Source organism: Crinia signifera, chromosome 4 (genome assembly GCF_055691185.1).
Source record: "Crinia signifera chromosome 4, ASM5569118v1, whole genome shotgun sequence".
NCBI lineage: Eukaryota > Metazoa > Chordata > Amphibia > Anura > Myobatrachidae > Crinia > Crinia signifera.
The window spans coordinates 310404953-310477041 of NC_139220.1; the positions used below are offsets into that span (position 1 = coordinate 310404953).

At 46.3% G+C, this 72089-nt stretch overlaps 1 protein-coding gene across 1 annotated transcript; it reads left to right on the forward strand.

Annotated features, from left to right (window-relative positions):
- Nucleotides 1-2965: 2965 nt before the first annotated feature.
- Nucleotides 2966-59625, forward strand: LOC146073336 (uncharacterized). Its single transcript, XM_083180512.1, has 9 exons — nucleotides 2966-3050; nucleotides 13705-13803; nucleotides 16246-16545; nucleotides 18503-18598; nucleotides 32538-32759; nucleotides 36848-36943; nucleotides 46435-46638; nucleotides 48310-48405; nucleotides 59056-59625. Exons 1-9 carry the CDS (start codon nucleotides 2966-2968, stop codon nucleotides 59337-59339), a joined length of 1482 nt encoding a protein of 493 aa, XP_083036638.1. The 3' UTR covers nucleotides 59340-59625.
- The last annotated feature ends 12464 nt before the right edge of the window (nucleotides 59626-72089 follow it).

Sequence of the window (72089 nt, forward strand, 5' to 3'; positions counted from 1 at the left end):
GACCGTGCAAACGCTGTAAGACCGCGCAGAATATGTGTGTGCCCACCGCACACGCAAGGTTTGGATGTCGTCCGTAAACACGCCCTGTTCTTCTAGTGGGAGTCCGTCCGTATGCGGAGGTCCGGTGGGCGTTTCTTTGGACGATGTCCGCACAGCGTGGCGTGCGGACCGCTCCGAAATAATTCGGAAATTTACGCACCAACCAGAGTAACCTCCAGTGTCTTATATAGCGCAGCAGATTCTGTTACAGTGTCTTATATAGCGCAGCAGATTCCGTTACAGTGTCTTATATAGTGCAGTAGATTCCGTTACAGTGTCTTATATAGTGCAGCAGATTCCGTTACAGTGTCTTATATAGCGCAGCAGATCCCGTTACAGTGTCTTATATAGTGCAGCAGATTCCGTTACAGTGTCTTGTATAGCGCGGCAGATTCCGTTACAGTGTCTTATATAGCGCAGCAGATTCCGTTACAGTGTCTTATATAGTGCAGCAGATTCCGTTACAGTGTCTTGTATAGCGCGGCAGATTCCGTTACAGTGTCTTATATAGCACAGCAGATTCCGTTACAGTGTCTTATATAGTGCAGCAGATTCCGTTACAGAGTCTTGTATAGCGCGGCAGATTCCGTTACAGTGTCTTATATAGCGCAGCAGATTCCGTTACAGTGTCTTATATAGCGCAGTAGATTCCGTTACAGTGTCTTATATAACGCAGCAGATTCCGTTACAGTGTCTTATATAGCGCAGCAGATTCCGTTACAGTGTCTTATATAGCGCAGCATATTCCGTTACAGTGTCTTATATAGCGCAGCAGATTCCGTTACAGTGTCTTATATAGCGCAGCAGATTCCGTTACAGTGTCTTATATAGCGCAGCAGATTCCGTTATAGTGTCTTATATAGCGCAGCAGATTCCGTTACAGTGTCTTATATAGCGCAGCAGATTCCGTTACTGTGTCTTATATAGCGCAGCAGATTCCGTTACAGTTTCTTATATAGCGCAGAAGATTCCATTACAGCGTCTTATATAGCGCAGCAGATTCCGTTACAGTGTCTTATATAGCGCAGCAGATTCCATTACAGTGTCTTATATAGCGCAGCAGATTCCGATACAGTGTCTTATATAGCCAGGTGAGGCACTGCCCTGGCTGTGGCATGATACGGGAGACCCCCAGTTTTTTGTCCATCATATTTTTGGAACCAGGTCCGGTCCAAGAGGCCGGTGCTGGTTTCAGAAATACGAGGGTCCCCAATGCTTTTTGTCACCCATATTTATTGGAACCAGGTCCAGCTCAATGAGCGCGTGGCTGATTATGCTCAGGAGGGGTGACCCCACTCCATTTTTTTTTTTCATTTTAACTTTTACACATTTTTAAGACCGAACCATGCACAGATCTCAATGATCTGTGCATGGTTTTGTCAAATTCCCCTGTCAGAACCTGGTCTATTTTTTTAGGGCGATTTTTGGTAACGTTTACCTAAAATCGCACCCTATTCAATTTGTGAGTTGTATACTTTATAATGGGAAAACATCTGGATGTGAGTTGAAGTGTGTGAAAAATTCGACAGGTCAAAATGTGCCATTTTCGTGGCAAAAAGTGTGATATTTACTACATTTCGCAACCTATTAAATGGCAAAAAAGTGTGATATTTACTACATTTCGCAACCTATTTTTCAGAAAACATGCTAATCAGCTGTTTTTTTTTGCGAAAAATTCCCAAAAGTCGGAAAATCACATCTCATTAAATCAGGGGCATTGCGCTCTGTGGCATAATGTCTTGGGCATTGTGTTGTGTGGCACAATGCATACCTCCCAACTGTCTCAATTTTCATGAGACCATCCCATTTTTAGGGGGGATGTTCCATCTGGGGCTGTCAGTGTCTCGTGCTAGGGGTGGTGGTGGTGTTGGGAGTCCCCCTTGTCTGCCGCTGCTCTGGATTAGACACTGAGTGTATGTGCACAGAGTCTATTCAGTCAGGCAGAGAGGCAGCTCACACAGCCCTTGTCATGCCCTCACTGCGCTGAAAATGGTGCTCCCAAAATTTTGGCCTCGCGCCAAAGGCCTAGTATCAGGGGCATTTTGAGGTGTGGCATAATGTGTCAAGGGCATTGCGGTTTGTGGCATAATGTGTAAGGTACATTGCGGTGTGTGGCATAATGTGTAAGGGCATTGTGGTGTGTGACATAATGTGCAAGGGACATTGCGGTGTGTGGTATAATGTGGGACATTGTTCAGTTATTAGGCTTTTTTTTCTCTAAAAATTTTAGTAGCTCTTCAGGAGGTTTATTTTGTCTTAAGTAGCTCATTCCCGATTAAGGTTGGAGACCACCAGTCTCTAGAGTATTCACCAATTTCCTACTGTGCCCTCTGTTTCCCAGCAAACTTACAGTATGGGCACAGCCAAGAACACAGCGCCCCCAATCCTGTCATCGAGTTGTTTTTTAAAGCATACTAATTAAAGTTTAATTTTATTGTAAAACAAAATTTCCCCCAGAAAAATATAGGTTTTCTTTTCTTCCTTTATTGTACACTAACTATACTTCTCTCAGACTGAAGGCCTAGAAACTGAAATGGTCCTCATAGTTCGAGCCCTCCCTTTCTTTCCGTCCATAGACCCAGGATCCTTTAACCAACTTTCACTAAAGGCCTAAACTCCAAAGTCTGTTTTTCAGGCATATTCCTGGACTGTTTAAATCATATGTCGAAAAACCTGGGACAAACATATCTCCCGTTTATCACTTTACCAATACATTTATCACATTGTTAGTATCAGCACCAGTGACCTTTGCACAGAGGACTATGTTTTTTCACCCTCATCATGCATCTCTGTTCACCCTATGTACAGAATATTACACCCAGATAAGGAGCGTCTTCCTCCTACATAAATACAGTATACAGCTCCCTGCTGCTGGGTGCAGGCAGATTCATCTTTGCTAGTGACAGCGATATTGGTGGTCTTGGGGATGAGGAGTATTATCTGGCCTCTGGCAGCCATGCTGCTGATGTCCTGGTCATCGTCTGGTAAGATGCTGCTGATGCCCTCATCAGGTAAGATCTCTTTGAGTTCTAATAGCCAATTGCAGCATAGTTCACAGACAGAGCCGGCCCTAGCCTAAATGATGCCCTAGGCAAGATTTTGGCTGGTGCCCCCTAGCACCGCCACTAGTTCAGCCTCAGACCCTGCTCCCCTTTCCCAGCACCATCAACCCTCATCATAGCAGTCATCATTTTGGTGCTCCTACCCGCAATATTTAAATAGAAACAGTGCGCACATTCAGTGCGCAGCCCAAACAGGGGTGTGTTCTTGCTGGGAAGGGGCATGGCCACCCAATAGTACCCCCAATTAAAATTATGCCACACAGTAGTGCAACTTTATTCACATTATATCATGCGATGGTGTCCCTTATTCACGTTACATCACACAGTAGTACCACTTTACCTTATGTACATTACTCCTCACATTATTCACATTATACCCTTAGAGAAAATATTGTATTTTAAGCACCTCCATGGCCACACTGCAACCCAGCACAAAGCAGTGTGAGCTGTGCAGAGGAGAAGAGCTGCTTTCCATGAATACACTATTTCATATGCAGCTACAGCCTCACTCACACACAGAATATAGGCATGCTGCATATCATTTTAATCAGCAGAATGCCCTAGGCAATTGCCTAGTTTGCCTATGCCTAAGGCCGGCTCTGTTCAGAGATTACTGTGATTTGGGAGCCACTGGGGCATAGGCTTCAGGATTGGTGGACATGGAGCGGGGATTCGGTCGCTGGTGGGGGGGAGGGGGGGCGTGTGTTTGGCGGCGCAGCATTTCCTGTTTGCTAGGCAGCAAATATACGCTGCTTAGTGGACAGGTCCGAATCAGTCCCTTTGTTTTTATATTATACTTAAAAATATATTTAACTGAATAGGGTCTCTGGGGGTGCACCTGATTTTCATGAGCCTCCCGGCCGATGCAGGGGAGTAGGCATGTATGGAGCAGCTAAGAGTCTGTAGGCCTGATTCAGAGATATACACTAAACCATAGTAGGAAAAATGGCTCTAAATTGTTCACCCTCCAGTAATGAAAGGTGCTATCTGCTGAGAATAAAGTGGTATACACAGAGAGAGAGGGTGCAAATGCACTATGCGATCATTATTACATGACAATATAATATATACGAAGAGGTTGTTAGTATATCATTGGCCAGTGATATTGGCCTAAAAACAACAAGGTGGGGATAACCAGCGCAGGATAGAGAAACTCACTTGTGAGCAGGAGATCAAGAAGCCAGAGGAATATTCAGTGGGCAAAAGGAACCACACTTACTTTTTGCTTCTGTCTCGTGCTCACATAGCAGTTTCTTTAGTGGGTAAACGTGATCCCAAGTATACATACCCTCCAACATGGCCCATTCCATTAGGTACAAAATGCTCTGTTCCTAGACTTCCTTACCAGTGGCAGTAGCAGAGGTGGGGCTGCAGCACAGTCCAATATTCAAAAAGGGGAGCCACACCTAATGCCACTCCAAACCTCACTGTCCTGGACTCACTGGCAGTTGATGTGACCACCCCTCTTTGAATTTTGGACTGTGCTGGAGCCCCACCTCTGTAACTGCCACTGGCAGGGAAGTCCAGGAACAGAGCATTTTGTACCTAATGGAATGGGTCATGTTGGAGGGTATGAGTATATCCACACTTACCAGTGGCGTAACTATAGCTCTGCAGCCCCCGCGGTGGCGGGGGGCGCAGAGAAATTGGGGGCGCCGCCGGGGGGGCTGCGGGGCTATAGTTACCTGCAGTCTGCGTCTCACCCGGCTCTCTGTCGGGACCTTCCTGACGTCACGGTCCCGGCCGGCTCCTGCTGCAATGAAAACTGACAATTAGAAAATGGCTGCCCCCATACTGCAGCCATTTTCTAAGAGTCCGTTTTCATTGTAGCAGCAGGAGCCGGCCGGGACCGTGACGTCAGGAAGGTCCCGACAGAGAGCCGGGCGAGACGCAGACGGCAGGTAAGAAGGGGGGGCAGGTTAGGTGCGGCGAGGGGGCGCCCCCCCACGTGCGGCGGGGGGGGCGCTAAATAGTTAGTTACGCCCCTGACACTTACTTCAAGGTTCTATCCCGAGTACACACAAAGGCAGGGCCGGTGCAAGGTTTCTTGGCACCCTAGGCGAATTGTCAGCGCACCCGCCCCCCCCCCCCCCCCCCACTAGTCGGGGGACTACAGATAGGCTGCGGGAGGGGGGGATATGGTTAGGCTGCAGGGAGGGTGGGTTTGACAATTAACAGGGGGGGGGGTTGCAGTTAGGTATGCTGTGGGGCAGGTGGTACGCTTTAGGTGGTGGACACAGGGGTTAAGTTATGAACTAGCATGGAAGGTTAGGGTCATGCTGCAGGGGGGATGGTTAGGGTTAGGTTGGAACGGCAACAGAACTGTTGGGGCTCGGTACACTAATATCTGAACCCCCCACCCCCCCAACCTTGACATACATATACACGTTAAAAGTGTGTGTGTGTATGTGTGTGTATATATATATATATATATATATATATATATATATATATATATACAGTATATAATATACACACACATATAGAACTGGCTCCGGTGCCAGGAAGGAGGGGACTCACCACAGCCGGGAAGTATATGCTTCCTGGAGGGTCCATGCCATGGCCGGGCTGCAGGCGGCTTCTCTGTGCTTGTGAAAACCTGAGCCCCGCGCTGACAGGAGACTGAAGTCTCACAGCCACATACCTCCCAACTTTCTAAGTCCTCGAAGCGGGACGATGCTCCTGCGCGCCGGAGGTGCGTTGAAATTTTTCGGGGGCGTGGCCTATACTCGCGGCTCTTCCGCGAGGCCACGCCCCCATTTTGCCGCTATGGGGGCATGACCCAGAGGCTCTGTGAGCCTCTAGCCATGCCCCCAGTCCCCTGGCTGCGGGAATAGACGCTGTGCGCATGCGCACAGCGTTTATTCCCCGCTGCTTAGCAGCTGACAGGGGGGACTCCCAACAGCCCCCCCACACCGCGGGACACTGCCGCCCGCGGGTGGGACATCGGGACAGCCCCTGACAATCGGGACTGTCCCGATAAAATCGGGACTGTTGGGAGGTATGCAGCCACCTTGCTGGGCGCCGTGCAGGCTCAGCTCTACTGCTCCTCGGCGCCGGCGGCATCAGCAGCAAGAGCCGGTCAGCGGTATGACCAAAGTGACACTGTGCCAGTTAGAGGGTATGGGGCGGGAGGAGGAAGCCGGCAGGAGATGTTTGCTGCAGCCGGAATGTGAGTACCGGCGAATCGCGGGACTCTTCTGGTGCCGGGAGGGAGGCTAATCAGAGGGGGGCGGATGTGCGGGAGAGGAAGGGCTAATAGTACATGCAGTAGCAAAATAAATATTCATCGGCAGCGTGCGGTGCCGCCCTCCAGAGGGCACCGCCCTAGGCAAATGCCTAGAGCTGCCTAACGGTAGCTCCGGCCCTGCACAAAGGTATCTTTTCTATTCAGAGTGACACTCGCACAAATGTATAGTAGCAGTCGGACTTACTTTCACTTTCAGCCACGCATTCACGTAGCATTTACTTTGTACTCAGGCTCCAGAGATTCACATAAAATAATTTATTCGGACATCCAAACATGAATAAAAACAGCAGAACACGGCAAACAGAAATGGTAACGGCTTCCTTCCAGCGGGTTGATGTTGTAGGTCCCAGGCGCTGCAGACGCTTGAGACGGAGACACACACTCTCGGAAAGCCAGCACCGGTACACGTCACGCTGGTGGGCAATACGCAAGCGGTCACACGTCAACACGTTTCGGAAAAATCCTTTTTCAAGACGTAAGTCCGACTGCTACTATACATTTGTGCAAGCTCCTAATAGGGAAAATCAGTGAAGGTGTTTGCAGATACAAAGCCCTACATAGGGAATTCAGTTACAATATTACCTGAAACGTGTCAGTACCAGATATCACTGACTTTTGGACAGTCTGGCACTGTTCATTAACCCTGTCCTGGCTGACAAAATATTAATAATATTCTATGTATAGATATTAAATCAGACATAGAAAAGCCAGCCACAATATCATCAGAATTTTGCCAGTACATGATTGGGTGAATGTGGACAATCTGTCATAAATACATTAACCCTGCCTTAGCTGACCCCACAAGAGGCAACACTCCAGTCCTCAGTAAAAGGGTATTAAAATCCGAGTATTAAAACCAGCAAGGCACTGAAGGATAAGTGCACCTCCACAAAACATCCACTAGATGGCAATAACCACCTAAAACATACAAATAAAGGAGACTAGGAAACCAGTAATAAACTATCTGGTACGAATTACTCCTAGTATCAGACAATATCAATGCAGGGTGGGCCACATGGGGTGTATAACTAAAAACTGCAGAAATATCTTTTAAGCGGTATTTGTGACTCTGTGAGAGAAAGCCAAGATATCCACCAACTAAACCCATAAGCATGCAAGAAAAATTACAGCGTAAACTAAAATCTGGGATTTAAATTGTCAATCATAACTTTAGCAGTGTTGGTAGCACTACAATAAAAATTAAGATACCCAGCAAATTGTATTTGTACAATTGCCAATACAGGGAAGCTATCATATAAGGATATACTGTAGGCAGATACCCAGAAACCACCTAACAAAGAAGGTGCACATGATCATACAGCTAATACTTACCATCCAAGATGATACAAAGTACTGATATCTGTCAGGGCCGAAACTAGGGTTTCCGGAGCCCGGGGCAAGGCAGTCATTTGGTGCCCCCTCGAAATTTTCGGGGGGGGTGGCCTAATTTGGGGGCGTGGCCTATAATCGCTGCTCTCCCGCGAGGCCACGCCCCCATTTTGCCGCTATGGGGGCATGACCCAGAGGCTCTGTGAGCCTCTAGCCATGCCCCCAGCCCCCCACAGCGTTTATTCCCCGCTGCTTAGTTAGCAGCTGACAGGGGGGACCGGACCAAATGACGCCTTGTCCCTGGCGCCGGAGACCCCCCCCCTCCCCGCACAGTCCTCTCACCGCCACGGCTGCTGCCCTTCTCCTCCTCATCCCATGCTGCTGATGGTGTAGCCGCATCTTACTTTGACTTCGTCCGTCTCCTACTAGCGCTGCGGCGGGAAGCGCTGATGACTTCAAAAAGACTTGCCGGACGCTGATTGGCTGAATTCAGCCAATCAGCGTCCGGCAAGTCTTTTCGAAGTCATCAGCGCTTCCTGCAGCCGCGCTAGTAGGAGATGGACGGAGTCAAAGTAACATGCCGCTACAGCGTCCACACACCTGTTACCGGACCTCACAGCGCCCCTCACCTCCAGCGCCCGGTGCGCGTGACCCCCCAGCCCCCCCCTAGTTACGGCCCTGTATCTGTGTATAACAAACCCTTCCAGAGTGGGGACTATAACCCCAAAAAGGACTTTGAGAGATAAAACACCTCTCTGACTGGGAATTAAAACCCAGATACCTATATATACACAATTAATCCCTTCAATGTAGGAATTAAAACCCCAAAAAGGATACTGGGAGTCAAAACACTTCTCTAACTGGAAATTAAACCCATGAGAAATACTGCAAAACAGTCACTGCATAATTTGTAGCCGGCTCAGGGGAAACTTTTTATCCCTATAAACATCACCCTTTCTACCTTTCGTGCGAACGCATGTCACCAATGTATGTTATATGTATGTACGTCTCAAGTCTTTTTTAAACTCTAAAAATTTCACAAGTCTCAGAAAGGAGACCACCCTGTGAGATTCTATATATTAAAAAATCGACACAGGATGCTTGTCTCTCTTCTTTTTAAAGACAAATACTAATAAAAGTTATATTTTAAATATAATATATATATATTATATTATATATTATATTTTTGGGGGGCAAATTACCCCACTCCAACTCTCTCTTTTTTTTTGGTGTGCATCCATAGTGCAACTCTTTCTCTTTCCAGTTCCTATGTTCATTATATTGCCCGGATAGCACCCATCGCCAAAGTACACAAATAAGGCGACCAATTACCTAAAACCATTTGGGAATACCTGTCCAAATAACTAATAGGTGTGTGCGGACCCTGAACACCCCTCTTCCCTTACCCCCCATATCTGCGTCCAGATTGAAACTAATTATTCTCAGCTGATAATTTAGATAACTAGCAAACTAATTTAGATAACTACCTTAAGGAATCGTAAGGGGTGAGACAGTCATGCAGCAGCAATGTTGAGAAGCGGCCAGGCGGCTCCGGCTACACCCGCCTGGCATCCGTCACCTGTTGACGGACTGCCGCTGGCGAATTCAGCAGGGAGCGAGACGTCCTGTGAAGATGGTAAATACAGGTGCGCTGTGAATAGCTGCGGTGATAGATCCAGCCACTGTGTTGGCGATGTAAGAACCTGCCAAAGGGGGTCGTTTCTCTGCAAGATGGAAAGTGGTTACCGGTCCGGTTGGTTGAATGCTAGAAGTGGGTATGTAAGTGTAGAAATAGACACCTGAAGTTTGAGAATGCTTCATCTAGATTGGCACCCCTCCCCCCACCACCCTCTGTTTTTAAGCGGGGAACCAGCATGGACTGCACTGAGACACAGGCATAATTCTAAGTAAGCCCTATTTATTTGTATATAGTGTCAGAAAATTTGGGGTAGGTATCTGGGCGTGGGGGCCCTCGGGCTGCTCTGGCTGGACTGTCTCAGGGGATCACTACTTAAATACACAGTCACTTTTTATATCATGTTTGTTCATTATTTACGTATGCACAGTTTTTTTTTACACACTCTACATAGTAGGGACCTTCATACTTACAACTTCATCACTTTACAATCACTCACTATTCTTTATTGTGATGCCCTGGGGGGGTCCTTGGCTGGATCATGTTTTGGGGTTCCCTGTGCCCCAGATGGTGATTCCATAGTGTTAGGGACCTACTCGACAAGAGGTGACCTTCACAGTTGGTGGTCAGGCCAATATCACTGGCCAATGATATACAGGTCGAGTATCCCGTATCCGAATATCCGTTATCCGAATTATTCCGAAATACGGACATTCCAGAAAGTGAAAATTTTTTTTTTTTGGGATAAAAACTCACTGGGGACATTTGTAACAGCATCACTGGGGACATGATATGTAACTGGCACTATATATGTGCAAGACAATGATTGCTTGGCATTCAAATTCAGTGCTGAGATAGTACACACATTTTGTTTCACGTTTTGAAACCTTGTTTTTTGAACAATTAAAATATATTTGTGTGTATTTTATGTGGTAATAAAATATATTTGTGTGTATATTATGTGTTTATACAGCATAAATGCAAGATACTTCAAAATACATCATTGAAATATTAAAATATTCCGAAATACGGAATAATCCGTTATCCAAAATTCTCCTGGTCCCGAGCATTTTGGATAAGGGATACTCAACCTGTACTAACAACCTCTCATGATATCTTATTTTGTCATGTACAGATGAAGCCGGCCTCATTTTTGCAGGGGCTGGCGATAGTATCGATAGCCCCTGCCAGCAGCCGGCTCCCTCGAGGGGCACGCGCACATGAGATGCAACGGAGCTTGCCCCAGGTCCCCGCCACGTCCCCGGCGTCGCCTCCGGTCCCCTTCGCCACCCCGCCCCCCCAAACCCTGTCCGTCTCCCTAGAGCGGAGATGGGCAGGAAGACACTGCCCAGCTGCCGTGATCAGAGCCAGATTAAGGTCTAAATGGGCCTGGAGCTGAAAATGATCAAGGGCCTATTATGCGCAATAATAGGGGTGGTGGCCAGCACCTAATAATGTGGGGGGCATGACCAGTGTTCTGGTTGGGTGGTCTGCTCATGGGTGTGTCTCTATTTGTGTAAATACTTTCAACTAATTATATATGCCTGGAAAAGGCAGGGGGCTGGCATAGGAAAAATGTAGGGAGATATATTGGCGGGTTCCCTCCAAAGGTGCACCCACAGGATGCCAATGTCCTAAGATACTTGCGGGGTGAGGCGGCATTCAAGTCATAAAAAAAATACTGAAAGCCAAAACTTGGTAGACAACATTTCAGCACCTTTTATATGGTCACCTAAGTTTACCACACCATATACCCCTTATACAAATCATGCAACACAATCGTAACCCCATTATACTGTACTTGCCTCTAACACATTATGCCACATGGAATGAGCCAAAATTCACATCGATTGAGCCAAAATTCACATTATGCCACACAGATTAAGGCAAAATTTACATTTTGCCACATGGATCAAGCCAAAATACACACTATACGAGGCATGTCCAAACAGTGGCCCTCCAGCTGTTGTAAAACTACGCGTCCCAGCATGCCTTGACATAGTTTTAGCAATCCTTAATAGCAAAACTGTGGCAATGCATGATGAGACTTGTAGTTTCACAACAGCTTGAGGGACATCGTTTGGACATGCCTGCACTATACTAAACAGATTGAGCAGTAATGCACAATATGCTTCATAAATAGGGGCATTGCGCGCCAAAGGCGCGCATTAAAAATTTACACCATAATGCCCATTACATGACAAGCCTCACACCATAATCTCCAATACATATTATGCCAAACACCATAATGCCTATTCAAAATTATGCTACATACAGTAAGGGCGGGATGTACTAAAGGGAAAATGCGGTAAAACACCCGTTTTACCACATTTTTCTATGTACTATTACCCGGCCGCATCGTTATCGCAGGGCAGGGTATCGCCACCCTTGGGTGGCGATACCCTATAGAAGCCTATGGGCTTCTTTTTGCCGCGTCGCCGCAACCCCGCCACCTCGCCGACCCCCCCCTCTCCCCCTCCCTTGGGCTTACCTACTTGCAGGTCCTCCTGGACCCCGGAAGGTAAGCCCTTCCTCCCCCTATCAACGCAGACGGACGTCCTTCCGGCTGCAGGGGGGAGGAGGAGGCGCCGGGGACAGCCTGCTTAGCTGTCCCTGGCGTGTAGGCATCAGGAGCCGCTGGGAGGTGGCGGAGACCCCCCCGCAGACCACAGTACAGGTATCGCGGGGGGTCTCCGTTACCGCACCGCGATGTCAGCCGCATATGTTGGTACATATGCGCTGGCATCGCGGCGGACAGCTGGCGAAGGGTGCGGCGATGTATATTAATACATCCCGCCCTAAGTATTGCTTACCTACATGTTCATTGCCAGGGGTTCCATGCTTGTTGCTATGTGGGATTACAAGCTCATTGCCAAGGGGAATAGATGCTCGCGGTAACTGGGGGACAGCCGCTGCCGGGCAGAAATGACAGCCATTGACAGCCGGGCAGAGAGCAGGGGGCTACCTGACTGTATTCAGAGCACTGCATGTCCTGGCTATTTGAAATAATACCCCTTTCACACCAGAAAATGCAGGGACTTACCTGGGAATATGGTCCCAGGATCATGCAGGGACATTCCCGGTATGGCCCCTTTTACACCAGCCTAGTCCCTGCATTTTCTGGTGTGAAGGGGAGAGAAATCTGCCCCCCTTTAAACAACCAGCTATATCTTCAGAACCAACTGACCCATTTACATGTAGGCTTTGAATGATTTTGGTCCCGTGAAACTGGGCCATTTGGTTCCAGAGAAATCTCCTCAAACAACATGAACTGCCATGAAATTACATTTCAGAAATGCAAAAAAAAAATTGGTTTACCCCCAATATCTCTAGAACCAATGAACCCATATGGACCAGCCTGATATTAGATTGAAGGCCCAGCGATATGGGTTAGACTGAGATCAACCTCGAGCTTCTGTGATGCTGGCGGAGGAACTGGCAGCCGTTGGAATCGGGTGGAGGTCGGAATTAGCGGGGCCCATGTTATCCTATGGGGAAAACGTTCCAGCTTTGCCTGGTGGTATCTCTTGTTCCCGGGGGGCTAGCAACGCGGGGCCGGGCTCGTTGGAAAGCCCTGACCCTCAGCTACAAAATGGGCCTATTTGGAGAGTGGGCCTGGAGCTGTAGCCCTGGCCGTGATACTGGGACGCACATGTGCCTGAGACGCACGTGCGTCCCAGTCCCTATCGCCGGCGCTCGCCAGAGTAGAGGATCTGGTGGGCGCCGGCATTGAATGAGGGCTGCTACATCTGTAATGATTGCATAGTGCATTTGCACCCTCTCGCTCTCTCTCTCTCTGTGTATATACACTAAACCAACAATGGTTGCAATTCCCCCTAAATTGCAGGATGATTAACATTCTGCAACTCCTCGGGGAGTGATCCAATGGCTATGGCCAATGTGACAGAAAATGGGGGTATATTAGCCCCATTTTCTGTCTGTGAAGAGGCCTCTGCTGCAAGAAAACACCGGCCATCCTGAGTAAGGTATGGGTCACTCAGATGATTGACACCCACGCCAGTCATCCAGTGCTGCATCTTCAGACCCATCAGCGGATTAGAGGCGTATAGTTACATAAGGCGCCTCCTGTTGCATTTACAGATTATCACACAGCTGCTGCAGTTTAGGACTCAGCGGTCATGAATTAGCCATCTACCTATGAATCAGGCCGGTGTCTCAAGGCAAGCAAAACATCTCTAGGTTTTAGCAAAACATTAGTTGGATTTATGGTGGTCTCTAATTTGGGGGCGTATTCACCAAGTAGCAAATCATCTACTTCAGGCACATTTAAAGCCCACAAATACATCTAATCACTTATGCAAATGAAGTAATGATTCATATCTGTTAACTGCTGACCATGCTCTTTAATGTATCTGTGTATACTGTAGGTCTTCCGTGTCTAAATGGCGGCACTTATGATGGTATAAAGTGTCAGTGCCCAGAGGAGTTCATAGGACCTCGGTGTGAAATATCTCACAACAGGACAGGTGCGTATAAATCACTAACATCCCCAGGAATATATAATTGTAGTATTATTATTATTAGTTATGTATGAGTGCGGGAGATAACTGGAGCACAGGAGGAAGCCTCTATGCCCGCCATCCAACCATCTTTCCATCTATATATATATATATATGCCCGTTCATACAGTAGAACCTATGACCCATACCCCAGCAGGAGCGGCCCTTACACACAGGGATCCTTCTTGGGAATCATGGACTGCGCTTGGGCAGTGGTGGAGGAATCACAGTTTCAGATACAGAAATTTCAGCCTGACGCATTATACTCATGGTCCCCATTACTAATCTGTGTTCGTCTTTGACCTTGGTGTCCTTTCTGTGAACTGATGTTGCCGTTTTGGAGGTGACACTACACTCTGAGCTTAAAGTTGTGCATGAGTGTCACAATGATGTTCACACCCTAGCTGAAAGTGGGCAGCATCAGGGCAGTACCGCACCATCGGGGAAGGGAGTGGCGGTAATAATGGCAGACCAGGCCGTGTCATCACATCCAGCAATCAGTTTATTTAAAACTCAAAGTTGTCACAGAAAAAACATGGAATTTTGTGCTCTTCTCTCTCCAGCACATTATTCGTTTAGGTTATATCAATTTGCATCATTTCACCATCTCCTTTTCTCTCACAGCATAAACAATAATGGGACAGCAATACATTGCCAGGGTATCCTGGGACCAGTAGTGCCACAGCAGCCTACTAGGACTCTCCTTTTTGCTCTATGGGAGGTTTTTGTCCTTCCTGAACTCGCCTTAGGGTTAGGGACTCCCCTATTCGCTGGGGGCTCTCTGCAGTCTATCTAAACAGGATATTTCATGGGCTCATTGCTGGGGGCCTTTTGCCTCACGTGGTTACCTACCATTCAACCAGATAGTCCTCTCCCAAGACCCTCATCTCCTTCCACTGATCTCTGCCTACTGTTGCCCTCACACTGCAATCTCTTTTTCCATAATTCCAGGGACCTTGGAGCCTGTCCAGTGTCCACAACACCAGGACTGGCTTCTTTGTCCTGGACACTAGCCTGTGTCTTCCATCCTCACTCCTCAGTTCACACTAAACTACAGCATGTTCTTTGTCCTTTGTTCTAAAACTTTATGTCCACCCCGTGTATGTCCAAGAAACACAACCAACTGGTTAGGGCCATACTCTTTCCCACTCATAGATAAGGCTGCATGGCTTTTGAACAAAAAGTGTCCCTGTTAACCCCTGATGTGTCCGCAGCTCAGCTAAAGTCTGGGATGCCACACTTGCCTTCGGAGAGCTCCTGCAGAAACATTTCCTATCCGGAGACTCCTGCGCCAATCAGTTCAAGTTCAAAAACTGCTCCTTTGGTTCTAGCTTGATAAATACTCCCATCAGTTCCAGACTGACATTTGCTCCAATCAGCTCCAGCTTGTGTATATTCTCTTTGGTTCTAGTCCAAAATTATTCTTCATTTACAGTTTGATATCAGAACTCACAGTTTCAGGTCGACACCTGTATCCTAGCCCTAATCTTACTTCCTGTCCCTTGGGTAATTCCCTTAATTAGTTTCCTACTTCTTTGTCCCTTTGAGATACCCCAGCACTATTATGGAATGGCCCAGTCAGATGACTTATGCCTCCATGTCAGATGTTGGAATAAAGTTCACACTTCCCAGCGGGGGAACCCTGGTGAAAATTGTCAGTGTGTTAGACTGTGCCCTTGCTCTGGGTCTCTGTCAAATGCCTATTACTAGTCACAATTCTATAGTCCATGAGCATCAACTATAAATTCCAGCAAGTTTCCGACATCATTAACTGGATCCATTTTGGTTAAGATCCAAAGTCGGATCCACAAAAACCTCAGAGCAACAATAAGTTGTTACAGAAGATACAATACCATGTTAGGTACTGGCTGTTACACTAGGGGGCACTCTTCTAGTACATGTAACAGCAGTAGCAGGATCACAATTAGCACAGCCTGGAAATGTTCTACCACTGCGTGTTCTATGTGGGATATTGTCTATTTTACTTTTTTTTTGCACACAAATACCCATATTGATCACTATAGCTTCTGAAAATACTTAAATTAGTAGTAATAGAAAAAAAGCCTGGATAATAACATACAAAGATGTAAAGGTGCCCATACACGTTACAATTATTGTATACAATATTGTATACAATATCGCATCTCATCCGATCTCGGTTTTGCGATGACATCAGATGAGATGAGATCTAGTACAAAAAGTACGTGCTGCACATACTTTTTGTACTAGATCTCATCTCATCTGATGTCATCGCAAAACTGAGATCGGATGAGATGCGATATTGTATACAATATTGTATACAATAATTGTAACGTGTATGGGCACCTTAAAGTCCATATTTGTCTGATTTTACAAAGAGCAGCCATATTGTCGAGTGTCAATTAATTCAAACCTTATTTTCTTCAACAGCCCCAACTCCTACAAAATCGACAAGCAAACCAACTTCATCAGCCACGGCATCCAGCACTATAACTATGCCTAAAACAACAGAGACCATATCTCACACAATTACAGCACACATAGAACCTACAGACACCAGTACATCTGACACGACTCCTGGGCCTACCACTGGAAATACGATATCTAGCACGACTCCTGGGCCTACCACTGGAAACACGATATCTAGCACGACTCCTAGGCCTATCATTGGAACCACTGTATCTGGCACTACTCCTGAGCCTACCACCGAAACCACGATATCAAGCACAGGTAACCAATGTCCACTGAAATGACCCAATGCTGCGTCTTGGGTGACAATAACATTCAATAATTAAAAACACAATTCAATAATAATAGACAATAAAAATTAATATATAATGACAACAATAAATTAAAAAATATATGCTACTAGGTATACTGTGAATGCCTGAGAGGGAATTAGTAAAGTAGACCAGTCCATACGGTACTGTATCGGTCTCTGTTGGGTGATAAGATCCGTTCCTCTGGTGCCTTTTATCAATGTCCTGCAATGGATCCAATATTGTGATGGGTCCAATGTAACCACGGGTTGCTTTGTTTAGTCAATCCTTTTTTAGGTGGAACTTCACACATAGGATAGCACTCCCCAGCAGCTGTGTGAAGAGGATCCACTCAATTGGACTGCAAACCACCCCTACAGATCTAGGGGGGAGCAGTGACGAAGTTATTGCAATGAGTGTGGTAATAAGGCTGGTCCGGACTCAAGGTGATGCTTGTGGCAAAAGGTGCTGGATTGTAGAATTCCCTCTCATCCACCAACGCGTTTCGCCCATAAAGTGGCTTTTTCAAGTTGACACCCTAAAAAAGGATTGACTAAATAAAGCAACCCGTGGTTACATTGGACCCATCACAATATTGGATCCATTGCAGGACATTGATAAAAGGCACCATAGGAACGGATCTCATCACCCAACCAATACGGTACCATATGGACTGGTCTACTTTACTAATTCCCTTTTTAGGCATTTATACCTAGTAGCATATATTTTTACATTTATTGTTGGCACTATATATTAATTAATTTGTATTGTCTATTATTATTAAATTGGGTTTTTAATTATTGAATGTTATTGGCACCTAAATATTTATTAAATGTTAGAATTTAATCAGCGCGGTGTACACCTACTTTTTTAGTACATGTACGGGTGTGACCACCCTTTTTAGTACACTGCGGCTTAGCCAGACAACCCATTTTATTGCGCCTTACTTAACTTATCTCCACCTTGCACATTATCACACAGCTGCTGCATACTAGGGCTCAGAGGCCATGAATTAGCATTTATCTATAAATCTGGCCCTGAAACTACTACTGCAACATACTTGCAACTCTTCAATTTCACACCCATATCCAGAATCCTTAGTGGCAACATGACGCAGCATCTTGGTTGAATGGAACCGGCTGGGACACGCTTAAGTGCGTTATCTGAAAGGCTCCTGATACTCTTTCCAACATGCATGTACTTAACTTCAAATATCTTTGTTATTCAGTAACAATATTCTTTATGTAAAAAAAGGAATTTCAATATACCCAGAATTCAAATCCATAACCTGTTATATTCCAGCATGTACGACCTAAATATATTTAATCCTAAATATAAACCAGAGACTTCTAACTACTGTATATGATCTATATGAAGCTACATGTACTTTGAGCAGATCTTTGTAGTGTGCAGCCACATCCAATCCCTTGCGGCCACCCACTACATAGATCTACTCAGCTGCAAGGTACAAGATGCGCATAAAATAGAATTTTCTAACATTTTGTGCAAAGGCAGATAGCTGATGAATAGCATGTCTGACTGCAGTGCAATAGGTGATGGGATTGAGTTCCAGGTATGTCAGCATCTAATAAAGGACTGTGTGACTGAATAACAAAGAGCCACAAAGTCCACGAATGTGTAGGTATTAGTGAAGAGTAAGGAGACCGGGGTAGTGAGAAGATGATGGGCATACGCATTGCAGAATCCAAACCTTGTGAGAGTCTGGGAAACAGAACACCTCTAGGTTTTGGCAAATCATTAGTTGGAGTTATTGCTGTTTGTAATTTTTATTGCATATTTGCCAAGTAGCAAATGATCAATTTGATGCACATTTATAACCCAATCATACAATTAATTACTTATGCAAATGAAGCAATGACTCATATTTATTAGTTGCTGATCAAGATCTTTAATGTATCTGTGTATAGCTTACTGTCTAAATGGCGGCACTGATGATGGGATAAAATGTCAGTGCCCAGAGGACTTCATAGGATCTCGGTGTGAAATACCTACCAACAGAACAGGTGTGTATAAATCACTAACATCCGCTGGAATATTTCATTGTATTATTATTATTATTATTATTATTATTAGTTATGTATGAATGTGAGAGATACTGGAGAACTAGAGCAAGCCTAGGAAAGTACAGGGAACATGTAAACTCCACACAGATAGTGCAGTGATCATAAAAGTAGGCATGGCTGAAGCAATGTAACTAACCACTGTGCCACCAGGCTGCCATTACATGCCACACCTTGCTTTATTGTTCTGGTAATTGGAGGAATAGTGTCTTTGGAGCTGGGCACAGATGCAGCACTGGGCCGGCAGCATTACTTACATTCCTGTACATGTACATTATTTCCGGGTCTCCTGGTAGACTGGAATCAGTCCTCCTCCACTCTAGTAGTAATGTGTGGATCCCAGGTGCGGATCATGAGGTCAACAGTAATTATGTCAACAGTGATTTAGGTTAACCCCAAAAGTTTGACATGTACAAGGTTGACATAGCAAATGTTCAGCAAGGAAAAGGTCAAAATATGAAAATGTTCTCACGTCATTGTCAATACCTGAGCACATGGACCCCCAGTGAGTGTACCGCGTCGCCTCATTTGTTTTTGTAATTTCCCATTTTTTTTAACCCCTTCCCGACAATTGACGTACATTTACGTCATGGTCGGGAAGTACTTCCCGACACATGGCGTAAATGTACGTCATGGCTTGTAACTGTCACCGCGTCTATAGACGCGGTGACAGTTTCAACATGTCTGCTGTCCCTGACAGCAGACATGTCCGTGCATGCCCAGGGGAGGCTGCGATGCCGCCCCCCCGTCGGCGATCGCTGTGATTGGCTGTTCAGTGTGAACAGCCAATTACAGCGTTTTCTGTGTCACCGGCGAATAACGTTCGCCGGTGACACGCGATCGGAGGTGATTGGTGCTGTAAAGTACAGCACCAATCACCGCGGGGTGTAAGGGTGACACTGGTGTCACCCCACCTCACCCCGCCCGCCCCCAAAGGCCGTGATTGGTCCGTCGGACCGACGGACCAATCACAGCCATGGAGGGGGGTTTAAACTAACGGTGACTGCACTGCAGACGCCATTCCGGTCTGGAATTGCGTGCAGTGCGGTCACCGTGCCTAGCTGCCGCAGTATACTGACCTGAACCTTGCCAAATACTTACCTGATCCTTGCAAATATCTTGCCTGCTTCATCACTGCTTGTAGTGTGCTGGATGCTTCCTGGATCCTGTTACTTGTGACTTCCTGTGTTGTGAACTTGTGCTGCTGCAGTGTAATAGCGTTAGTTAGATAGAGAGAGATAGAGAGAGATAGTGTCAGAGAGTGCTATATTTTGTGCTGCTGCAGTGTGATATAGTTATAGATAGAGACATAGAGAGAGAGAGATAGAGAGAGATAGAGAGAGATAGAGAGATATAGAGAGAGATAGAGAGAGAGAGATAGAGAGAGATAGAGAGGCCTAGTGACAGAGAGTGCTATATTTTGTGCTGCTGCAGTGTGATAGTTATAGATAGAGAGATAGAGAGAGATAGAGAGAGATAGAGAGAGAGAGATAGAGATAGTGACAGATTGTGCTATATATTTTTTATATAACTGACTGCTGCCCCCCCCTTTTGTGCTGATCAGTATAAATTAACTGATCAGCAACTTTTTGGGGGCGCAGGTTTTTTTTTATATATATATATACCTGTCACTGCTGCTGCTGCAGTGTCATAGAGTGTTAGATAGTGAGAGATAGAGAGATAGAGAGAGATAGTGACAGAGAGTAATAGAGAGTGCTAAATTTTGTGTCTGCTGCCCCCGCCTTTTGTGCTGATCACTATATCTGAGGTGATCAGCAACTTTTTGGGGGTGCAGAGTTTTTTTTTTTTATATATACCTGCCAGTTGCACTGTCAGTTGCACCAAAGGTTGTGCACCTGCTGCCCCTCACTGGTAATCAGTGTCGCATCACTAATCACCTTTTTTTTTTTTTGTGTGTGCTGTGGGGTCTTTTTTTAATTTTTTTTTTACACACACTGTGATTTTGTGGGTGTCCTGTGGCCGCTGTGCTCTGATCAGTGACGTACATCACTGATCATCTTTTTCGGCACAGGGTTGATCTATTTATTTTTTTTTTTGATCAAATTCCTGTTGCCTTTGAGCGCTGTTCAGTGACGGACGTTACTGACCAACATCTGTGCTCAATTTTTGGCGCAGGACCTTTTTTTTTTTTTTTTTTAACCCCTTCAATTTTTTTTTTTAACCCCTTCAATTTGTTTTTTTAACCCCTTCAATTTTTTTTTTTTTTTAACCCCTTCAATTTTTTTTTTTGTATAAATTATTTTTTTTTTTCTGCACTACATACACACTACACACTACATACCCCCCGGGTTGAAATAAAGTTTGTACCCCCCCCTACACTATACACGTGTTGAAACATTTCACTACCAGTAACACAAAAATAAAAATGGCATCCCAAATGTCATCCCAAATGTCATCCCAGTCATCCAGAAGAATGTATTCAGCGGAGGAGGCATATGCCATGCTTGCTTCTGACTCTGACACAGCCAGTGATGCAAGCAGGGAATTTGAAGGATTCGCCTTAAGCTCCTCTTCCTCCTCTGGTGATGAGGGACCCCCTCAAAGACGTCCCCGTAGAGCATCTGAGACCCCCCCCCCAATAATTGATCTCGTATGGACCCCACCACCAGACAATTTTGAGCCCCAGGTTCCTGAGTTTTTGGCCATGCCAGGAATCCAATTTGATTCCACAGGTCTCAGAGAAATTGACTTTTTCAAATTATTTTTCTCTGATGATTTTATAAATTTAATGGTGGACCAAACTAATTTATATGCCCAGCAGTTTATTGCTCAAAACCCCACGTCATCATTTGCTAGGTGGACCCCTGTAGATGCAGTAGAGATGATGACGTTTTGGGGTCTGGTGTTTCATATGGGCATAGTAAAAAAGCCAGCAATTAGGCAATATTGGAGTACAGATGTTCTGTACAGCACCCCATTTTACCGTATGGCCATGCCCCGGGCTCGATTTGAGACGATCCTTAAATTTTTGCATTACAACGATAATGCACAGTGCCCACCCAGAGATGATCCCACCTTTGACCGGCTATTCAAAGTCAGGCCGGTCATTGATCATTTCAGTGCCAAATTTGAAGACATGTACATCCCAGATAAATTCATTTGCATAGACGAGTCCCTTATACATTTTAAAGGAAGGGTTAAATTCCGCCAGTACCTTCCCAGTAAGAGGGCAAGGTATGGCATAAAAATGTATAAGCTGTGTGAAAGCACCTCAGGGTACACTCACAGGTTTAGGGTATATGAAGGGAAGGATTCAAGAATTGAACCGCCAGAATGCCCCCCCTCCCTCGTAGGTGTTAGTGGAAAAATTGTCTGGGATTTAGTGCACCCCTTCCTGGATAAAGGTTATCACCTCTATGTGGATAACTTTTACACTAGCATCCCCCTGTTTAAGGTCCTTGGTTCAAGAGGTACAGCAGCTTGCGGTACTGTGCGCAAGAACCAAAGAGGCCTCCCAAAAACGCACATTGCCCAAGTAATGAGAAGGGGTGAAAGCAGGGGAATATGCACCGAAAATATGTTGTTGGTCAAATATAAGGACAAGAGGGATGTCCTTATACTGACAACAATTCACGGAGACAGTACCACCTCCGTCCCTGTACGAGGTACCAGTACCCACACCTCAAAACCTAATTGTATCCTGGATTACAATAGGTACATGGGCGGAGTGGATCTTTCAGATCAGGTACTGAAGCCGTACAGTGCCCTGCGGAAAACAAAAATCTGGTACAAGAAGCTGGCCGTGTATATCATCCAGATGGCACTGTATAACGCTTACGTGCTATTCCGTTCTACCGGCCAGAGGGGGACATTTATGCACTTTCAAGAGGAAGTCATAAAGGGCCTAATATTTGGGAACCAGCAGGCAGAGGGCCCCAGTACTTCTAGTACTGGCCCCCGTATTGTACCAGGGCAGCATTTTCCTGATGAAATCCCCTCCACTGGAAAAAAGGGCAGGACACAAAAAAGGTGCAAAGTTTGCTATAAAAAGGGAATAAGAAAGCAAACTATTTTCCAGTGTGACACTTGCCCCGACAAACCCGGCCTATGTATAAAGGAGTGTTTTAAAATATACCACACATCTATGGATTATTAGGTTCATAATTTCACCGTGCTTCGGGGGTCTTGCTAATGCCACATAGCACCCACCATTCATTCCACCAGAATCTGAGCCGCAAAATCCAAAAATCACTCCTGCCATGCACCCAACTGGTATTTTTTGGTCACATGTGAGGCATTGCCGTACTCGGGAGAAATTGGGGCACAGATTTTGGGGTGCTTTTTCTCCTTCATACCTTCTGAAAATGAAAAATTTTGAGCCAGAACTGCATTTTTGTGTAAAAAAATGTAATTTTTCATTTTCACTGCCCACTTGTATCAAAATTGGTGAAACCCCTGGGGGTTTGAAATGTACACTATACCCCTAGATGAATTCCCTGAGGGGTGTAGTTTGCAAAATGGGGTCACTTGTGGGGGGGTTCCACTGTATTGGTGCTTTGGGGGTCTTGCTAATGCGACATAGCACCCACCATCATTCCACCAGAATTTGTGCTGCAAAATCCAAATATCACTCCTTCCCTTCTGAGTCCTGCCACTTTTTGGTCACACATGAGGCATTGCCGTACTCGGGAGAAATTGGGGCACAGATTTTGGGGTGCTTTGTCTCCTTCATTCCTTCTGAAAATGAAAATTTTTGAGCCAGAACTGCATTTTTGTGTAAAAAAATGTAATTTTTCATTTTCACTGCCCACTTGTATCAAAATTGGTGAAACCCCTGGGGGTTTGAAATGTACACTATACCCCTAGATGAATTCCCTGAGGGGTGTAGTTTGCAAAATGGGGTGACTTGTGGGGGGGTTCCACTGTATTGGTGCAACATAGCACCCACCATTCATTCCACCAAAATCTGTGCTGCAAAATCCAAAAATCACTCCTTCCCTTCTGAGTCCTGCCATGCACCCAACTGGTATTTTTTGGTCACATGTGAGGCATTGCCGTACTCGGGAGAAATTGGGGCACAGATTTTGGGGTGCTTTTTCTCCTTCATACCTTCTGAAAATGAAAAATTTTGAGCCAGAACTGCATTTTTGTGTAAAAAAATTTAATTTTTCATTTTCACTGCCCACTTGTATCAAAATTGGTGAAACCCCTGGGGGTTTGAAATGTACACTATACCCCTAGATGAATTCCCTGAGGGGTGTACTTTGCAAAATGGGGTGACTTGTGGGGGGGTTCCACTGTATTGGTGCAACATAGCACCCACCATTCATTCCACCAAAATCTGTGCTGCAAAATCCAAAAATCACTCCTTCCCTTCTGAGTCCTGCCATGCACCCAACTGGTATTTTTTGGTCACATGTGAGGTATTGCCGTACTCGGGAGAAATTGGGGCACAGATTTTGGGGTGCTTTTTCTCCTTCATACCTTCTGAAAATGAAAAATTTTGAGCCAGAACTGCATTTTTGTGTAAAAAAATGTAATTTTTCATTTTCACTGCCCACTTGTATCAAAATTGGTGAAACCCCTGGGGGTTTGAAATGTACACTATACCCCTAGATGAATTCCCTGAGGGGTGTAATTTGCAAAATGGGGTCACTTGTGGGGGGGTTCCACTGTATTGGTGCTTGGGGGGTCTTACTAATGCGACATAGCACCCACCAAAATTCCACCAGAATCTGAGCTGCAAAATCCAGAAATCACTCCTTCCCTTCTGAGTCCTGCCATGCACCCAACTGGTATTTTTTGGTCACATGTGAGGTATTGCCGTACTCGGGAGAAATTGGGGCACAGATTTTGGGGTGCTTTTTCTCCTTCATACCTTCTGAAAATGAAAAATTTTGAGCCAGAACTGCATTTTTGTGTAAAAAAATGTAATTTTTCATTTTCACTGCCCAGTTGTATCAAAATTGGTGAAACCCCTGGGGGTTTGAAATGTACACTATACCCCTAGATGAATTCCCTGAGGGGTGTAGTTTGCAAAATGGGGTCACTTGTGGGGGGGTTCCACTGTATTGGTGCTTGGGGGGTCTTGCTAATGCGACATAGCACCCACCAAAATTCCACCAGAATCTGAGCTGCAAAATCCAAAAATCACTCCTTCCCTTCTGAGTCCTGCCATGCACCCAAATGGTATTTTTTGGTCACATGTGAGGCATTGCCGTACTCAGGAGAAATTGGGGCACAGATTTTGGGGTGCTTTTTCTCCTTCATACCTTCTGAAAATGAAAAATTTTGAGCCAGAACTGCATTTTTGTGTAAAAAATGTAATTTTTCATTTTCACTGCCCACTTGTATCAAAATTGGTGAAACCCCTGGGGGTTTGAAATGTACACTATACCCCTAGATGAATTCCCTGAGGGGTGTAGTTTGCAAAATGGGGTCACTTGTGGGGGGGTTCCACTGTATTGGTGCTTGGGGGGTCTTGCTAATGCGACATAGCACCCACCAAAATTCCACCAGAATCTGAGCTGCAAAATCCAAAAATCACTCCTTCCCTTCTGAGTCCTGCCATGCATCCAACTGGTATTTTTTGGTCACATGTGAGGCATTGCCGTACTCGGGAGAAATTGGGGCACATATTTTGGGGTGCTTTTTCTCCTTCATACCTTCTGAAAATGAAAAATTTTGAGCCAGAACTGCATTTTTGTGTAAAAAAATGTAATTTTTCATTTTCACTGCCCACTTGTATCAAAATTGGTGAAACCCCTGGGGGTTTGAAATGTACACTATACCCCTAGATGAATTCCCTGAGGGGTGTAGTTTGCAAAATGGGGTCACTTGTGGGGGGGTTCCACTGTATTGGTGCTTGGGGGGTCTTGCTAATGCGACATAGCACCCACCAAAATTCCACCAGAATCTGAGCTGCAAAATCCAAAAATCACTCCTTCCCTTCTGAGTCCTGCCATGCACCCAACTGGTATTTTTTGGTCACATGTGAGGCATTGCCGTACTCGGGAGAAATTGGGGCACATATTTTGGGGTGCTTTTTCTCCTTCATACCTTCTGAAAATGAAAAATTTTGAGCCAGAACTGCATTTTTGTGTAAAAAAATGTAATTTTTCATTTTCACTGCCCACTTGTATCAAAATTGGTGAAACCCCTGGGGGTTTGAAATGTACACTATACCCCTAGATGAATTCCCTGAGGGGTGTACTTTGCAAAATGGGGTGCCTTGTGGGGGGGTTCCACTGTATTGGTGCAACATAGCACCCACCATTCATTCCACCAAAATCTGTGCTGCAAAATCCAAAAATCACTCCTTCCCTTCTGAGTCCTGCCATGCACCCAACTGGTATTTTTTGGTCACATGTGAGGCATTGCCGTACTCGGGAGAAATTGGGGCACAGATTTTGGGGTGCTTTTTCTCCTTCATACCTTCTGAAAATGAAAAATTTTGAGCCAGAACTGCATTTTTGTGTAAAAAAATGTAATTTTTCATTTTCACTGCCCAGTTGTATCAAAATTGGTGAAACCCCTGGGGGTTTGAAATGTACACTATACCACTAGATGAATTCCCTGAGGGGTGTAGTTTGCAAAATGGGGTCACTTGTGGGGGGGTTCCACTGTATTGGTGCTTGGGGGGTCTTGCTAATGCGACATAGCACCCACCAAAATTCCACCAGAATCTGAGCTGCAAAATCCAGAAATCACTCCTTCCCTTCTGAGTCCTGCCATGCACCCAACTGGTATTTTTTGGTCACATGTGAGGCATTGCCGTACTCGGGAGAAATTGGGGCACAGATTTTGGGGTGCTTTTTCTCCTTCATACCTTCTGAAAATGAAAAATTTTGAGCCAGAACTGCATTTTTGTGTAAAAAAATGTAATTTTTCATTTTCACTGCCCAGTTGTATCAAAATTGGTGAAACCCCTGGGGGTTTGAAATGTACACTATACCCCTAGATGAATTCCCTGAAGGGTGTACTTTGCAAAATGGGGTGACTTGTGGGGGGGTTCCACTGTATTGGTGCAACATAGCACCCACCATTCATTCCACCAAAATCTGTGCTGCAAAATCCAAAAATCACTCCTTCCCTTCTGAGTCCTGCCATGCACCCAACTGGTATTTTTTGGTCACATGTGAGGCATTGCCGTACTCGGGAGAAATTGGGGCACAGATTTTGGGGTGCTTTTTCTCCTTCATACCTTCTGAAAATGAAAAATTTTGAGCCAGAACTGCATTTTTGTGTAAAAAAATGTAATTTTTCATTTTCACTGCCCAGTTGTATCAAAATTGGTGAAACCCCTGGGGGTTTGAAATGTACACTATACCCCTAGATGGATTCCCTGAGGGGTGTAGTTTGCAAAATGGGGTCACTTGTGGGGGGGTTCCACTGTATTGGTGCTTGGGGGGTCTTGCTAATGCGACATAGCACCCACCAAAATTCCACCAGAATCTGAGCTGCAAAATCTAAAAATCACTCCTTCCCTTCTGAGTCCTGCCATGCACCCAAATGGTATTTTTTGGTCACATGTGAGGCATTGCCGTACTCGGGAGAAATTGGGGCACAGATTTTGGGGTGCTTTTTCTCCTTCATACCTTCTGAAAATGAAAAATTTTGAGCCAGAACTGCATTTTTGTGTAAAAAAATGTAATTTTTCATTTTCACTGCCCAGTTGTATCAAAATTGGTGAAACCCCTGGGGGTTTGAAATGTACACTATACCACTAGATGAATTCCCTGAGGGGTGTAGTTTGCAAAATGGGGTCACTTGTGGGGGGGTTCCACTGTATTGGTGCTTGGGGGGTCTTGCTAATGCGACATAGCACCCACCAAAATTCCACCAGAATCTGAGCTGCAAAATCCAGAAATCACTCCTTCCCTTCTGAGTCCTGCCATGCACCCAACTGGTATTTTTTGGTCACATGTGAGGCATTGCCGTACTCGGGAGAAATTGGGGCACAGATTTTGGGGTGCTTTTTCTCCTTCATACCTTCTGAAAATGAAAAATTTTGAGCCAGAACTGCATTTTTGTGTAAAAAAATGTAATTTTTCATTTTCACTGCCCAGTTGTATCAAAATTGGTGAAACCCCTGGGGGTTTGAAATGTACACTATACCCCTAGATGAATTCCCTGAGGGGTGTAGTTTGCAAAATGGGGTGACTTGTGGGGGGGTTCCACTGTATTGGTGCAACATAGCACCCACCATTCATTCCACCAAAATCTGTGCTGCAAAATCCAAAAATCACTCCTTCCCTTCTGAGTCCTGCCATGCACCCAACTGGTATTTTTTGGTCACATGTGAGGCATTGCCGTACTCGGGAGAAATTGGGGCACAGATTTTGGGGTGCTTTTTCTCCTTCATACCTTCTGAAAATGAAAAATTTTGAGCCAGAACTGCATTTTTGTGTAAAAAAATGTAATTTTTCATTTTCACTGCCCAGTTGTATCAAAATTGGTGAAACCCCTGGGGGTTTGAAATGTACACTATACCCCTAGATGGATTCCCTGAGGGGTGTAGTTTGCAAAATGGGGTCACTTGTGGGGGGGTTCCACTGTATTGGTGCTTGGGGGGTCTTGCTAATGCGACATAGCACCCACCAAAATTCCACCAGAATCTGAGCTGCAAAATCTAAAAATCACTCCTTCCCTTCTGAGTCCTGCCATGCACCCAAATGGTATTTTTTGGTCACATGTGAGGCATTGCCGTACTCGGGAGAAATTGGGGCACAGATTTTGGGGTGCTTTTTCTCCTTCATACCTTCTGAAAATGAAAAATTTTGAGCCAGAACTGCATTTTTGTGTAAAAAAATGTAATTTTTCATTTTCACTGCCCAGTTGTATCAAAATTGGTGAAACCCCTGGGGGTTTGAAATGTACACTATACCCCTAGATGAATTCCCTGAGGGGTGTAGTTTGCAAAATGGGGTCACTTGTGGGGGGGTTCCTAACTTTTAGCATCTTATGGTGCCTAGAAACCTACATGGTGCCTAAAAAATAATCTCATAAAAAGGAGGCTCCAAAATCAAGTAGGTGCTCCTTCTATTATGAAGCCTGTGGTTTGGTCAACGTGCACACTAGGGCCACATATAGGATATTTATGAAAACAAAAGAATTGGGGGAATCAATTTTTAGTCACATTTCTCTAGTAAAATGTACTGTGTTCCTTAGAAAAATGTATTAAAATTGCAAATCTGCAAAAAAAATGAAATTTTGAAATTTCACCTACACTTTGTTTTAATTCCTGTGAAACACCTAAAGGGTTAACAAACTTCCAAAATGCTGTTTTGAATACTGTGAGGGGTGCAGTTTTTGAAATGGTATCATTTATGGGGGTGTCTCACATACAAGTCCCTCAAAGTCACATCAGAACTGAACTGGTCCCTAAAAAAAACAGTGTTTGAAATTTTCTTGAAAATTTGAGAATTTGCTATTCATATTGTAAGCCTCCTAGTGTCCAAAAAAATTAAAAGGAAGTTGAAATAATGATGGAAACATAAAGTAGACATATGGTCTATGTTAGTTATTAACTATTTTGAGTGGTATGATTATTTGTCTCACAAGCAGAAAATTTAACATTTTGCAAATTGCTAAATTTTCCATTTTTTTCCGACATTTTTGTATTTTTCACAAAAAAACACAGACTGTATCGACCCAAATTTACCACTAATTTGAAGTACAATGTGTCACGAAAAAACAATCTCAAAATCACTGGGATAAGTAAAAGCAAAAAAAAGTTATCCCCACTTAAGTGAGACATGTCAGATTTGAAAAAAAGGGCTCTGTCAGGAACGCAAAAACTGGCTCTGTCAGGAAGGGGTTAAACCCCCTCCTGTACCGGTTTTCATACTCATCTGGTCGTCCCCCCCCCCCCCCCCGTGTCCATCTTCAGAGGCATTCCCGGTCCCGAAGATGTATTGCGCGGGTTAATCGTTGATGTCATGATGTCACCCATGCAAACGTGCAATACTTCTCAGGATGGACACGATGGACACAGGGGTACACCTGGGGACCATGTAGTACGTATACATAAATATATATATATATATATATATATATATATATATATACTGTCCACATATTGATAAAGGTGATAAGATCAGAGAGAATATGCGGGTAAAACAATTTATAAATTGTAACACAGCCTTTGTGGTTTATTTACTAACTTGCGGATGTGTAAAAGCTTATGTTGGTAAGACCAAGAGTCATTTGAAAATTAGGATGCTAGAACACATCCTTAATATTAAGAACGGAGTGCTAAACCATAGCGTGCCCCGGCATTTTAAACAGTTTCATAATGGGGACCCATACAGTTTAAAGTGTAAGGGTATCAAAATTGTGTATGCCAACAGAAGGGGAGGAGATAGGGATCAAGATTTGATCAGAAGAGAATCCTTCTGGATTTTAAATTTGAATACCCTGGTTCCAGAGGGTTTAAATGAGGGATATGAAATTACACCTTTTCTGCGATGATTATGACTATATGTATTTGCATTTTTATATGCTATTTTATATATGTTTTTTTTTTAAACATTTTATATATATATATATATATATTTGTATAATTTAATGTATGAATTTTTTTATGTACATTGTGTGCAATATGCGCATATACCTTATGCGTCTTGCTGTTATGGAATTCAATGAAGTACGGGTCCAGGACCCCGCCGCCAGATCACACAGCGCCGCAGGTACCCCCCCCCCCGTAGGCACCGGAGCGCCCCAGGTGAGGGGGGGTGGGGCGCCCCAGTGCCTACGGGGGGGGGGGGTACCTGCGGCGCTGTGTGATCTGGCGGCGGGGTCCCTGCAGTGATGCGCGCTATCCAGCAGCCCCAGGCGGCGCGGAAAGCGCTGATGGGTTTGAAAACTCGCCGCATGCTGATTGGCTGAATCTCAGCCAATCAGCATGCAGAATGTTTTCAAACCCAGCAGCGCTTCCCGCGCCGCCGCCGGGCTGCGGGAAGCGCAGGGAAGCGGGAAGCGCATCACTGCAGGGACCCTCCCGCCAGATCACACAGTGCCACAGGTACCCGGCACGGACACCCCTGCAGCCTCCATGCGAGAGGCGAGGGGCGAAGTGCCGCCCTCCAGTGGCTGGCGCCCTAGGCAAATGCCTAGATTTGCCTATTGGTGGCCCCGGCCCTGTATGGGTCTATGTGCTCTTTTAAAATTGTTGTCTTTCAAAATTACTGCTTCTTGTATATAAAGGGATTTTTGTAAGAACTTACCGTTCGAATCCCTTTCTCTGATATAGTCCTGGTGACACAGCTCAATATTGGGATGTAGGAGGGTCCGTAGGAGCCAGGCACCTATTCTAAAGCTTTTGGAGGGTAGGCTCCTCCCCTTCTGCATCCCAGACTCCTCAGTTCAATCTTGCAAATCCACTGGAATACAATAACTCGGTACAAACGCCTGCACATATTATATGCACAATTCAAAAATAACTTTTAACCATATATAACATGAAATATCATGAACCTGGCATACTTACTGAGCGTAAGGGAGGGATCGCTGTGTCACCAGGACCATATCAGAGAAAGGGATTCAAACGGTAAGTTCTTACAAAAATCCCTTTTTCTCTTTCAATGGTCCTGGTGACACAGCTCAACATTGGGACGTTCCAGAGCCGGTCCTTTGGGAGGGTACGCTCAGGTCTGCAGCTCTCAGCACTGCTCGCCCGAATGATGCGTCCTCTGACGCAAACTCATGAAACCTATAGAATTTGGCAAAAGTGTGAACAGATGACCAAGTGGCGGCCCTGCAAACTTGCTCAGCTGTGGCCCCATGTCGAACCGCCCAAGAGGTGGCGACCGACCAGGTGGTATGCACATTTATCCTGGCCGGAACAGGCCTACCAACCTTAGTATATGCCAAGGCAAAGACTAAACGCAACCACCTAGCAATGGTCTGCTTAGAGGCAGGCCAACCAATCTTGTGCACCTGTTAACCCCTGATGTGTCCGCAGCTCAGCTAAAGTCTGGGATGCCACACTTGCCTTCGGAGAGCTCCTGCAGAAACATTTCCTATCCGGAGACTCCTGCGCCAATCAGTTCAAGTTCAAAAACTGCTCTTTTGGTTATAGCTTGATAAATACTCCCATCAGTTCCAGACTGACATTTGCTCCAATCAGCTCCAGCTTGTGTATATTCTCTTTGGTTCTAGTCCAAAATTATTCTTCATTTACAGTTTGATATCAGAACTCACAGTTTCAGGTCGACACCTGTATCCTAGCCCTAATCTTATTTCCTGTCCCTTGGGTAATTCCCTTAATTAGTTTCCTACTTCTTTGTCCCTTTGAGATATCCCAGCACTAGTATGGAATGGCCCAGTCAGATGACTGATGCCTCCATGTCAGGTGTGGGAATAAAGTCCACACTTCCCAGCGGGGGAATCCTGGTGAAAATTGCCAGTGTGTTAGACTGTGCCCTTGCTCTGGGTCTCCATTAACTGTCTGTTACTAGTCGGAGTTCTATAGTCCATGAGCATCAGCTATAAATTCCAGCAAGTTTCTGACATCATTAACTGGATCCATTTTGGTTAAGAGCCATAGTTGGATCCACAAAATTCTCAGAGCAACAGTAAGTTGTTACAGAAGATACAATACCATGTTAGGTACAGGCTGTTACACTAGGGGGCACTCTTCTATTATATGTAACAGCAGTAGCAGGATCACAATTAGCATAGCCTGGAAATGTTCTACCATTGTTCTACTATGTGGGATATTGTCTAGTTTTCCTTTTTTTTTTTTTTTTTGCACACAAATATTGATCACTATAGCTTCTGAAAATACTTAAATTAGTAGTAATAGAAAAAAAGCCTGGGTAATAACATACAAAGATGTAAGTCCATATTTGTCTGATTTTACAAAGAGCAGCCATATTGTCGAGTGTCAATTAATTCAAACCTTATTTTCTTCAAACAGCCCCAACTCCTACAAAATCTACAAGCAAACCAACTTCCTCAGCCACAGCATCCAGCACTATAACTATGCCTGAAACAACAGAGACCATATCTCACACAATTACTGCACACATAGAACCTACAGACACCAGCCCATCTGACACCACTCCTGGGCCTACCTTTGGAACCACTGTATCTGGCACGACTCCTGAGCCTACCACTGGAACCACGATATATAGCACAGGTAACCAATGTCCACAGAAATAATCCAATGCTGCGTCTTTGGCCCAAGCAGCAGATAAGCGGTGTATAGTTACACAAGGCGACCTCCTGTTGAATTTGCACATTATCACACAAGGAGAAGGTGTAAATTCTCACATTTATTAAATATTTAGGTGCCAATAACATTCAATAATTAAAACACAATTCAATAATAATAGACAATAAAAATTTATATATAATGACAACAATAAATAAAAAAATATATGCTACTAGGTATACTGTAAATGCCTGAGAGGGTATTAGTAAAGTAGACCAGTCCTTACGGTACTGTATCGGTCTCTGTTGGGTGATGAGATCCGTTCCTCTGGTGCATTTTATCAATGTCCTGCAATGGACCCAATATTGTGATGGGTCCAGTGGCGTAACTATAGCACCGCAGCCCCCGCGGTCGCGGGGGGGGGGGGGGGCGCTGTGCATGTGGAGGCGCCGGGGGGCTGCGGTGCTATAGTAATGCCCCCACCCCCATCCCCCACAGGCTTACCTGTCTGCGCGTCCCGGCTCCCCTCCTGGCTTCAATCAATTCTATGGAGACGGACCACGATAAAATGGCCGCCCCATAAAGCAGACTGTTCTCTGAAACTGTCTGCGGTATGGGGGCGGCCATTTTATCGTGGTCCATCTGCATAGAATTAATTGAAGCCAGGAGGGGAGCCGGGACGCGCAGACAGGTTCCAGCAGCAGAAGGATTGGTGGCAGAGAAGTGGCATGCTTATACAGCTCTACTCCTGCCCCCCAGGGGATCCGCCTCCTACCCACTCAGCAGCTGCTGCCCGTGCTTCCCAACCCTACACACAGCAGAGTGCAGCGCAAGGTCCCTGGCGCGGTGACAGTGACAGGCATAAACACGCCTGAGGCGATGGGGGGGGTCCGTCTGCATAGAATTAATTGAAGCCAGGAGGTGCAGACAGGTAAACCTGCGGCGATGGGGTGGGGGGGAGACGCCCCACAACAAGCTACGCCACTGGATGGGTCCAATGTAACCATGGGTTGCTTTGTTTAGTCAATCCTTTTTTAGATGGAACATCACACATAGGATAGCACTCCCCAGCAGCTGTGTGAAGAGGATCCACTCAATTGGACTGCAAACCACCCCTACAGATCTAGGGGGGAGCAGTGACGAAGTTATTGCAATGAGTGTGGTAAAAAGGTTGGTCCGGACTCAAGGTGAATCTCTGAGATGCTTGTGGCAAAAGGTGCTGGATTGTAGAAGTCCCTCTCATCTACCAACGCGTTTCGCCCATAAAGTGGCATTTTCAAGGTGACACCCTAAAAAAGGATTGACTAAACACAGCAACCCGTGGTTACATTGGACCCATCACAATATTGGATACATTGCAGGACATTGATAAAAGGCACCAGAGGAACGGATCTCATCACCCAACCAATACGGTACCATATGGACTGGTCTACTAATTCCCTCTCAGGCATTTATACCTAGTAGCATATATTTTTACATTTATTGTTGCCATTATATATTAATTAATTTGTATTGTCTATTATTATTAGGGAAAAGACCAGTTCTCTATGTGTATAACGTTCCCGCCCAGCGGGATACACAAACCCGCCCCCACTATGGAAAAGACCAGTGTTCTACCCACTTGACATCACCTCCCCCCGCCCAGCCAGGGCTAAAGTACACGCCCACCATCCGCCATTACTCCACAGCCACCAGGGGAGCGGCAGGTCTGCCCGCAACCCCCCCCCTCTGCCAGCACACACACCCCCAGACCCCCGTGCCACCCCGCTATTCACGGCACACACCACGCCACCCCACCCACGATTCGCGTCCACCCATGACCCCCCCTCCCGCGATTCACATCCCCTCCCGCAATTTGCAGACCCCCCCATCCCACGATTCACGCCCCCCCACGATTTGCGGACCCCAGCCCCCTCCCGCAATTTGCGGACCCCTGCGCGCCCCCTCCCGCAATTTGCAGACCCCCCTGACCCCCTTCCGGCAATTCCACCCCCGCGACCCCGCTATCGCATTTCACGTACCCCCCTGAGAATGGGGGATCCTGTACCGCCACAAGCAGGTGCCGCTCTTAGGTGGGAAATCCGGCCCTTGCTGCCACGCTGCAGGTTCCCCCACTGCCAGAAGTGTGCCCACGGTCCTCTGCACCAGCGCCACAACTTTTATCAATGTCTTGCCCATATACCACTATTATACAGCCTTCTGCTCTCATGCACCCCCTTACTCCCTCCCAGTGGGAGGAGACGCTCACCCACTGCTGTGAGCTGCATACTGTCCCCCACCCTCCTCCAGTTCTAGGGGTGCCCATCGACCATCGATGATTTAAAATCATCAATGGTTTATGGCCGATGTTGAATACTTTTGCCATCAATGTGGGAGGACCAGGTGGTTTCCCTACATTGATGGCAAATGAGAACCGATCAAGTTTCAAATTTTTTTATGGTGCCAGGACACGGAGCATTGCTCCGCCCCCCACACCCGAAAGTCCCGCCACCGAGTTCTGATTGTCCCACGGCTTAATTAGTCAGATATAATGGATGATTATCGATAGCTACAACAATCGATGGTTATCCAAGTAATATGTTACTACTATCGATGGCAGGGTGCAAAATTGCCATCAATGCCAACCATCGATGGCGTCTGCACCAATGCCCATCCTTACTCGACAACAGGCAAAAACCTTTACTACCCCTCATGCCCACACCTCTATCACTGCCCTGCCTCCTGTTCTCCTGCCCCGTAACTTCCACCAGTGGGGACCCGCTCACCCTGTGTTGCTCACATTCCCCTATCATGCTTTACCACCCACCCTCCTGCTCTCATGCACCCTAACTCCCACCCACTAGGAGGAGACACTGACTCAGGGCCACATTCTGTACTCCTGTGCTGCCACACTGGACACTCACCCACTGGCAGAAGCTGCACAGTGTCCCCCACCCTCCTCTTTAGTCCCCTGTATGCCCACACACCCCTATCACTACCCAGCTTCCTGCTCTCCTGAACCATAACTTCCACCACTGGAGAGTCGCTGATGCTGTGTTGCCCACATACCCATATCATGCCACAGTGTCCCCCACCCTCTACTTTAGTCCCCCTCATGCCCACACACCCCTATCACAACCCAGCCTCCTGTTTTCCTGTGTCGTGACCTCCGCCAGTGGGGAGTCGCTGACTCAAAAACACCCTACTATACTATTGCACACACACCTAAACAACACGCACACCCCCCCCCCCACACTCACATATGTCACTGTACCATCCACACTATCAATGTACATCTTACTCTGTAACCGCTTTTTAATTAAACAAAACAATACAATACACACCCCCTTCCAACTCATATGCTCTCTATTTAACACATTTCACCTATAACTCAAGTTGCAATACAGGCATCTTTCATACAATTTTAACCATATTTCTCACAATACAAACGTTCACAAATTAAGGGGGCACAGCCCCTTACGAGGGTGTGAAGAGCACCCGTAGGGCGCGATGAATCACCTAGTTTGATCTATATGAAGCTATTTGCACTTTGTAAAAAATAATTGAGCAGATCTTTGTAGTGTGCAGCCACATCCAATCCCTTGCGGCCACCCACTACATAGATCTACTCACCTGCAAGGTACAAGATGCGCATAAAAAAGTTAGAATTTTCTAACATTTTGTTCAAGGGCAGATAGCTGATGAATAGCATGTCTGACTGCAGTGCAATAGGTGATGGGATTGAGTCCCAGGTATGTCAGCATCTAATAAAGGACAGTGTGACTGAATAACAAAGAGCTCTCAGGTTAAGTCCACAAATGTTGTATAGGTATTAGCGAAGGGTAAGGAGACCGGGGTAGTGAGAAGATGCTGGGCATACGCATTGCAGAATCCAAACTCTGTGAGAGTCTGGCAAACAGAACATCTCTGGCAAATTATTATTTGGATTTATTGCATATTTGCCAAGTAGCAAATGATCAACTTGATGCACATTTATACTGTAGCCCAATCATACATTTAATTACTTATGCAAATGAAGCAATGACTCTTATATATTCGTTGCTGATCAAGATCTTTAATGTATCTGTGTATAGATTACTGTCTAAATGGTGGCACTTATGATGGGATAAAGTGTCAGTGCCCAGAGGACTTCACAGGATCTCGGTGTGAAATACCGAACAACAGGACAGGTGCGTATAAATCACTAACATCCCCAGTAATATATAATTGTAGTATTATTATTATTATTATTAGTAATGTATGAATGTGGGAGATACCTGGAGCTCAGGAGGAAGCCTATGTAAGTACAGGGAACACACAAACTCCACACAGATAGGACAGTGATCATAAAAGTAGGCATGACTGAAGCAATGTACACTATCCACTGTGCCACCAGGCTGCCATTACATGCCAGACATTGCTGTATTGTTCTGGTAATTGGAGGAATAGTGTATTTGGAGCTGGGCACAGATGCAGCACTGGGCCGGGAGCCATACTTACATTCCTGTGCATATACTGGGGGAAATTTACATAGATGAATTCATAGAAAAAATTTGCATTTTCATAGGAAAATACATTATTTTTTTTTGCATATTCGTATATTGATGGGACATTCGTATTTGTATTTACAAATACGAATGTATATGCCATCGATTGAATACGAATGGAATCACCATTCAAAAGAATGGTGATTGCTGATTTACTAAGCGTCCTTATTGAAAATACGTCCACTAATTGACGTAAAACGTCCGCAAATTTTCCTGTCGTATTTGCCAGAATCCTGCACGGATCAGTCAGATCCGTTCAGGCTTCAGTGTAAAAAAATAGAAAAATAAATAAATAAAAAAACGGCGTGGGGTCCCCCCCACAGCCGTAACCAGCACCAGGCTGAAAGAGCCGGGGCTGCTAATAAAAAAAAAATCAGGAAACCCGGCAAATAGGGGTTCCCCGAGTTTTTGCAACCAGCCCCAGGCTCCAGGTCCGGGGCTGGTTCCCAAAATACGGGGACAAAATGAGTAGGGGTCCCCCGTATTTTAAGAACCAGCCCCAGGCCCAACCAGCCAGCAGGGTAATGCCACAAACAGGGGAGACTTTTTATAAAAGTCCCCCCGGCCAAAGCATTAACCCTACCGACCAGTCAGCCTGGCCAGGGGTCCTGGGGACCCCCCAATAAAGGAGTCCCCCCCTCCAGAACTTACCTGACCAGACTGAAGCCTGGTGCTGTCCCTGGTGACCCTGGGCTGTGGCCACAGGGCTGATTATGTGTAAAAAGATTGAAAAAAAAAACATTGAGTTTTGCTGTGGAACTATGAGTCCCAGCAAGCCTGGAACACATACTGGGACTTGGAGAACCTGCATTGGCCCATTAAAGGGCTTGCTGTGACTTTTACTTCCACAGCAAAACCAATAGTTAAATAAAAACACACTGACACATAAGAAAAATACATACAGTACATAGCCCATACATACTGATACTTACCTATCTTGAGCCCTAGGTAGCCCTCAGTCTTGGTCCGGGTATCATAGGCCCTTATTCAGATCTGACCGCAGCACAAATTTGTCCTCAAAATGGACAAAACAATGTGCACTGCAGGTGGGGCAGATGTAACATGTGCAAAGAGTGTTTAATTTGGGTGAGTTATTTTGTTTCTGTGCAAGGTAAATACTGGCTACATTATTTTTACACTGCAATATAGATTCCAGTTTCAACACTCCCCACCCAAAGTTAACTCTCTCTGCACATGTTACATCTGCTCCACCTGCAGTGCACATGGTTTTGCCCATTTTGAGAACAAATTTGTACTGCGATCAGATCTGAATAAGGGCCCTAGTCCCGGGTCGGTGTCCGTGTTCTAAAGAAATCCATAGGGGACCAGTGGAAGCAAATTATACTTACAAGTCTCCTATGAAGAAGATCTGTCCTCTTCTCTCCTGAAGTAGTCCAGGTCTTCGGAAAACAAAAATAAGCGAGGGAATGATAGAGAAAGAGAGAAATAAGGGAGAGAGGGGGGAGTCAGGGAAAGTGAGAAACTGAGAGGGGAGAGAGGGATAGAGAGAGGAGAGCGAGAAAATGCCAGGGATAGAGAGAAGAGGTGAAAACTTTTAAGCGGTAGAGGGGGAGGTCAGGTGGAGAGGAGTGAGAAAGAAGGGGTTCAAGAAGAGAGAGGGGGTCAGTTAGAGCAAGCATGAGAGAGTGGGATTTGGGAGAGAGGAAGGGGGGAGGGGGTCAGGCAAAGAGAGATGATGAGAGAGTGGGGTCAGACAGAGAGAGAAAGAGAGAGGGGATCAAGCAAAGGGAGAAAGAGGAATAAAGGGAGATAGCGGTGTTATGCAGAAAGAAAGAGGAAAGAGAGAGGGGGGTGAGGCAGAGATAGAGGAATGAGAGAGGGGTCAGGCAAATAGAGAGGGGGGTGAGGCATATAGAGAGGGGGGTCATGCAGAGAGAGAGAGACAGAGACAGCTGGATGAGAAAGGGGTCAGGCATATATAGAGGAGGCGAGGCAGAGAGGGGTGAGAGGGAGGGAGAGGGAGGTTTCAGGAAGAGAGGGGGGGTCAGATAGGTAACCTGCTGGAGTTACCTGCTGGGAGAGGGTGCAGCAGTGAGGAGTATACTGCAGCAAGACCCCCACCAGTAGCCTTCACCAGCAGAGGCGTAGGGAGGGCAGAGCACGAGCTCCAGGCGCCAAGACATCAAAGGGCGCCGGAGCCGTGCAGCCTGCTCTCCCGCTCCCTCCCCCGCCCGCTTCCTGCTCTGCCTGACTGAACTCAGCTGCTGCCCTTTTTGCCGCTATTAAGTCTCCCGCTGGACCGCTAGTCAATAGGCGGTTGCGGTAAATCAGAAGATGACTGCTGGACGGCAAGTGCCTATTGGCCCAGCAGGAGACTTAATTGAAAATAGCTGCAGACAGGGTGGGCAGCTCAGCCGGGTAGAACAGGGAGTGGGCGGGGAGGGGGGGACGTCCCCCTTAGTAATGAGCAAATTAAGTTCCCCTTGTCAACAAGCAAATTAAGTCCCCCTTGGCAATTAACAAATTTAGCCCCCCTTGGCAACAAGCAAATTGTCACCCCTGGTAACGAGCAAATTTAGTCCAACTTGGCAATGAGCAAATTTAGTCCCCCTTGGCAACGAGCAATTTTAGTCCCCCTTGGCAACAAGCTATTTCATTCCCCTCTGGCAACGAGCATGAAGCCCATTGGCATCGAGCATGAAGCCCCTGGCATCGAGCATGAAGTTCCTAGTAATGAGCATGTAGGTAAGTGGCACTTGTGTGTTAGATGTGTAATGGGCATAACGGTTTGTTATATGGTATGTAATGGGCATCATGTGTTGCCTTATGTGTTGCCTTATGTGTAATTGCCATTATGGCATGTGGCTTTATATGTAATGGATATTACAAATTTTACAAAAATGTGCAATGGGCAATGCGGTGTGTGGTATAATGTTAGGCCGCGCCCCCTTTTTGCTGAGTAAGTGCCCCGACCTACTACAAATCGGGCGCGAAACATGCCATTGCTCCAGGCACCATGGCACCTAGCTACACAACTGTTCACCAGTGACACTGCTGGAGCCATGGTGTCAGAAGCCGCAGGACCTGTACTGCAATGAGCGGCAAACCCCTGTGTCTCCAGTGCTGTGTGCCTCTTATCTGTGTGCAGCCTCCCGCCAGCTCCTGCACTGCAGCTTGCCCATCATTCTGTTCTCGAACCGCAGGTAGGCTGCAGATTCAAATTGCACTGGACAGCCGCCGGCAGTACAGCGCTGCAGCGCCGGTGGCTGTCTATCACTGCCTGCACTGTGGCCGCTGGTGAAGGGGGCCGGAGGATACTTGCTCCCTGAGCTAGAGCAGTGTGAAGGAGTGGATGTGCCCCTTCAGGGCTTAGTGCCCTGGTGGCAGGAGCCTCTGTTGCCTCCTGGAGTTCCGCCACTGGTGCTAGGTCATTGCGGACGGTATGCGGTCCCTGGGTAGGTCAACACTCACTGGGTCGATCACTAATGGTTGACAGTGACTTGGATGACACCTGGAAATTGTTGATATACAGAACCATATGTCGACATTGACAGAAGGTTGACACAAACTTAAGGTCCACATGGGCATGTGAACAATTCAAAGGTTGACACAAGTTTTTCATGTTTTTTTGGTGTAGACCGACTTGGTTCATATTTTACTATCTAAGTGGGCTTATAGTGAGTATAAAAATGTTAAAAACTCAAGTCGACCTTTTGAGTGTCCACCATGTCCATGTCGACATTCTGGCAATGTTGACTTTTCGTATGTCGACCATTTTCAGGTTTCGACCTAGACCTAGTGTTGACCTACAGTACTATGCCGTAACCATTGTGGACATGGAAAAGGGACGTAACCCCTAAACCTATAATCCCGATGGCTGGTCCTGCAAAATGTTTTCTTGGGCAAAATTGCTGCTTCCTAAAGATCTTAATGAATGATACTGTATGGTTCGGTTGTATGTTTGTTTTGTATTTTTAATTAATGTAACCACAATGAGACACACACTCTATTGCCTGGTAAAGACAAATCCACAGCAATATCAAAGCCAGCATTATTTAAATTACATAGTTACGTTCTTATCACCCCATTTTGTTCAATTAAAAAGAATATCAAGCTATGGAATGTTACGCCCTACTGTAGCACTGAGCGCTGAGTTGATTCCATATGGGACGGCAAGGTTTGACATTACCAAAAATATTCTGCTCATACTAGGGATGTGCATGGCCTCCTTTTTCTTGATTTTGGATCTGTATCTCCCTCCCTGGTTTTGGATATGTATTTGATATTACCAAAACCGCCCTTGCTGGTTTTGGTTCTGGATCTGTATTTTTTTTCTAAATCCTAAAAACAGCTAAATCACCAAATGTTGGCCTGTTTTTGTTGCTTCTGTATTATTGACCTCAATTACAGGGTGGCAGTTTAATAAACTATGAAAAAGGTGCAAGATAGTATTGTCCTTGGGCCCTCTCACCCACCCTTATGTTGTATATATTAAACAGGACATTCACAGTTTAACAAACCAATCAATTCAGCGACAGTGAATGACACACTTGTGGCTGAAGTGATTGGTTTGTTTGGGACTCCGCAAAACAAGCTGGCAATGATCTCTCCATGCACAAACTGTCTACAGAGGCAAGATGTCATCATCATCTCTGACTCCTCATCCTGATCAGCGTGTACATCCTCTTCCTCACACAATATTAATTTTTCACCGCTGGAATCCACATTACAGACGCCTATGTATTTTATGGGTGAAATTGCGTACGTAACTGGTGTAATTAGTAATTCGGTACATATGAGTTATCCGGGCGCCCGATTTCTAAATCGGGTCGGATCGGGCACATCGCATCGCATGCGACCATCGGATGCGATGCGATGCGATGCGATGACCCGATTTTTCCATAGGAATCAATGTTAAAATGGACTGAGTCCATTTTAACATGTAATTCAATGGGAAAAAGGGGTCCTTTTCATACCCCTACTATCCAAGTGGGCATGGAGTTGGATATAAACCTGTGGCGAGCGTAGCGAGCCACCGAGCCCGAAGCGTGGCGAGCGTAGCGAGCCCCGCGAGGGGACATAGAATACCGTCCCCTCGCGGGGCTCGCTTCGCTCGCCACGCTTCGGGCTCGGTGGCTCGCTACGCTCGCCACAGGTTTATATCCAACTCCATGCCCACTTGGATAGTAGGGGTATGAAAAGGACCCCTTTTTCCCATTGAATTCCATGTTAAAATGGACTCAGTCCATTTTAACATTGATTACTATGGAAAAATCGGGTCATCGCATCCGATGGTCGCATGCGATGCGATGCGATGCGATATCGCATCGCATCGCATCTGATTGTATGCCTTAACTTAAGGCATACAATCAAAAAATCGGGCGCCCGGATAACTCATAAGTACCAGTAATTCATTTTGATCAGTGGCGTAACTATGAATTAGGCGCCCCCCCCGCCGTTAATGGGGGGCGCCCCCTGCCGCACCCCCCGCCCGCAGCCTTACCTGTCTTGCTGGTCCCGTCCCGGCTCCCTTGCTGGCTTCATTCTTCTGCTAGTGAGATGGACCAACACAAAATGTCCGCCCCCATACAGCAGACAGTTTCAGAGAACTGTCTGCTATATGGGGCGCACATTTTAGGGAGCCGGGACGGGACCAGTGAAGTCAGGTAAGGCTGCGGGCGGCGGATTGGCGGGCGGCAGATGGGCAAACGGGAGGGGGCTAACTATTGCACCACAGCCCCCCGGTGCCCACACATGCACAGCCCCCCCCCCCCCCCCCCCGCGGCCGCGGGGGCTGCGGTGCTATAGTTACGCCTCTGATTTTGATGACCATCATCTTTTCCACATTTTCAGGAAGTACAGTATCCTCTTTCGGCGATTTCTGTGAAGGTTCCCGGATGTGCTGAAAACTCTTTGGGCCAGATGTATCAAGCTTCAAAAAGTGATAATATGGAGAGTGATAAACATTCAGCCAATCAGCTCCTATCTGCCATGTTACAGGCTGTATTTGAAAAATCGCAGGTAGTAGCTGATTGGCTGGTTGTTTATCACTCTCCATTTTATCACATTTTGAATCTTGATACATCTGGGCCTTTCAGAGTACACAATGGAGGGTGGGCAACTTAAGTAAAGCAAAGCCATTTTGTGCACGGGCCTCCAAATTGTCTTTTTTTCCTGACAGTATTTGGATACTGTCACTAAAATAATCATCCACCATTCTCTAAATGGTGACCATATCAGATGGAGTCACTGTAGACAAGTCCATAATTGTAGGCAGTTCTTTTAGACCTAGCCAGATGTCATAAGCTTTTGCAGAAAGATCTGCATCACCACCACCAGTGACAGCTTGTTCAACAACAGCTCTTCAGATTTCTGTGTCAAAGAAAATAAATATGTATAACTTAAATTTAGGATTATAGTCGCCAACCTATAGTGATCTGATTTCAAGAGATTGACGACCCTTGGAGTCTCGTGATGCAAATTAAGGGCAGTCCCAATAACAAACGGTGGGGTTTACACAGCAGTCACAGTATTGTATACACAGAGGGGTGCGGCCGGCAGTCACAGTAACATGTACAGAGTGGGGGCACGGTTAGCAGTCACAGTACCGTTATCCAGTACAGTAGGCACAGTGGGTTTATGGCTAGTAGTCACAGGGGGATCCAGTGTATAAAACATATTAAACGCAGAGCACACCAGTGGAGCATCCCATGTAGTGGTGCCGAGCAGTGGGCGCAGTACATTATATCGGATCCAAGTCTCGAGATAATCCTACACCGGGAAGAGGGCGTTTGGCCTAGTTCGTGGATATAAGTTGGGCTCAGCTAGACTAGGAACCACATGTTCCGGAATCCTGACCGCTCCCCTCTAGTCTGTACTGTACATGATAAAACAAACACCAGCTATAGAATCCTGCTATCTCCATGACTTTATACAGCTGAAAGGAATAAGGGGGAGAATTATCACAACTTGGAGAGAGATAAAGTGGAGAAGTTAATAATCTAATCACCGTGACGTTTGTGTTTTATACTTTGTAAATTAATTATTAGTAGATCACTAGAACTGAAGACACACAACAGTTACATTATTACAGTCACAGAGACAGTGGTTACACCCTACTATTAGTCATTAAGGTGCGTATACAGTCCAGGAAGCCCGGAGACAGGCGGGGTCAAGGTGGACAGCCATCCCGAAGCCAGCCGTCCGGCCGCTGAGCCCCCGCCCCCCCCAGCTCCGCTGCCCGAGAACTCAGTGCCACGCTTTGTTTTCTTTTAATTACTGACACCTGACAGTGTCAGTCTGCCAGTGTAGCCCCGCCCCCTCGCGGCTACTTGTTGCGATTCACGGGTTGGTGGCGAAGGAGTTGGTGCAAATATGACATGTCATCAGTCATGTCTTTGTATCATATTGGCCCCGTCCCCATCAAGACTCGCGAATTGCAGGATTATGCCATGGGTGGGGGTTTAAAGATGAAAAAGAGGCTGCTGGCCAGACCTGGCATAAATGTCTGCTGCTGTCCTCAAGATGTCAGTGTAAGTGCACTATATGTATATGTGTATGTCTGTGTTCTATACATGTGTACATGTATTCTATGTGTGTATACATGTATGCATGTTTGTGTGCATAGGTAAGTAATCTATGTGTGTACGATTGTTTGTATATGTATGTGCGTATGTAACACCAGTTACTAGTTGCTGACTTCGGGCCCAGCGATGGGGGAGGTCCAAAAGGGACAGCTGTCCTGTACCTTAATTACCTTAATGCCCCTTGCTCAGCCACAGCCACCCTGTCGCCTGGGCTCCCTGTTGCTCAGCCACCTGGCCCCCCCACCTCTTAGACATTGGTTCTGCTGCTGCTTAGCCCCGAGACACCCTGCGACTCAGACACTCAGCCCAGAACCCAACTGCTCAGACCCAAGCCACTTAGATGTCTGGTCACCAGTGAAGTGACCCAAGAGCACTGATGGGTGGGGTGAAGAGGTACTCTGCGCTGGGCACATCTTGCACCACTGTTCCCACCCTCCCTCCATGCACCAATACGCCAACCCTCCACCCCTGCTCCGCACCACTACTCCCACCCACCATATCTGCTCAGCACCACAATTTCCATCCTCCTGCCCTGCTCCGTACCACTACTCCCATCCTCCTACCCTGCTCCGCAACACAACTCACTCCCTGCTCCACACCACTACAGTGGTTGACAGGGAGGGGGGCCCCCAGAGATATCTGTGTATGGGGTCCTAAGATTTCTGTTGCCAGCCCTGAGTCCAGGAGGACACAGGGCTGCATGTGTCACATACTGTAAACACATCGGGGGAATTCTGTACAGTTGACCAAACTTTGCACCTAATATCAAGGCTTTCATCTGAAAGATTACTGTGGTTGTGTATAGCTCACAGACAAGTGACCAACTGTAACAGCCTCCGAGATCAGGAGACGTGCACGATGCCAGATGTACACAGAGGTTTTTATTACAGGGACAATCACTTTACAAGCAGAGGCGGGGCTGCAGCGCTGACCAAGTAGTGCCGAGAGGATCACACAGCACATATTTACATGCATGTTCTCATGTATGTAATTTATGTGCTGGATTGATCCCTGTGTGCATTGGCCGCCACACGGAGCTCGAGAATCAGCATAATTCAGTGTAGTGTTAAGCCCGCCCCCGGACTAGTATTGGCCTGGGGTTCCCTTGCTCTGGGTCTCCGTTAACTGCTTGTGACTAGTTGGCGTTTTATAGTCCATTTAAACGCCAGCAAGTTTCCGACATCGTTAACTGGATCTGTTTTGATTAAGATGTAAAGCCGGATCCACAAAAACCTCAGAGAGTGACAGTAAGCTGTTACAGAAGATACATTACCATGTTAGATACTGGCTGTTACACTAGGGGGCACTCTTCTAGTACATGTAACAGCAGTAGCAGGATCACAATTAGCACAGCCTGGAAATGTTCTACCACTGTGGCTGGTATGTGGGATATTGCCTATTTTACTTTTTTTGCACACAAATACCCATATTGATCACTATAAGTTCTGAAAATACTTAAATTAATAGTAATAGAAAAAAAGCCTGGGTAATAACATACAAAGGTGTAAGTCCATATTTGTCTGAATTTACAAAGAGCAGCCATATTGTCTAGTGTCAAATTAATTCAAACCTAATTTTCTTCAACAGCCCCAACTACTACAAAATCTACAAGCAAACCAACTTCCTCAGCCACGGCATCCGGCACTAGAACTATCCCAGCAAAATCAGATACTACACACATAGAACCTACATACACCAGTCCATCTGACACGACTCCTGGGCCTACCATTGGACCCACTCTGTCTGACACGACTCCTGAGCCTACCATTGGAACCACGATATATAGCACAGGTAACCAATGTCCACAGAAATGATCTAATGCTGCATCTTTGGACCAAGCAGCAGATAAGCGGTGTATAGTTACACAAGGCGACCTCCTGTTGCATTTGCACATTATCACACAGCTGCTGCATACTAGGACTCAGAGGCCATGAATTAGCATTTATCTATAAATCTGGCCCTGAAACTACTACTGCAACATACTTGTGACTCTTCAATATCACACCCATATCCAGAATCCATATTGGTAACATGACGCAGAATCCTGGTTGAATGGAAACGGCTGGGACACGCTTAAGTGCGTTATCTGAAAGGCTCCTGATACTCTTTCTAACATGCATGTACTTAACTTCAGATGTCTTTGTTATTCAGTAAAAAAACTAATTTCAATATACCCAGAATTCAAATCCATAACCTGTTATATTCCAGCATGTACGCCCTAAATATATTTTATCCTAAATATAAACCAGAGATTTCTAACTACTGTGTATTATCTTTATGAAGCTACTTGTACTTTGTAAAAAATAATCGAGCAGATCTATGTAGTGTACAGCCACTTCCAATCCCTTGCAGCCACCCACTACATAGATCTACTCAGCTGCAATGCTGATTTATTTTTCATGAAGTACAAGGTGAGCATCAAATACAGTAGTTAGAACTTTCTAACATTTTGAGCAAGGGCAGATAGCTGATGAATAGCATGTCTGACTGCAGTGCAATAGGTGATGGGATTGAGTCCCAGATATGTCAGCATCTAATAAAGGACTGTGTGACTGAATAACAAAGAGCTCTCAGGTTAAGTCCACAAATGTTGTATAGGTATTAGTGAAGGGTAAGGAGACAGGGGTAGTGAGAAGATGATGGGCATACGCATTGCGGAATCCAAACCTTGTGAGAGTCTGGCGAACAGAACAATAGTTGGAGTTATTGCTGTTTGTAATTTTGGCGGCATTTGCAAATGATCAATTTGACGAATATTTATTGCCCAACCCAGGGCCAGTGCTATGCCCCGCAGCACCCCAGGCAGCGTGGAGTTCCCCGCCGCTCACTGGGGGTGGGGGGGTGGGAGAGGTGATGTGGCGCCCGCCGCCGAGTCAGGGAGTGGGGGCAGCGTTAGGAGCTTGTTGCGGCCGCCGCTGCTGAGTCCGGGGGGGAGGGGGTGATGAGGACCTCGGTTGGGGGCAGGGTGTGTGTGTTTGGCACCGCTCACCTGGCCCCAATCGAGGGTGGAGAGCTGCTTCCAAATGCCAGTGGCCGGCACCCTAGGCAAATGCCTAAAGCTGCCTAGTGGTGGCGCCGGCCCTGGCGCATGGGGCGGTACGGAGGAGAGATCATTCGATGGTCGCTGACCTTCTAATGATTTCTGCAGCCTTCGCTCTGAAAAGTAAATCTATACTTACTTTTCAGATGCCTGCTATCTGCCGAATTGGGGGCGGGTGCTGATGTCATGTGACGTTTGCCACCCGCCCTGAGCAGGCATCGTCACGCATGTGTTCTAAGGGGAATGGCCAGCGTTCTTATGAGGATGCTGTCTGGGGTTTGCGCATCTGCAGACCCCGAACACAGGGCAAGGGGCCGTATGAAGTTTGGCCGAAGTTATATCGGCCCTGTAATTACTTATGCAAATGAAGCAATGACTGATATTTATTAGTTGCTGATCATGATTAATGTATCTGTGTATAGATTACTGTCTGAATGGCGGCACTTATAATGGTATAACCTGTCGGTGCCCAGAGAACTTCATAGGATCTCGGTGTGAAATATCTATCAACAGCACAGGTGCGTATAAATCCCTAACATCCCCAGGAATCTATAATTGTATTATTATTATTATTATTATTATTATTATTAGTTATGTATGAGTGTGGGAGATACTGGAGCACAGGAGGAAGCCTACGCAAGTAGAGGGAACACACAAACTCCACACAGATAGGACAGTGATCATAAAAGAAGCCATGGCCGGACCAATGTACACCAACCACTGTGCCACCAGGCTGCCATTACATGCCAGACATTGCTGTATTGTTCTGGTAATTGGAGGAATAGTGTATTTAGAACTGGGCACAGATGCAGCACTGGGTCGGCAGCATTACTTACAGTCCTGTGCATATACATTATTTCTGGGTCTCCTGGTAGAATGGAATCAGTCCTCCTCTCTAGTAGTAATGTGTGGAGCCCAGGTGCGGATCATGGGGGTCAACATTAATTATGTCAACAGTGATTTAAGGTGCCCACACACATTACAATTAATACAATATTGCATCTCGGTTTTGCGATGAGATGAGATAAGATCTAGTACAAAAAGTTTGTGCTGCACATGAGATGACATCGCAAAACCGAGATGCGATGAGATGCGATATTGTATACAATAATGGTAATGTGTATGGGCACCTTAAGGTTTACTCCAAAAGTTTGATATGTACAAGGCCAGGGGCGGGCTGGGCCGGGGGTCAGAGTGCCATGTGCCCCCCAGGCCGGTCTAACAGGAGTGCTGTGGGCCGCAGCCGCTGCCGCTGCCGCCTCACCTTTTGCTTCACTTCGGCGGCCATGTTCCTGTAGGCTTTTAAAATATGCCCGCGGCTGGAGTGGACAGGGAATCGGGGACTGTGGCCGCAGGAAACAGAGGCTGGGAGCCGCCGCAGCAGCAGCAGGTGAGGAACTCACAAAAAAAAATTCTGCTGTTTCCTGAGGTGTCCTCCTTTTAATGTGTTCAGTGAGCAGACTGTTGTGTCCTCCTATTATTATACAGGGGGAGCAGCCTGTGGTGTCGTGGCATTTTAAATTAATGTCATGACACCACAGGCTGCTCCCCCTGTATAATAATAATGCCATGACACCACAGGCTGCCCCCCCTGTATAATAATAATGCCATGACAACCACAGGCTGATCCCCCTGTATACTAAAGTATTATACAGGGGGAGCAGCCTGTGGTGTCATAACATTATTATTATACAGGGGGAGCAGCCTGTGGTTGTCATGGCATTAATTTTATTATACAGGAAGAGCGGCCTGTAGTGTCATGGCATTATTATTATACAGGGGGAGCAGCCTGTGGTGTCATGGCATTCATTTTGTGATACAGGGAGAGCGGCCTGTGGTGTCATGGCATTATTATTATACAGGGGGAGCAGCATGTTGTGTCCTCCTGTTATTATGCAGGGGGAGCAGCCTGTGCATTTGTAAAAATGCCATTACACCACAGGCCGCTCTACCTGTATAATAAAATGAATGTCACGACACCACAGACTGCTCTCCCTGTATAATAATAATGCCATGACACCACAGACTGCTCCCCCTGTATATGTATAATAATAATGCCATGACACCACAGGCTGCTCCCCCTGTATAATAAATTATTATACAGTGGAAGCAGCCTGTGGTGTCATGGCATTATTATTATTATTATACAGGGGGAGCAGCCTGTGGTGTCCTGTTGTTATTATTAGAAGACAGGGGGAGTAGCCTGTGGTGTCCTGATATTATACAGGGGAGCAGCCTGTGGTGTCCTATTTTTTTATTTTTTATTAATACATATTTTTGGAACTAAAAACCTAAATTTAACGATGCGCTGTTAGCCTGTTACTTATGGGCCGGTGCTCTGGACTTGACCCCCAGGCTAAAAGTTGCCAGCCAGCCCCTGTACAAGCAAATGTTCAGCATGGAAAAGGTCAAAATATAAAAATGTTTTTGTGTCATTGCCGACACCTGAGCACACGGCCCCCAGTGAATGTACCGCGTCCCCTAGCAGGTTTTTTTTTCTTAAACCCCCTCCTGTACCATTTTTCATACGCAAAAAGAAAGAGAGGATGTCCTGTTTTTGGTGCACCAAAATAAGAGATAAAATTTAACTTTTATTATTTTAATCATTAAGAACTGCGAGATAAAAAATGACAACATGTAACATAAACAAGGGTGGGGTTCACACAATTTTTAAAACCAAGGTGGCAGGCAGATGTTGCAGGGTTGTTATGTAGTGCTTTTACTAGATAGTGTGCGTCTGGTCTGTCTAGACCTTAGATCTGACAGATCAATCGGCGTGTCTGAGCGGAGGTTTAAATGACCTCTTGCTCTAGAGCCGAATTAATCAGTGCAAATATGTGGGATTGGTATCCTTGATTAACCCTCTATCGGGTGCACTGATACAAAATAGGAGATCACCCTGTGTAGATTTAAGATCCGGCGTGAAAACGCTCAAGGATCAATATGGATGACTGGGCACCCCAGGGTGTCTCAGCTGCGTTCGTTCAGGTGGAGCCGCCTCCTGGAGTTTACACACATGCAGCAGTCGGCACAATTGTGGGGACTGTCATGGTGTCTCACTCGCTCCTGAAAAACTCTCTCTATATTGTCTCACTGCGGTAATTACTCTGCATCAATTTGCAGATCGCCCGGTGTGTATGGTCTTCTGATCTGGAAAACGTTCCAGTGCAGGACCTAGGTAAAGGTACCACCGGTGTGACTAGCTGTGTCAGAACACTTGGAGCCGCCTCCAGAGTGTTGCACAGGTTGGGAGACTAGAGACTAACGCAGCTCCGAGACTACACACAAATCAAAATGCATTAATATGAAAAATAACAAAAGTTGCAGACATCTGCCTGCGCACCGCTAGCCGGCACGCGCTTCGCAGATGATAGCTTCCTCATTTTTCATACTCACCTGGTCCCCTCCGCGTCCATCTTCAGAGGCATTCCCGGTCCCAAACATGTATTATGCGGGTGAGTTGTTGATGTCAGGATGTCATCCATGCACACGTGCAATGTTTCTCAGGATGGGCGCGATGGACACAGGGGGTACGCCTGGGGACCATGTACGTATATTAAAAAATCCAAATCTGAAATGATCCAATATCCAAAATGCTCCTGGACCCGAGCATTTTGGATAAGGGACACTCAACCTATATTTGGTGTTGAACTACTGACTGTTGTTCTATCATCCGGATCCCATGGAGATCACATAAATGACATGCAGGACTCCCTGGTTGGAGGAGAATCTTCTCTGCAATGCTAATACCGATGCTGCTCCCGAGATAAGACAGCAGCAAACATCCCACACTGACTGGTTATTGGTTACAGTCAGTAGTTGTACTGTGACAGCCGTGTGCTAGGTCATTGCAGACTGTATGCAGTCCCTGGGTGGAGGAGAATCTTCTCTGCAATGCTAATACCGGTGCTGCTCCCGAGATAAGACAGCAGCAAACATCCCACACTGACTGGTTATTGGTTACAGTCAGTAGTTGTACTGTGACAGCCATGTGCTAGGTCATTGCAGACTGTATGCGGTCCCTGGGTGGAGGAGAATCTTCTCTGCAATGCTAATACCGGTGCTGTTCCTGAGATAAGACAGCAGCAAACATCCCACACTGACTGGTTATTGGTTACAGTCAGTAGTTGTACTGCGACAGCCGTGTGCTAGGTCATTGCAGACTGTATGTGGTCCCTGGGTGGAGGAGAATCTTCTCTGCAATGCTAATACCGGTGCTGCTCCTGAGATAAGACAGCAGCAAACATCCCACACTGACTGGTTATTGGTTACAGTCAGTAGTTGTACTGTGACAGCCATGTGCTAGGTCATTGCAGACTGTATGCGGTCCCTGGGTGGAGGAGAATCTTCTCTGCAATGCTAATACCGGTGCTGCTCCCGAGATAAGACAGCAGCAAACATCCCACACTGACTGGTTATTGGTTACTGTCAGTAGTTGTACTGTGACAGCCATGTGCTAGGTCATTGCAGACTGTATGCGGTCCCTGGGTGGAGGAGAATCTTCTCTGCAATGCTAATACCGGTGCTGCTCCCGAGATAAGACAGCAGCAAACATTCCACACTGACTGGTTATTGGTTACTGTCAGTAGTTGTACTGTGACAGCCGTGTGCTAGGTCATTGCAGACTGTATGTGGTCCCTGGGTGGAGGAGAATCTTCTCTGCAATGCTAATACCGGTGCTGCTCCTGAGATAAGACAGCAGCAAACATCCCACACTGACTGGTTATTGGTTACAGTCAGTAGTTGTGCTGTGACAGCGGGGTGCTAGGTCATTGCAGACTGTATGTGGTCCCTGGGTGGAGGAGAATCTTCTCTGCAATGCTAATACCGGTGCTGCTCCTGAGATAAGACAGCAGCAAACATCCCACACTGACTGGTGATTGGTTACAGTCAGTAGTTGTACTGTGACAGCCGTGTGCTAGGTCATTGCGGACTGTGGGCGGGATGTATTAAAATACATCGCCGCCCATCGCGGCCCCCCAGCCGCGATGCCGCCGCATATGTACTAACATATGCGGCTGGCATCGCGATGCGGTGACGGAGGCCCCCCGCGATACCTGGAATGTGGTGTGCGGGGGGTCTCCGTCACCTCTCTGCCCCCTTCTGCATCCCTCACGCCGGGGACAGCTATGCAAGCTGTCCCCGGCGCCTCTTCCTCCCCCCTGCAGCCGGAAGGACGTCCGGCTGCGTCACTAGGGGGAGGAAGGTGTTACCTTCCAGGTCCAGGAGGACCTGGACCAGGTAAGAGAGGGAAGGGGAGAGGGGGGTCGGCGGGTTTTTCGGCGGAGGCGTCGGGCGGCGAAAAGAAGCCCATAGGCTTCTATAGGGTATCGCCACCCAAAGGTGGCGATACCCTACACTGCGGTGACGGTGCGCTCGGGTAATAGTACATAGGAAAATGTGGTAAAACGGGGGTTTTACCGCATTTTCCCTTTAGTACATCTCGCCCTGTATGCGGTCCCTAGGTGGAGGAGAATATTCTCTGCAATGCTAATACCTGTGCTGTAACTGAGATAAGACAGCAGCAAACATCCCACACTGACTGGTTATTGGTTACAGTCATTAGTTGTACTGTGACAGCCGTGTGCTAGGTCATTGCAGACTGTATGCGGTCCCTGGGTGGAGGAGAATCTTCTCTGCAATGCTAATACCGGTGCTGCTCCCGAGATAAGACAGCAGCAAACATCCCACACTGACTGGTTATTGGTTACAGTCAGTAGTTGTACTGTGACAGCCAGTGGTGTAAGTTCGCCCATGTCGCCCAGAGGCAAGATGATCATTGGTAGATAGATAGAGGGTGAATGAGATAGGCGGAGCAAGGGAGAGAAAGACAGGAGGAGAATGAGAAACATAGGGAATGATAGAGAAAGAGAGAAATAATGTAAAGGAGAGAGAGGGGACTCAGGGAAAGTGAGAAACTGAGAGGGAAAGAGGGGATTTCAGGGATAGAGAGAGGGTCAGTTTTAACAAGCGTGAGAGAGGGGAGTAAGTGGAGATAGCGGTGTTATGCAGAAAGAAAGAGGTGAGAGAGAGGGGGTGAGGCAGAGATAACGGGGGTTAGAGAGGGGCCAGGCAAATAGAGAGGAGGGTGAGACAGAGAGAGAGCGGTCCAGGCATATATTTATTTATTACCAGATTCTTATATAGCGCACACATATTCCACAGCACTTTACAGAGAATATTTGAACATTCACATTAGTATATAGAGAGGGTGATGAGGCAGAGAGAGAGAGGGGTCAGGCATATAGAGGTCATGCAGAGAGAAAGAGAGACAGAGAGAGCTGGATGAGAAAGGAGTCAGGCATATAGAGAGGGGGGTCATGCAGAGAGAGAGCTGGATGAGAAAGGGGTCAGGCATATAGAGAGGGGGGTCATGCAGAGAGAGAGAGAGAGAGAGAGAGAGAGAGCTGGATGAGAAAGGGGTCAGGCATATAGAGAGGGGGGTCATGCAGAGAGAGAGAGAGAGAGAGAGAGAGAGAGCTGGATGAGAAAGGGGTCAGGCATATAGAGAGGGGGGTCATGCAGAGAGAGAGCTGGATGAGAAAGGGGTCAGGCATATAGAGAGGGGGGTCATGCAGAGAGAGAGCTGGATGAGAAAGGGGTCAGGCATTTAGAGAGGGGGGTCATGCAGAGAGAGAGAGCTGGATGAGAAAGGGGTCAGGCATATAGAGAGGGGGTCATGCAGAGAGAGAGAGAGAGAGAGAGCTGGATGAGAAAGGGGTCAGGCATATAGAGAGGGGGTCATGCAGAGAGCTGGATGAGAAAGGGGTCAGACATATAGAGAGGGGGGTCATGCAGAGAGAGAGCTGGATGAGAAAGGGGTCAGGCATATAGAGTGGGGGGTCATGCAGAGAGAGAGAGAGACAGAAGGAGCTAAATGAGAAAGGGGTCAGGCATATATGTAGATGGGGTGAGGCTGAGAGGGGTGAGAGTGAGGGTCAGACAGAGAGGAAGGGGGTCAGGTAGGTAACCCCAGTGGCGTAACTATAGCTATGCAGCCCCCGCGGTGGAGGGGAGGTGCAGAGAAAGTGTGAGCACCGGGGGGTCTGCGGGGCAATAGATACCCACTGCTGTCTGCTGGTACCTGGCCTGCCGCATCTGCGGTCACGGTCCTGTCTCTCCCGGTGCCGGCTCCTATAATGAAAAGTGACACTTAGAAAATGGCTGCCCCCATACTGCAGACAGTTTTTGAATGATGCTAGAGGAGGTGACGGCCTCCTCTAGCATCCTTAAAAACTGTCTGCAGGATCAAGTATAGTCGCCAACCTATAGTGATCTGATTTCAAGAGATTGACGAATCCTTTGAATCCTCGTGATGCGAATTAAGGGCAGTCATGATAACAAATGGTGGGGTTAACACAGCAGTGACAGTATTGTGTACACAGTGGGGTGCAGCCGGCAGTCACAGTAACATGTACAGAGTGGGGGTACGGTCAGCCATCACAGTACCGTTAACCAGTACAGTAGGCACAGTGAGTTTATGGCTAGTAGTCACAGGGGGATCCAGTGTATAAAACATATTAAACGCAGAGCACACCAGTGGAGCATCCCATGTAGTGGTGCCGAGCAGTGGGCGCAGTACATTATATGGGATCCAAGTCTCGAGATAATCCTACACCGGGAAGAGGGCGTTTGGCCTAGTTCGGGGATATAAGCTAGACTAGGAACCACATGTTCCGGAATCCTGACCGCTCCCCTCTAGTCTGTACTGCACATGATACAACAAACACCAGCTATAGAATCCTGCTATCTCCATGACTTTATACAGCTGAAAGTAATAAGGGGGAGAATTATCACAACTTGGAGAGAGATAAAGTGGAGAAGTTAATTACTAACCAATTAACTTCTAGCTGCCATGTTGCAGGAAGTGCTTAAAAATTCCAGTTAGGAGCGGATTGTTTGGTGTGGCTCCTAAAATGACAGTTATGAGCTGAGTTGCTGGTGCAGCTCCTAAAATGACAGTTACGAGCTGATTGGTTAGTACTTTGGGCCTGATTCAGGTGCAAACATTGCAGCTTATCGAGCACCTTGAGACCACACCCTGTTAAATACCTGCCCCCCATGCAGCCGGAACCCCTTGGAAACACGTGAGGAGATGAGTATCGAGAACACATCGCCTAGCATGAGCTGCTTGCAGGAGAAATCGTTTGATGGTTGCCGACCATCGAAAACATGGCGGGCGGCTGACATCATATGACCTCAGCCGCCCGCCTGACCGTGTACCCATGGGAACGCCCATGGGTACACGGCTGGGTGTTCCCATGGGCTATCCCCGTCCCACTGCGAGTGATCCAGAATCGACCCCTTTATTTCTCTCCTCGCTTTGATAATCCTCCCCCCTCACTGTACAGACCTTTCTATGTCTGAGATCCCAGTGACTACCGAGTTACTAAGGGACTGCAGAAACAAACACTAGTTTGCATTTAATTAAATTATTTCTATTAGATTTCAGGGTCAAAAACCATACCTCCCTACTTGTGAAGAACATGATTCGGGCAAAAAAATTTGTGGGCTTGCCTAATGTCAAATGGGCGTGCCTCTGTTTTTGCCACTGTGGGGGCATGGCCAGCGGCTCTGTGAGCTGCTGGCCATGCCCCCGGCCCCTTTGTCTCTAGGAATAGAGGCTGTGCACATGCAACCGCCATCTGCCCCCCCCCCCCCCACATCGCGGGACTTGGGACCGTCCCACAAAAATGTACAGTCACGCAAAAAATTCCTTGCAGTTGGCAGGTATGGTTGAAACGGCTTTGAGGATATGAGATAAACTACATACGTCAATAATCTATACACCGCCAACGTTTGTGTTTTATACGCTGTAACGTAACTATTAGTTGATCATTAGAACTGAAGACACGCAACAGTTCCAATTACAGTCAGAGAAACAGCGGTCACACCCTAGTACTAAAGGTTATTAGTCATTAAGGTGCGTATACAGTCCAGGAGGACACAGGGCTGCATGTGTCACATACTGTAACCACATCGGGGGATTCTGTACAGTTGACCACACTTTGCACCTAATGTCAAGGCTTTCATCTGGGGGAAGATTACTGTGGTTGTGTATAGCTCACAGACAAGCGACCAACTGTAACAGCCTCCGAGTTCAGGAGACGTGCACGATGCAAGATGTACTCAGAGGTTTTTATTACAGGGACAATCACTTACAAGCAGAGGCTGGGCTGCAGCGCTGACCAAGCAGTGCAGAGGACAGCACATATTTACATGCATGTTCTCATGTATGTAATATATGAGCTGAATTGATCCCTGTATGCATCGGCTGCCGCACGGAGCTGGAGAATCAGCATAATTCAGTGTAGTGTTAAGCCCGCCCCCGGACTAGTATTGGCCTGGGGTAGGTTTAACACTGTCATAGCTTATGCTGATTACACGGATCACGTGATGACACATACTGACACATACCACCCCCTGACACATACTATCTGGAGAGGATAAAAAAGTAGGCAAGTATGTATTACATGCACATACCTCCCAAATGTCCCGCGTATCGCGGGACTATCCCATTTTTTGGGGACAGCCTTGCTTCCCACCCATAGCTGGCAGTGCCCCTTGTGCTGTAGAGCGGGGAATAGGTGCTGTGCACATCATCTATTCAGAGAGGCAGAGAGGCTGGGGGCGTTGCCAGCAGCTTACATAATGCTTGCCATGCCCCTGTAATGATGGGAAATGGCCTGAAACCATGGCACCCTGGGAGGTCACGCCCCTATGATATAGGCCAGGCCCCTTTTAGGATGCATAAACTACTTGGTCGAAGCTGCAGCCGCCCCTGCTCACAAGGTTTTGAAGAACCTCAGAGTTCATCCAGAGGCTATTACACTTGGCTGTAGGGCTGGGTCGGTAGTCGTTTGATCGACTAAAAAAAGGTCAACATGCACAAAGGTGACACTGGAAAAAGGTTGATGCAAGCAAAAGGTTGACACTTTTTTATGGTGTCAAATAATGTACAGTAAATAAAGGTAAACATTTGCCTGCGTCACCCTTCTGACCAGGCTGAATTAATGTATGTTGACCCATTGACTGTCAACCTAGACATTGGGCCCTATGTTCCTGATCGCACGACTGTGAATTCAAACAGCGACTGATTATCGATACACTGCGCATGCGTATTGTTCGCAGTACGCATGTCCGAGGCCATGCTGCGAAAAACTCCTACAACTATTTCTATATTCAGACTATACGCCTGGCGGGATTTAAATCTAAAGGGTGACGTCTTAACTGAACTGAACCGATGAGGTATTCAATGAGCAGATAGGCTTGGGTGGAACCAAAGGTAATTCCCAGTCTGGACACTGGAGGGAGTCAGGCTGTAGTTCCCAGTCTGGACACTGGAGGGAGTCAGGCTGTAGTTCCCAGTCTGGACACTAGAGGGAGTCAGGCTGTAGTTCCCAGTCTGAACACTGGAGGGAGTCAGGCTGTAGTTCCCAGTCTGGACACTGGAGGGAGTCAAGCTGTGCAGTAGGATGGAGATTCTGCACTACAGATGGAGCAGCTCTCAATGGAGCTGCTCCTGGTGATAGAATTGTCAATCACTGCCCTGAGCTAGCCGATTTAAGGGGGCACACGTGCATGAGACGTGTGCCGCCTGAGCTCCCCTGCAGCCCCCCCAACTCCCTACTCCCTGCCCATCTCCCTGAAGAAGAGATGGGCAGGGAAGCCGCAATGGATTTAGTTGGCATATATCCATGGAGCAGTGCAATTGCAGACGGGCCTGTATGTGAGTGTGCAGAGGAGTTTAAAGAGAGGTCTGACTGGATTGTGAGCTAATTTCGATGATGTGTAAGTAGAGAGGCTGAAGTGGAGCCATGTGAGAGGAATGTAGTGGTGGCTGTGGAATGAAGGTCAGATAGGAGAGTGGAGTTGGCATAGAGACAGCATACTGATGTCACACTTACATTACGCATATTGGATACTTACAGCTGTCATCACCTTCCATGGTGAACAGCTGGCCGTGGTGGCCCAATGAAGTGGGACTGTGAGGAGGTGTCCTGGATGGTATTTGTGGTGGTGATGGTGGATGAAGGAGGGTTGTTGCACTGGGAGGAGGGGTCCAGGATGAGGAATTTGATGCTGACCTTGCACCTAATGCACTAATTAGTTTTATAGTGTTTATTTGCATTTGGATGATGCTGATATTGTTTATTTTTTTCCTCAAGATCTGCCCGATGAGGGGGCACCAACAACAGAGCAGCTGCTGTGGGACATCAGGGAGCAGGGGAGGCTTGCTGCAATACGGCAGGACAACATCTTGGGGGTCCTCACACGCATAGCAGATTCACAACAACAGCAAAGCGACCTTTTGGCGGAACTAGTTCAGATCACAAAGTCACTTGTGGCTGCCCCTTCTCAACAACCTCGTGTTCATGCCAGCGAAGCCACAAATCCCCATGCAAGAACATCAGGCCGCACAGCTAAAGGCGGCAATACCAAACAAGGTTGAAAACGGTGAGGTGGTGGATACTCCCTATTATTTTCCTCCGTGATGTAATTCCAAATTTTCTCCTTGGTTTCTACACCCATCTTTTTTGGCCCAAGCTTAATCTGGGCCCTTTTAGCCAGCCATGATTAGTGGGAGGTGGACATTCAGGATAGCATGGCCCGGCACTTCCTCACCCAACGGTTCAGGGCCAGATGTTGCTGATGTTTGGAATATTTTGTTATGCCTGTGTATTTTCCAGTTACTTTTTGTATTTACTTTCATTCATTCTTTAAAATCACAATGTTGTGCTGGCCAACACCAAAAATAAATTATTTTTGGAAAATTGAATAATGTGTGTAATGTGAAATCTTTACTCAGCAGTTTTGATAGCACATGTTATAATGGGGGAAATTTACTAAACGAAGTTTGTAAAAAATAGGTGTATTTGTATTCAGAAATACACTTATTTTTGACATTTACTATCCCGAAAATACAGCAATTCGTATTCGTATTTATGTGCTATCAATACGAATACGAATTGCCGTATTTTCGGGATAGTAAATGTCAAAAATAAGTGTATTTCTGGATATAAATACACCTATTTTTTACAAATTTCCTTTAGTAAATTTCCCACAATGTGTCTGTATTCATAAAAATTGGTAAGGTTTGTCGACTAATGAAATAATGGGTACTTATGTAATATCTGGGCTCCCGTTTTTCTCGCCACGCTTCTGGCACGGTGGCTCGCTGCGCTCGCCACACTATATAAGATCAACTCCATGCGTAGTTGGATAGTAGGGGTATGAAAAAATGGGGTGCATTTAACATGGGAGCCCAGATAATACATGAGTACCAAATAATGTGTGCTAATGTGATAGATGAATAAACACATGTGTAAAATGGAAACAAGCAACATTAATGCTTGTCCACATTTAGTGGCATAAATCATTAAGGACCTGGAGTTGCAAAAACATGGACATGTAAATAAAATGTATTTGCCAGTCACATGTTCACAAACACAACACTGGTACAGTATGTATAAATGGAATCGGTACATCTGCATACCTCCCAACTCCTGTACATGCAGGGTCGGGACAGGGTGCGCGCCGGATGCGTGCGCCGATTTTTTGGAGGGCGTGGCCAATCGTGAAGGGGGCGTGGGCTATAATCGCAGCCGTTTTCCGCCGCTGTGGGGCATGCCAACAAGCTCTATGAGCTGCTGGCCAGCCCCCAGCCCCCCTGCCTGCAAGAATAGACGCTGTGCGCATGCGCACAGCGTCTATTCACGGACTACAGGGGGGGGACTCCCAACAGCCCCCCCCGCCGCGGGACACTGCCAGCGGCGGGAGGGACGCGGGAATGTCCCAAATTATCGGGACGTTCCCGCGATAAGCGGGACAGTTGGGAGGTATGCATCAGTCAGACCAGACTTAGGTCTACAGTCATTAGGTCGACCCCAGAAGGTCGACAGGGTTAAAGGTCAACATGGGTCAAGGTCGACATGACTTAAAGTTGACATGGGTTTAGGTCGACAGTCATTAGGTCGACATGAGTTTTTCACTGTTTTTTGACCCGACACAGTCGACATGGACACAGTTGGAGTTGAACCGCAGCCCCTCGCATCGCTCGCCATGCTTCGGGCATGGTGCCTCGCTACGCTCGGCACACTATTTTATTCTCCCACCACGCCCTAGTGGATGGTAGGCCATGAAATACCACCTGTAGGCACATGTCGGGTCAAAAAACAGTGAAAAACTCATGTCGACCTAATGACTGTCGACCAAAACCCCTGCCCCCCTCTATCTAGGGGCCCCCTGTGGTTGGCATGTATTTTTCCAAAAATACATATATATATATATTTTTTAGCTAAAGGTTTTGTGCATGGAAGTGGGGTAGTGCTGCAGCTTCACCTATCTGCCAATGATTAATGGTGCTGAGCATCAGGAGCCAAGGCGCACTGACTGCACAAGTGTGCAGTGCATTACTGGGAGTTGACTAAGTCCCATGACACTTTGCACAAGAGGTCAGAGGCTGAGAGGTTTGTGCTGAGCTCATCATATGCTTCTCAGGCCCATGAAGGACAGCAGCGGCCTCATCATGGGAGGGTTTTTAATTAGAGGCAGCACTGAGCCTGTCAGGGCTCCTACAGAGTAAGGTACAGGGGGACAAACACAGGCTTTTCATGTGGTATTCTATATATATAGATAGATAGATAGATCGATAGATTGATAGATCTATCGATCTATATATATATGTTTATATTGACCCCCCCTGCAGTTACCCATTGACCAAGTTTATACTGCCTTTACTCTGTTTTGACAGTGTAATATTCTCCCATGCAGTTTGCGGCCAGTAATGACAAGTGGTAGGGGGCTCCCCCTGTCTAAAGTGACCCTGAGCACCCGAAGGCTTAATCTGGCCCTGCTAAATTGGTTAATGAGAGAAACTTGTATGGTGCATGTGTGGGTATTGTGTGCAGCTGGTTTTATTTTAGCAATTGTACATGTTGATTGGGGTTGCGAATGTTGGCCCGCTAAGCAGTTGTCCTGCGAGGCGTGAGTGTTTTTTTGGTGCGAATGATTTTGAGCTTGAACACTCTTAGCGCACGCACAGTGCTGCAAAGCCACCACCCAGCGCTTATAGTCATCACCCATGTATATGCCCCAGTTTCCACCCAGTTTAGACTACTTTTGTGGCCGCGCCCATACAAACACCTACATACAGTAAAGCCTACTTTGCTAGAGTTTGTTTGCAAACATATTTCTGCTCGCAAGGTCGAGTGCGTGTACGGTTGAACAAACCTGCACATGCACATGGCGGACAGTACGAATGCATACTAAGCAAAAACTCGCACTCTGTGTGAATTCGCGCCGGACAAGTCAACCAGAATAAGGGTCTATATTTAGCCTTCGGCTTTTTGAGACCCAAGTGCATGATTTTGCATTTGTTTAGCCTTAAACTGTATGTGCCATGTTCCTGATCATTCCCCTAGTCAACCTCATCATTTGGTTGTATCCCTCCTTGTGTGTCTACCCTGTTGCATCCCTTTGTGTCATCTGCAAAAAGGCACATTTTCCCTTCAATGCCATTTGCAATGTCACCAATGAAGATATTAATTTAGTCCCAGATCCCCCCATTGATAGTTCACATGCTCAATCCATGTCCTCTAGTCGGCTCTGCAATTATTTTAAGAGTTTCCGACAACTGCTGGCGGAATATGATCTCTTTGGCATCTGGTATGTCAAAAACCCAACAGCAAGAGATTATACATGTTAATCTCATGTTCAAGGCACTTTCTCAAGAATTGACCTCGCTATATCAGACAAATTGTCTCTTGACTCTTTCCACAAAGTTAGAATCCTTCCCCGACCCTGGTTAAATCACTCCCCATTGTCAATGAAGTGGGAAATAACCAATAGAAAGACTGCCACGGGCCTGCGGCATTTGGGTAGTCAGAGTCTTGTTCAGCCGGAAGCTCAGCAGGTAATTAATTCGTCAATAGAGCACTTCTTACAGGAGATTTCCCCTGAAGACATTTCCAATTTTTCCCGTTGGTGCGCCCCTAAGGCGGTCGTTTGCAGCTCGGCAATCCAAATTGCTGCCAAACTTAAAAAAAATAAAATCAGAAAACAGAAGCGGAATTATACCTTGCTTCACTAGAAGCAGTACATAAAGCCAACCCAGCCGACAAATCTATCTTTAAGTTACTAAATGACGCAAGAGACACAGTCAATAGTCACTATTTGTCGGCTCTCCAACGTAATGTTGCTGAACCAAAAGTTTTATCAACTTGGTAACCCTGCGGCTAGACTTTTGGCTAGAAAGCTGAGGGGTAACAGAGCCAAAGAGAGAATACATATGATCTGTTCTGCTTATGGGTCGAAGATATACGACCCAAATAATGTAGCCAATGTCTTCTCTGAGTATTATTCCAAACTCTATAATTTAAAGGAGGATCCTTCCACTTCTCGACCGTGTACTGAGAAGATCAAGAGCTTTTTAGATACAGATACTATGCTGTCCTCGGAGTCCTGTCTATCTCTTAACGCCCCATGGTCTTTAGAGGAAGTCCAATGTGGTATTAACTCCCTACCTAATGATAAGGCCCCTGTGCCAGATGGTTTCCCACCCAACTTCTATAAGACCTTTAAAACCCAACTATCTCCACTGCTTCTAAAATTTGTTAATGAGGCCTCTGAAGCCAAACGTTTCCCCTCAGAAATGTTGGAATCCCATATTATCACGATACCTAAACTGGGTAAACCCAAGACTTCTGTCCAAAATTATAGACCTATCGCACTTCTTAATTCGGAGTTGAAACTCTATGCTAATTTAGTTTCTAACTGTATTAGCCCATTACTCCCTTCCCTCATTAAACATAATCAGATTGGTTTTGTTTTAAACAGACAGGCCCCAGACAATAAGCGTGGGGTGTTGGATGTTATCAAATTCTGCTCTTTAAAGAAAGCTCCTCTTTTAGTCTTGTCATTAGATGCTGAGAAGGCCTTTGATAGACGTCCTTCTGGGTTTATGCAACTGGCCTTAGAAAAAAATCGTCTTACAGGGACGGAAATCTCAGGGACTCTATTCAGGGACTCTATTTTGGCTCTCTACTCTTCCCCCATTGCTAATGTCCTCACTAACAGAAGTACCTCTTCAGGTTTCAAAAGCTCTAATGGTACCTGGCAAGGGAGCCCGCTCTCTCCTTTAATCGTTGTCCTAGCGGTTGAGCCTCTGGCTGAAAGTATCAGATGTAATGACTCGATAATTGGCGACTCGTCCCATAATATTAGTGTTTTTGCCGATGACTTCCTGTTATTTATTCTAGATCCTGTGAACTCTCTTCATGCCTACAGGAATATTCAGAAGTCTCGTATTATAAACGAAACAATAGTAAAACTAGTGAAACTTCCACCTGAAACTGTCACTGAACTGAGAGTTGTATAATTACTGATGGCAGACCCGCGCGCTAAAATACCTAGGGATTAATTTGACATTGGAAAAAACCTTATTGAATGTAATTACAATCCCCTATTGGAGGCCTTTGAGGAGCTGACGGGAGACTGGATGTTGCATGATGTATCTTGGCTTGGGAGAATCACGGCGGCTAAAATGGTCCTGTTACCAAAATGAATGTATTTATTTTGTTCCATCCGGAGATCCCCCCCCCCAGATTTATATTGAACAAATGTAACCAACTTTTGGCTAAATACATTTGGAAAGGGGCCAAGCCTTATATCACCAAGAAAATTTTACTTCGTTTTAAGTTAGGCGGGGGGAGTCGAAACATATTACGCTTTCTGTTTGCTGAATTAGGCTAGAGATTGGTTCACTACTAAAGACCCAAAACAGTGGGTGATTGTAGAAAGTACATATGCCCACCCTATCCCTATGGCAGACCTACTGTGGCTTCCGCCGTCTGAAATGCGGAATTGCTTGGCCCTCTGCAAGTCTATCAACTTAATCCTTGATGTCTGGTATAAAATGTTAGCATCAGTAGAAGGGGCAGCGTTTCCAGCTCCCCTGTTATCCCTAAAAGCTTTGAAGGCTTTAATCCCTAATTTACCACTGGATAGGTGGATTAAACAAGGCATAACATCAGTGAGAGATTTAAATGATGGAGATAATTTTGTGTCCTTCACTCATCTACAAAACAATTTTAATATCCCAAAACAGGATTTTTTAATTTATTTTCAGGTAAGGAGTTGGCTCCAGTTAAATCTTCCTATGTCCTCTAAAAAAATGGCTTTCCCTGCCTTTATTAAATCTAAGGAAAGCACCTCTTCCCATAAAGGGGGCATATCACGGTGGTGCACACACTTACTTTCTGCAAAGGACAGGGACAAAGTGAACTCCCAAACTCTGTGGGAAAGAAATGTAATCAACCCTTGAGGAAGAAGGCTGGGAGGATATATTTCAGTCCTGTTTTGGGATCTCTCACTGTATAAATCACTCTGAAATGTTTTTAAGTGGGAAAAAAGAGGGGGTATTGCAGCGCTCAGTGCTCAGCTGGAGTCCATACTTCTCCCCAGGTTGAGATCCACCAGAGCAGGTTATATAACAACAGGTCCATACATTGGTTTCAAGTGCTTGTAATTGCATTTTAAATTGCATTTTTAGTGTATATCTTGTGTTATAGAATACATTTTTCTTTTTACTGTATAAATTGGTTGACTCATTAAAATTTATGAGTGCTGCAATATCCCCTCTTTTTTCCACTTTGAATCTCCTGGGACCTGACTAGTCCCTTTTTGCAGCTGCTCGCCTTGAGAAAACTACCTTAGTTAGCGCTCTAAGCAGTTATCTGTATTTTGTCCCTGAAATGTTTTTAACCTAATACACAGGGCCTAGTTCACCCTGGACAGGCTGCATAAGATTTGGCCATCGACCTCTAACTTGTGTCAGAGAAAATGTGGAAACACCTGGGATATTTACCATATATTCTGGGCGTGGCCATCTCTGCAGCCCCTCTGAAAGGAAGTCTTTCGTAATCAAACAGAACATCAATAAGTCAACCTCGAAAATTGTAAACAAGTGGAACCAAGAGAAGAAATAACAATGTAAATATACTATACTTAATGGTCAGACCCTGGCACAGACCAGTCCTGCTGGAGTCTGCGTCTGGGTGATGGAGCTGAAGAGCTTGCAGAGTTTATGGTGGAGAGAAAGTGTTTTCCTTCTTCGACTAACGATAACACAACTGTGGAACCTCCTCTATTGATCAATAATTTTGTGGGAAATCCCCATCTATAGAGGATATTTTCTATTTGGAGAGCAGCGGTAACGGGGTAGAAAGAGCATCTTTTAGCTAGGGTAGCTTTGAGTCTTTGGACGGTCTGGCAGCTTTAAGAATCTCCTCCTTCACATGAAAAAAATGGATCCGCATAAGCACACCACGAGGAGAATCCTCTGGGGAACCCTTGGCTTTTGGCAGCCTGTGGATCCTATATAACAACAGGTCCATGGATGGTAGAATCAGATATATGTGATCACTCACATATATCTAGAGAGCGCCACACCAATGGATGTAATCAATATAAATTTATTACTTTTAAAATTAATATAAATCTCTCAATAAAATGTATAATTCAATAGGTACTCACAAAAAAATATATATATAAAAACACAATGAAATAACAATAGATTCGCATACACTCCTGATAAAGTCAATTTAAGGACTGTGTTTTAGACAGTAGAATGTCCTTTGATTATCCCTTGATAGGGACTTAGAGCTTTTTATACAATGATAGTTTCATTAGGAGTGATAGGGCAGACCTCAATTTCTTTTTATATAAAGCCGATGGAATGTGTTGTTGGTAATCTCTTTTATCTGCCTTCTGAAGAAACCGCTGCCCTGTTATAGCGGAGAAACGCGTAGAGGATTGCTATACATCTCCTACAGCTACTACTGAGTGATAGATGCAACCACCTGCCTCCAAAACTCTTCAAGCCGTTTTTTCTTCTGCCTTCCTGCGGTGATCTCCCCAGTGTTTCCAGCATATACCAACAGCCGGCGTCCGACTGGTAATTCCACCAACCTGGGTGAGTCCCGCACCGTATCATTAATTGTGATTCCCGGCACACAGCTAATTTGTATAGCCTGCTGGAGACGGACGGCTCGCCCCCTATACAAACATCACATCAGCGGTATCGTCAACAGGCGGCGACCGCTGACAGGGGAGCTTGAGCTGTCTGTTAATCACACGGAATAGAGATTACCAACAACACAATCCATCGGCTTTATATAAAAATAAATTAGTGTGGCGCTCTCTAGATATATGTGAGTGATCACATATATCTGATTCTACTATATTTGTCCCCCTACAAACCATCCAATTTGTAATTGGGAGCAGCCAACTACGCTTCTATATACATTGTTATTGGTATCAATACCATTTAAGAATCTATTAAAGTTGTGTGCAATTTCCCTATTTCCAATACCATCCCTATTTCTCCTCCCCTTTTTCTATAAAAGGTGAGGTCACTCATTGCGCCCGATTGGTTTGATTTCTGCAACCATAGTTGTTAGTTTTAGGTCCATGGATGAACTGTTAGGAAAAAGTTTTTGAAAGATGTTGATGGAGAAATCATTCAAACTGCTATTAGAGACCATCTCTGGAACATCTCGTAGTTTGATATTGTTCCGTCTAGATCTGTCCTCTTGATCTGAGATTTTGTCTTGTAGGGTAGCAACTTCAGCCGGCAGAGAGTCGTGTGAGGAAATTAGATCATTGTGTGAGGAGGCGATCATCGATTTATTAAACTCCACACAGACATAGGCATTCATCCACACTCACACTACTTATCTAAGAAATAAAGACGCGTACAACTGAATGGGCTTAAAGGGGACGGCTTATTTATTTTGAGCAGGGGCGGCCTATTTGAATCTAACTAAAATTTATGTCCCTGCTCTAACTAAGGTGGCGGGCAAAGAACGGCATGCAAGATAAATAACATTGCTGGAAAATAACAAAGTAATAAAAATAACAAACTCCGGATCTAAGGGCCTCCTGCCCTTAATTGCCAAGGACCGGCCACCTGCCAGCGTCCAAGACAACGGCTCAATTACGAAGCGGACTTTTCAAAAGGGGCCACTTGCCCTTAAGGTCAGGGGGTTGACCTTCTGCTTCTGCCCCTGACCTCGCAATATCACTAAGGCAGAGCTCACCACTCTGCCCGAGTCATCAAAAAATTGGGCCACCTGCCCTAAACTACAAATGTCCGCAACAATTTACGCTATCCGAAGTAGATGATCGTTAAGGTCCAGATGTGGGCCCACCTGGATCGGTGATGCCCACATCTCGACATCAACCACCAGCTAAGTGTAAATACAGCTCTAATTTAAACTACCGTTCTTTCCGCCAAGACAAAAATAAGCCGACAACAACTAAACGAATAAATGCGAACGACTTCTCAAAACTCATTCTAACTAACAATTGGGGCGGGAGGGAGGGCAACGTTTCCTGAAGCTAGAGGCAGAATCTTCTGGAAGCAAGAACATCACCCCATCAATCTCCACCTCTGACCTCAACCAGCCTATCCTGAACCGTCATTCAAATCAGCCAACCCGTCAATCAAGATAAGCCGAACCCCCGGGCCCAGATCCAGTGTGTGAGCTAAAGATTCCTGCCAATAGCCAGGTGAGTTTATGCTGTTTTCAGCCAGACAAGCTGGCTTCTACAGTCTTAAACTCCACACAGACATAGGCATTCATCCACACTCACACTACTTATCTAAGAAATAAAGACGCGTACAACTGAATGGGCTTAAAGGGGACGGCTTATTTATTTTGAGCAGGGGCTGCCTATTTGAATCTAACTAAAATTTATGTCCCTGCTCTAACTAAGGTGGCGGGCAAAGAACGGCATGCAAGATAAATAACATTGCTGGAAAATAACAAAGTAATAAAAATAACAAACTCCGGATCTAAGGGCCTCCTGCCCTTAATTGCCAAGGACCGGCCACCTGCCAGCGTCCAAGACAACGGCTCAATTACGAAGCGGACTTTTCAAAAGGGGCCACTTGCCCTTAAGGTCAGGGGGTTGACCTTCTGCTTCTGCCCCTGACCTCGCAATATCACTAAGGCAGAGCTCACCACTCTGCCCGAGTCATCAAAAAATTGGGCCACCTGCCCTAAACTACAAATGTCCGCAACAATTTACGCTATCCGAAGTAGATGATCGTTAAGGTCCAGATGTGGGCCCACCTGGATCGGTGATGCCCACATCTCGACATCAACCACCAGCTAAGTGTAAATACAGCTCTAATTTAAACTACCGTTCTTTCCGCCACATCAGTTCAAACTGAACTGACCCGCCACCAACCTAATGACAAAAAACTCCCTCATCTAAACCTCTAAACTTCTCAAGGCGTCTATCAGATTCTGAAAAAATAAATCCATGCCGACTAAAGAGAGATGCATCCCATCTGGCCTATACAGGGTCTCGTTTCTAAAGGATATGGCCTCATGCCTGACGACCACTCCACCCTCCGTTACTATAGCCCTGCCGACTACGGAATTGATCCGCCTCCGTACTAAATCGATGGCCCCCGGATTGAGCGCATCTCTCCAAACCCTCCTAGGTATAATCTCTGACCAAAAGAAACGACAAAATCGCCATTCCCTGATCAGGTCCAGCAATAAATTCCTAATCTCAAATCGTATATTGAGACCGGAATTATGCGTGAGGTCGTTGCCCCCAAGTGAATGATGACAAAAAGTGGGTATCCAAACGACCTAACTGACTCATCCAAAAGACCCCTCAACGCGGACCACCTCATACCTCTACGCCCCAGCCAACGGATAAATCGCGTCTCAGGGAAACGTTCCGTATCCGTGGTTACCTGGGACAAAGACAACCAATAAATAAATGAATGACCCACCATCCAAATCATATTGGTGTCCAAGCGTTGACCTGTAAGTCGAAATGATATATACTGTTAGAAAGATTGAAATCAAGGCAAACATCTGGCAAAATTTTAACGTGCCCGGGAGATTCCCTTAAAGGTGATTTTGGAGTTCTATATTAAATTGTTGATGACTAATAGGACTGTGATTTGGGTGATCTATTTAAGACTAATTGATTATTTGACCCACTTGACTTATGTGTAATCCCTACTTGTTGTTTCCTATTTTGTGGTGGGGGGTGGGGGGGGGGGGGGGGTGGGGGGTGGGGGGGGTGGGGGGGGGGGGTGGGTCACCCGATTTGACTTGAGGCAAAAAACACAAATCTTCCACCAGTTGGCTAGAGCCTAATTTAAGACTGGTGATAACACAAAAAATTCCTCAAGGCCCCCCAAACACTAAAGCGCGTTTGGGCGAGCGGCTACTCCTCAAATGGGCTCACTGGACTATGTCGGCCTGATGTATCGCTTAAATGCACCAGACCGCCATCTTCCGAGTGCTCGTATGTCGACCTGAGACCAACCCGCCGCAGCGGCTGCCGAAGCGGCGCCGATACGGAAAGAGTGTGTCCCAAAGTCGGCTGGAGAAAGACCCTGATGCAATATACAACGCCTGAACACCGACCTAAACTGGAAGTTAGTAAGGGGGGACCCGTCGATGTGCATCAGCCAGGCCCCGGGCAATTGGGGCCGCAACTCCACGTAAGCCAGAGCCGCCGCCACCGGACAGATCCTTCGGTCGCCACTCCGACCCAAATGGACCCACTGACCCCTGCCCGCTACGTCGGTCTTTGAGCGCTGTATCTTGCACCATAAACCGTCGCGTGCACGTCGACATGGCCGAACAGCATAGGCGAGGAAGATGCCCTGGTTGCGGACACCAGTTCGCCTACTCTGAACGCCCCATGGAAAGCCATGGCAAAGGCCAGCCTGAAAAGTCGAACCTCGTAATCGTTTGAGCAAATTACTCTTAGGGACCTCGAGATTCGACGCAACAGACCGGCATCAATCGGCCGGCGCCTGTCGGGCAAAACCGGCCTGGTTCTGGCCCATCCTTTTAGCATCCTTGAAAGGATGAAAGACTTGGTAATGTCTCTCCTCCCACCAAGACGCAAAAAGAATGATATGCCTGCCAGAGAGCGTCCAACAAAACTTCTGGACTTACCCTCTGTGTACAGGTTCCATACATAGGCAATAATAAGACGCTTAGAGCTCTTACCTGTGCCACCCTGTTCAAGCATGAACTCGCTCCAGCGCTCCCATGAGGCCAGATAAGCTCTGAAGGTAGCCGGCGCTAGCGACCGCAGGGCCAGCTCCTCTACCCCTCCATGGGCACCTGCCATAAAAAAGATGGACATTGTTCACCATACTTCTGGGCTGAAGGCACAAGTTGCCTGAATCTTACCCATTCGAAACGGGACAATGCATCCGCTACTTCATTAAGTACGCCTGGGACGTGCTTGGCTCGCAACGTAATGTTGTTCGCCAAGCACCTCATCACTATCCGTGCTAAAATACGCAAAACTGGGAGAGAGGTTGACCTTAGTTGCGTAATGGATTGGACCACCCCTAGGTTATCACACCAAAAGACAACCTCCCTGTTTCCCAATTCTGCGCCCCAGAGCTCTAAAGCGACCATTATTGGAAATATTTCCAATAATAGCATATTCTTGGTCATGCCGTCTCGTGCCCAAGCTTCGGGCCAGGCATCTGCGCACCAACGTCCCGCATAAAATGCGCCGAATCCGGAAGATCCTGCAGCATCTGTATATAATTCCAACTCCGCATTTGCAACGGCTGGAGCTTGCCATATGCATATGCCGTTGAAATGATCCAGAAACATTTCCCACACTTTCAGATCCCTCTTCATTTCTGAAGATAGACGTAGAAAATGGTGGGGTTTGCGAATCCCGACGGTCGCTCGCTGAAGTTTTCTACAAAATATTTTGCCCATGGGTATAACTCTACATGCGAAATTAAACAGGCCCAATAAAGATTGAGCCTGTCTAAGTGTTAACTTAGCAGCCGCGATGGCATAAAGTATTTCGTCATGTAGCCGGCGTACTTTATCTAGAGGAAGTTTACACAGACCTAACTCGGAATCAATTTCAATTCCAAGGTACACCAAATTAGTAGTAGGTCCCTCGGTTTTTTCCCTGCCACGGGAACCCCGAAATCTCTAAATAAATCAAGCGCTGTTTCTAGTAACCTAAGGCACCGGTCAGAACTTGGAGGACCTACTAAAAGAAAGTCATCCAAATAATGAGTAATGCTGTCAGCTCCCGTCACTTCCTGTAGGCACCACTGCAAAAATGTGCTAAAGCGCTCAAAATAAGCACATGAAATAGAGCAACCCATGGGCAAACA

Excerpts from the sequence above, each read along its gene's own strand:
- LOC146073336 (XM_083180512.1), top strand. The coding sequence starts at position 2,966 with ATGAGGAGTATTATCTGGCCTCTGGCAGCCATGCTGCTGATGTCCTGG. Across the intron at positions 36,944-46,434 it reads AATACCGAACAACAGGACAG|CCCCAACTACTACAAAATCT; the intron begins GTGCGTATAAAT and ends TTTCTTCAACAG. Across the intron at positions 46,639-48,309 it reads AACCACGATATATAGCACAG|ATTACTGTCTGAATGGCGGC; the intron begins GTAACCAATGTC and ends ATCTGTGTATAG.